Genomic DNA, 72089 nt, shown 5'->3' with positions numbered 1-72089 from the left:
TAATGCAATGACATCTGCGGGCACTGGTGGGCCACTGGGCCTTTCCACCCACACCTTCGCACCCGGTACCATACTGTCTGAAGAGCCAAAACCACGATCCCCACGGGTAGTTAACACTGTAGGAAGCTCCCCCTTCTTAATCATGGACAACTTAACGGGAATGATAATCAATTGGGCCAGCCGATCACCCTTGTGGATCGATAACAATTGGTCCCCACTATTCATCAGGATGACTTTGATCTCGCCTTGGTAATCAGCATCAATTACCCCTCCCAACACTTGAACTCCCTTCAATGCTAGGCCAGATCTAGGGGCAATCCATCCCATATGCTCTGAGGGAATTTGTACTCCAATCCCTGTTTCAATTACAACAATCCCTCTTGGGTCTAATCTGATTTCTTCATGGGAATGCAAGTCTACTCCTGCTGACTCTGGAGTCGCCCGATAGCGAGCTAAAGAACCCGGGGTAATTTCCCAGTACAATAGGGTTTCTCTGACTGAATTGGGTTGAATTTGTAAAGTAGGAGTCATTAGCCGCATCAAAGGAGTTTCATGCTCATTCACAGGCCTATTGTTTAATACTTGCACCGCATCAAACACACGATCACGCCAGCCTGCCAAATAGCCATCTCCAGATTTGCGCAGCTGTTCTTTCAACAACCCATTCATTCGTTCAATCAGTCCTGAAGCAGCAGGGTAATAAGGCACATGGTATAGCCACTCAATGCTCTTTTCCTGGCAATACTCCTGTATCAGTTTGCCTTTGAAATGTGACCCATTGTCACTTTGATTCTGCAAAGGCACTCTGTAATGTAATATGATCTGATCTAACAACCTGATGGTGTTCAGTTGTGTTGTACGCTTGCACGGCAAAACCATCAGATATCCTGAGTATGTATCCACAATAGTGTAGGGCATACTGACAACCTTTACTGATTGGCATGGGACCGATATAATCAATCTGCCAAATTTGACCTGGTAGTTTTCCTTTTCGCAATGTACCCCGAACAATCTGAGGGATAGGTCTATGCTGTTGGTGTTGGCACACTGGACATTGCAAAATGGTCGTTTTCACTACCTCTAAAGGAATACTGATTCCTCAAGCTTGTGCCCACCTGATAGTAGCCTTTTCTCCAAGGTGCCCACATTTCTGATGAGCCCATTTGGCCAAACCCTCCAAATCGTCTTCCTGAGCCTCCGCATCCACAGATGAAATCTTGGTGTGTTCGTCTGCAACAGAATTAAAACAACGTTCTAATGAGTCTGTGGCACAATGCGCGTCCACATGATACACAGTGACTTCACTTTGTGATAACATTTCTGCAATATCTTGCCAAAGTTCTTTTCCCCACAACTCTTTTGAATGAATCTTCCACCCATTCTTTTGCCAGGTTTGCAACCACACTGCCAATCCATTCGCCACTGACCATGAATCCGTGTACACATGACATCGACCAGGGGTCTCGTGTTTCAATGCTTGGTAAACTGCGTAAAGCTCTGCAAACTGACTGCTCTTCCCTTTCCCTGACGTTGTCAACATCTTTTTTGTCTTGGGATTGTACGACACTGCTTTCCAGTATCGCTCAGTTCCCACATATCAGGCTGAGCCATCAGTGAACCAGGCATGCTTTGTTTGCTCCACAGTCAAATCGCTGTGAGGTACTCCCCATTTCACGGGAGACTCATGTTTTTCAGGCACTTCCGGTGGTATGTAATCTGAGGGTGGTATGTTGGCTACTTGCTCATGTAATTTCGCAACTCCACCCTTTCCTGATTTGGCTCTGTCTTGAATGTACCATTTCCCTTTAATTATGCTGGCTTCTTGAGCATGTCCTATTCTATGCGTTTTAGGAGAGCTCACTACCCATTGCATGATTGGTATTTCTGGCCTCATCAATACATCATGGCCCACCGTCATTTGCTCGGTATCAACAAGGGCCCAATAACATGCCAGAAACTGCTTCTCAAACGGAGTGTATGAGTTACCAGCAGCGGGCAACTTACGACTCCAAAACCCCAATGGCACACGTTTCCTATCCTGTTTCTGCCACACACTCCAGTTAGCATAATTGTCTTGTACAGACACATTCAATTCCACTTCGCCTTCCTTCAATGGCCATAAATCAAGCACCTGCTGCACAGTGTCTTTCGCCAACTCAAATGCTTTCTGCTGCTCTTCCCCCCATTGAAACTCATATTTCTTGCGTGTCACCTTGTAGAGGGGGGCCAATATCTGCCCTGAATGGGGAATGTGCTGTCTCCGAAACCCAAACAGCCCTATAAACTGCTGAGCTTGCTTTTTGTTCATTGGAGTGGTGAATTAAAGTATTTTCTGTCGGGCTTTTGGCACCATTTCTCGATGCCCATGATGCCACTGAATCCCTAGGAATATCACTGTTTCGGCTGGGCCTTGAATTTTATTTGGGTTAATCTCCCACCCTTCCTTCTTCAATCCTTCCATTATGACATGTAACTGACTTTGCACACTGTGCTCATCCTTGCCCTGAATCAAAATGTCATCAATGTAGTGAGAGATTTGTATGTCAGGTTTACAAGGTATCTTGTCTAAGTGCTCTGCCACCTGCCGGTGACAGATAGTCGGGCTATGTATATACCCCATAGGTAGCCTTGTAAAGGTGTACTGACGCCCACTCCAAGAAAATGCAAACTGCTCTTGACACTCTTCAGCAATAGGCACAGAGAAAAATGCATTGGCTAAATCGATCACTGCATACCAAGTCCCCTCAAACTTTTGGACATTCTCAATCAATGTAATGGCATCTGGGACCGCGGGCACTAAGGGAGGAGTGTGTTTATTCAACTCATGGTAATCCACCGTCATCCTCCACGACCCATCCCCCTTTTTAATAGGCCAGAGAGGATTGTTCCATGCGGTGGTGATAGGGCGTAACACACCCGCCTCCACATACTCTTTGATGGTTTCTGAAATTTCCTTGTGCCCCCCAGGAATGCGGTATTGTTTCATTGCTACCCGCTTGGTTGCCACAGGCACTTGCACTGGGGGCATCTTCAATTTGCCTACGGTAATGGGTGTACAGATCAATGCACTCACCCCAAACTGGTACGTTTTACCTCCAAGTCCCAAAGTCAACCCTTCCAGAATGTCAAAGCCAATTATATACTCAGGTATCGGGACAATCAACACTTGGTATTTCTGCCTATTTAAATTGCCTATTTTCATCTCCACTTTCGTTTGTACTGTGGGGGTCTCCTTTCCCCCGAGACCTGTAATAGTAAATTGTTTGCCTTTAAATCGTGCTGGATGGCCATGAATCAGAGAGGCCTCCGCCCCCGTGTCTATCAATGCTCGCACCCCTTGCGTATTTCCTGGGCCCCAAAAAATCTTAACATCAACATGGGGCCGCCTATCAACTTTTAATGCGAGCAGAAGCTGCCGGAGCTTGGCCGTAGCCCTAGTCAAATTTCGAATGAGTGTGACTTGACTCCACCTCTAGCATTGCACTCACCACCTTTCTCAAATCAGCGTATGTTGGCTGGTACAGGGAAGGTGTCCCCATAGACCCTTCTTCTTGTTCTTCCGCAATAGGAGCGGAAGGTGAGGTGTCCCCCTGTGGCTTGGTTACTACCTGTTTCTTAACCTGTTTATAGCGCTCCTTAGCTGCAAGTCCTCTTTTTTTGTATAATTCATACATTTCTCGGGTTTCAATGCCATCAATCTCTTCTCGTGGCACACCGTCTTTTAACAAAGCCAGAAACATGTCCTTTCGGGACACTCGGGAGTCTCTACTATCTTGCCTCCTGCCTTCAGTTCTTCTCTCACTACGCCCTTCTCTCTCCCGTGGCTTGTCATCACTCTTGTCCCACTCCCCTAAATCTGCAAGTTGCCGAATGGCATCCACTACCTCATCAATGGGTTTGCCCGTCATACCTGCGAGCAAAGTCATAATGACACTTTTGTATGCGGGTGGCGCAGTTCTAATCACCATGTTTCGAGTTGAAACTGAGAGCGGCACGGCCCCCATGTGTCCTGGAGCATCTATGTGAATTGCCTCTTTCATAGCATGCTCTCTGACCTTTTTAATTGCCTCTCTCAAAGTATACCACTTTGTTTCTTCACAAGGCCAATCTGTGGTAATGGGGTATTTACGGTTACATGCTTGGGCTGCTAGGTGCAACAAAGACACCTGTGCATCTTGACCATTGTCATCAGGGGGCGGTCCTGCCCTTAAGACTTCCTGTAAATTGGTGTCAGTTGACAAGGGTAGAAAACGCGGTGAATCAGTGGAATCTACAAACAACCCTGCAGCGCCCCCATCTAGCAATCTCACCATCCATGTCAATAAAGGTTCCCCTGTTTTTTGCCTCAAACGGGTGATAATTTCCCCAACCTCCTGCTGGGTGTAATCCTCCAGCGTGGTTAAATCCACCACTCCGCCTGCAGGATTCTGCGGGCGGGGTCCGGCTCGCCGTCTTCTAACGGGCTTAGCCACCACTGTTTTCTGCTTCATTTCCATTTTGGGGTCAGACTAATTTGCGGAACTACTCTCTAGACTGGTTGAGTCAAAAATATCACCATCTCACTTATCCGGATCCCAGTCCACACTGGCGGTAGCAATTACAGCTGCCACCTTTCTTTTGCTGACCCCTCCCCTTCTTTTCCTATACTTAGACCGGGCTACTCTGTCTGCTGCCCTCTCGGCCACAGCCTGATATGTGTCAGTCTTGTCTTTAAAAAGTTTCATTTAAATCTGCTGCATTAACGCAGTCTGCCTTTCTGCAGCCAGCTCTCTTTCTAATTGCAAAACCTCATTTTTCATTTCCACCTTCATTTGATGTATTTTCCTGCAAGCATGCAAAAGAACCCAACCTCGCCTACCTTATGCAGCGCATTCTCTGCCACGTTCCACTGGAACTTGTTTCAAGCATGCCATTACATCAGACGGATCAGCATCTCCCAATCCCTGATCCCATGCTTCACTTAGCCCTGCCCCGCATGCTCACGCCTGGGCCAATTTATCATATGGACTCTTAGTCCAGACTGGAATGATAACATCAGAAGATTCACCGCCAGCGGTAACGCTCTTTTTCTTGAACAAACTACTCATTATTGCAAACAAAACAAAACCTCTTTATATCAATATTTTTTTTTTCTTTCCACACTGCAATCACTCCCACAAGCACGCACACACCTGCAAAGAAAAAAAACAGCTTAACACAGTTCAACACTCACTGCCTAATCACTTTCGCTTGCAAGGTAACTGAATCCCATCTACGTTCAAACAGATTCTTGAATATTTGGAACAATTCATCACAAATATCCTGTTTGTGACGCCAAAAATGTATTGCTCTTTCAGAGTGCACGGAAAATCATAAATCACCAATGCAATTACGGAGCCAATACTTTGAACGCAGTAAGACGCAATAACTTGCAACCACACACTCTTAGAAAATAATGAGCACTTATACGGCTATGTATTCAAAGTTTAGAAGCAACCAGTGATAACATAGAAATAAATCACAGAAGAAACATAGAAATAAATCACAGAAGAAACAAAGAATTCAAAAGGAAATACATCACTGTGAGCGTAACTGGATTCCTCATCTCGCCAGAAGCGGCTGGAAGACCCCGATAACAGCCAGGCCAAGAGCACAACAGCCCACAGGTATGCCGGACGAAAGGGTCCTCCTCCGGCTGAAGTCTCACCTGACCACCCCCGGGGTTTCGCATATATGCACACTCCGAAAAGGGGTGGCGATTTCTCAAACCTTCTGGCAACGCACTTGCGCATTGATGAGCAGCCGTTGGTTGCCAGCTGGGTCAACCGACAGTACCCTCAAGGAGCAGAGTGCCTCCCTCCTCTAAAAACAAGCACCACAAAAAACAGTCCCATAGCTCATAACAAGACATAACAAAGTTAGCTTTCCCAGCAGAAATGTCCTTGACTGCATACCAGGTTTGGAAAGCATGTTTTCTTCAGCACTGTGAATCTAACTCTCAGCAAAATGCGTGCAGCTTTTCACTGCGGCATGAAGTAAATATCCATCATGGCTCCGAGCGCTCCCAGAATGCACTGCGCACCAGCGCCATGTTTTAGCTCAAGCATAACACCATGTGATTCCCTCCCTGGCTTTACCAGGACGTCACAACCTCTTCCTTTTTTAACAATAGGTGGGCTGTTAGTCCATTACCTCAATATGTCTCTGTGGTCTATTTCGAGCCCTCTGAGGTCTACGATAACCACTTAGGTGACCTTGGCCCGGGCCCAGTTCATCAGGGACACCAGTCAGTTCCTTCCCCACTCGAGTCTTCTCCATCTCCTTCATAGGAGGCATCCTGCTCCTCGGAATCAGACTCTTCTTCGTGTGATCATCTCATGAAGACTCCAGGCATCCTGTTGAAATGCGAGGAATTATGTGTCACATTCCTTCTCTTGCCTTCAGCAGTTATGAGGGACCCCGTTACTTTGGTGACGGTTAATGGAGTGCTTTCAAAAGAAGCAGTGTGCTTTCTACGTTGTCGCACGATTACACTGTCTCCAGGTATCAAGTCATTTTTGCGGGCTTTCTTTGCAGTGTCTGCGCACCTGTTCATGTTCTCCTTGGCGCAGGTGTCATTTTCTCGCATTTCTCTGTCTCCTTCGTAAGTTTCTTCCAGAGTTGTGACATGGTTTAGCCGTGTCCTAATGTTGCGACCAAACTTGACTTCTGATGGTGCTTTTCCAGTGCTTCTGTGGGGCATGTTTCTATAGTTCCTTAATAATTGATATAGCATTTTCTCATCCGACTCTCCTATCAGATGGGCAAGTTGAACGTTTCTCTTATTGTTGCTCATGAAACCTTGCACCGTTCCATTAGCCTGCGGCCATAGAGGTGTGATTCTCCTTTGTTTGAAACCCATGTACTCAGCAAATGCCTTGTCCGGTGAACGAGGGTCCATTATCAGCATCAGCACTCCGTATACAGTGAACATCCTATCCAGTGCTGGCATGGTGTGATACAAAGCCATAGACTCTATTACTTGTATGTCAGGGAAACGGGAGTGTTCTTCCATTGCCACTAGTATGCATTCACCCCCTGCAATGGGTCCAAAAAAGTAAATGTGATCTCATCCCACACCCTCTCTGGTAACTCTGTATTACACAGGGGTTCAGGTCTGGTGTGCGGGCTGATGACCGCACATGTGGGGCATTGTTTGAGGAGGTCTTCCACTTGAGCATCTAGTTGGGGAAACCATACCTTTTGTCTTAGCATCCTTTTGGTGGATACTATTCCCCGGTGTCTTTCATGCGCCACCTCCAATACTCTCCTTTTTAGCATTCGGGGAATGAAGATCTTGGTTCCCTTTAGGAGTAGTCCCTCTTCTGACCTGGCTAGTTCCTCCTTAACAGTCGCTAGGCTTCCCAGCTCTCATGTGTTTCTGGGGTGGCACCTTCTCCGGCCTGCTTGGACTGCTTCCACCTTCCAGACTCAATGGACCTGAATGCAATTTGGATGCCTTGATCCTTCTCCATTTCTTTCACAAGTTGTGCCAGGTCACCTCCTTGCAGTGCTGCTGCTTGTATGATGTAGTGTATGAATCGATCTGCAACCAAGGGTTTTGACAAGGCTGACGCAACAGGATGTCGGGACAGAAAGTCTGCAGGATTTTCATCCATTCCGGGTCGATGGATGATTCAAAAACTGTAATCCTGAAGTCTCAAACCCCATTGAGAGATTCTAGGAACGTAGGCGTCTTTGCTTGTGGGTTTCCATAGATAAACAACAGGGCCTGTTGATCAGTGACCACTATGAAAGGTTTGCCATAAAGAAATGAAAGTGTTTGCAGGCCCACACTATGGCCAATCCCTCCTTTTCAGCCTGTGAGTAAGCCTGTTCTGTTTTTGAGAGGGTCCTGCTAGCATAGGAGATAATGTTGGGCTTCCCCGTCTCAGCAGGGTCTAGCTGTTAGTATGGCGCTTAGTCCCACGGCACTAGCGCCGACAACCAGTTCTGTATCCCTCACCGTGTTGAAATATGCCATGTTTTCGGTGGCTGAAATGCACTGACAAATTGATTCAAACGCTTGCTGGCAGGACTCAGACCACACGAATGGCACATGCTGTTTTGTGAGGGCCCGCAACAGTTGACTCACAGAGGCGAAATGTGGAATGTAACGGGTGCAGCAGGTGGCAAGCCCCAAAAACGATTGCAGGCCTGATACATTGGTCGGAGGGTTTGCTTCGCTGAGTGCAGCCACTTTCTCTGGGTCCGGGGTCATAACCTGTGCCGATAAAATGTGTCAGAAGAATCAAAGGTTTCCTTTCCTGAATTTGCATTTGTACTTGTCGAGTGTGAAATGGGCCTCTTCCAGGGACATGCACACTCTTGTCAGTGTGTTGTCATGTTGTTCTTGATCCCTTCCAAACACCAGTATGTTGTCACTGTAATTTAAGCAGTTGGGAACGTGTCTGATGACGTTGTGAATTTCTGCTTGAAAGATTTCCGCTGCTGATGACACTCCAAAGCTGAGACGCTTGTACCAGTAGAGGCCCAGATGTGTGTAGCTGCATTCTTCACTTAGCTCTAATTGATGGTAGCCTTTGTTAAGTCTACTTTTGAGAATATGGTGGCTCCATTTAACAAATGGACCATGTCAGTGATCCTCGGGGCTTGATGTCCTTCCCTCAGGATGGCTTAATTTGACTGGCGCATGTCCACATATATTCTGATGTCCTGCAAGTCTTTCTTAGGTACCGTAACAGTTGGTGATACCCATGGGGTCGGTCCTACCGCTGGCTCAATAATGTCTTGTTCCAGCAGTTTGTGTAGTTCTTCTTCCACTTTTTGCTGTATGTTTACAGGAATACCATGGTAGTGTTGTGCTACTGGATGAACTTCTGGGTTGATTTGTACGTTGATTTGTCTGTGCTTGAGTTTTCCTAGACCCTTCAAAAGCATTGGGAACAATTGTTCAATCTCTGCAGATGGGTCAAAGTATTTGTGAGCCATGAGGTGGTAGAGTACATGTATCAGCCCCATGTCTAGTGCAGCTTTAAAGATTAGGATGCACCTGCTGTGTGCAGCAGCTTCAATGACGTACATAGGTATCCTTTTGGACTGGGTTTAATACTTGCAGTGAGCCATGAAGTATCCTTTGCATGGCAGCAGGGTTTTGTATCATATGAATAAATGCTTACTTCTGCCGGCGTTAGTTTTGGGGCATGTGACAGATACCCATATACCTACTCGCTGATTACATTCACTGTGGCTACCGTATCGACTAGAAACTTGGCTGGCATGTTGTTCACATGGAGTAGTATTATTGGACTCTGTTCCTTTGCTGTGGGATTTCCTAGATATCATAAAGATATCCTTTCCTTCTTAGTTCGTCCTGGTTGCGTTCTTTCTTTTGTGGCTCTTCTGCCGAGTACTGACTGGACCTGCTGTCTGTTTGAGACTGCTTTCCCTGGTAGCGGATATACCTTTTGTGCCTTCTCACGGTTCATGAGGTTGATTGTCTGCTAGACTGCCATTCTGATGGTGCCCGGTCCTACGGTCTACCTTCCTCCTTCCCTTCCCTGTGCTTCCTGGGAGGTTGTTTATGGTGCTGGTTCATATTTGCTGGAGGTCCCTGGGGTTTCTCTCTGGTTCGTGTTACTCCGCCACTACTCCCTTCACCTCATGCTTGACTACGGTACATGCGGCATGCCGCATTGAGGTGCCCCCCCCCCGCATGCCCAACACTGCTGTCCAATCGGTGGACATGTACCTTCATGGGGAAGCTCGTATCTGCATGGGTAGCAGAATGGTTCCACGTTGCCTTTATGTGAAGGCGTGATTTCTACTTTGTTGCCGACCCCCGACTGTCCAGTAGGAATTTTCACATCACCCATGGTCTCTTTCTGGAGGGCCAATGCTGTATCTGACCTTGTTAGTCGCAGGATTTCTTCCAGGGAACACGGCTTTTGGAGCAGTCCTTTCCTGAAATCAGCAAACTTAGTTCCTGAAATGATTTGAGCTCTCAATGCCTCTTCGTTGTAATAATTATTTAAGTCACACTGTTTGAGACGAATACGAAGGTGCATTTGAAAGCGTCCATTGTCTCTCCTTTTGTCTGCTTCATTGTGTGAAATATGTGACGTTCATAATCCACATTGGTGTGCAGCGCAATGTATTCAGTGAGTGTTGTTCTGAGTCTGGTATAGGTATCAGTAGAATCTACCGGAAGCTCTTCCACAATGTCACATACATTCAGGCCTATGGCCAGTGTTAACAGAGTGTGCTTCTTTTGATCGTCCGGGGGGCCAATAGCCTTAATGTATGTGTCAAAATCCCTCACCAATCTCTTCCATCGGGACCCCAGACTGCTTGTTTCGGTAAGATCAAAGTGGGTGGGCATTTGCATGGCAAGGTTATCCTGAATTCTCAGGGGCAAAGTCACAGGTGGTGTAATGGGAACCGTCAGTGTTTCATATTCTGATATGATGGGGACGGTTGGGATTTCTACCCCCTGGTACATGCACACTGGGTGGACTGGCAGCCTCTGGTTTGGTTAGATTTTTTCCGCTTGCAGAGGATGTCTCATCCGATGTATATGATGTGCCTCCTCCACTTCTCTCAGGGCATTTCTCCTGGACACTACGAGCCGTCTTGCGGAGGCTGGTGGGAGGCGCAATGGGTGGCTATGGAGAGAATGGGGGCACCTAGGCCTGGAAACACGTCTACTGTCTAAATTATAGCATCATGCGCCCATACCTTACAGCAACATATGGCATAGTCTGTAGGCTCTTCCCTCCAGTCCCTCTCTCCCCTTCCGGGGTCCTCTGTTAATTCTCGTGATGAGCCGCGCTTCGGTGCTCTCACTCCTTCCTTACTTATTGATGTCCACAATGCCGTATTACCGGTCCAGTTCCATTCTGAGTGTACAAGCATTTCCAGGCCGCTCTCTGCCCCTTTCCGACGATGCTGCCGCTAAACATCACTGATGCATCGGCTGTGTCCACCCTCCACGCCAGCGCCAGACACCGTAGGCTCATGGCACTGACTCCAAACACTAAGGTTGTGGCGAGAACAGGTGAGCTGAATCACGACATCACCAGTATAATGTAGGCCTGCACGGCCCCTCACTAAACATTAAGAACGAGAGGACTCGGAGCGGGAGAGATAACCAACTTTATTCCTCACATCCCAACTCCAACTGAACATTTTCACATCCTGCCCCTCCCCTTCCATCCACCCCGCACCCTGTGCCGAAAGCTCCCTCCCTACCCACGTGATTCCCTCCCTGGCTTCACCAGGTTGTCATACGTATTAGGAATTCATTCTGTGAACAATGTAAACTTCAAATGTAAAAATTATGCCTTTTCTTTCTCTAAGCCCATCTCGGGTGAAAGCCTCTCTCCAAAGCAAAGAAAGAGCGGAAGGTACCTGGTGGGCAGACACAATATGTGACCTAGCAATTATCATAGTCACAAAGAATTGAGAGGTCAGAAACAGTAAAATATGACCAGGCTTATCACCCAGTGCTCAAGCCAGCCAGCCAGCCAGCTCCCATTTACTGGCAAAAACAATCAAGTCTTTTAAAAAAAAAGAAAACATCCTTGTTTTTGGCCAATGTTTTGTTTTCACTCCAGGCCCTCCCACCTCGAGTGCTGGCCCTATTGCTGCACTTAGCTTCATGAGTGTTCTTTCACATGGCTTAATTAGATTTCTTAGTGCTTGCACTGTAGACCCGCTACATTGCTCTTACCCGTGATGCACTTGGGCTTCTGGGCTCTTGTACTCATGCTACACTTGACAGATTGTGCGCTCCCACACTTGACGCTCATGGAATTCTTAACACTGGTACACTTGCTGCACTGGACTCATATAGCACTATTGCACTCCTTGCAGTGACTGCATTACAACTCCCACAAAGTGGTTTCTTTACTACTTTACTGTGCACACTTTATTCCTTCTATCGCTCCCCTCGCTTCATCAACTGACTTGCGCTGCTTGAAGTACTAGGACCACAACTCCAATACAGCAGTTTCCTTTTTTCTGTAACAGTTTATTTGAATTTAATGTTGATAACTAGCAACCAAGGGACACTGACGCAGCAGTAAAATAATGCCCGAATATGCGCATGCAAAGCACCCTAACACTAAATACAAAAACAAGGCAATAACGAAATCCAGAGTCTTCCTCAGGAGCCTACTACACACCTCTGAGTAGTAAACCCAACATTACGCCAATTAATTAATTTATTCTTTATTTTGGAAACTTTTCCCATAAAAGACATCATGTCAAATAAAATCACAAATACAAAACAAATCCCATATTTTGAGTTATTAATAATACACCAAAAGACAATAAAAAAAAAAACAGAGGACCCACATCTATTATCTTTCCTACAGCGACTTCATATGTTGCGATCTTGTTCGTAGCACAGACATCAACGAATATCCAACACAAGAGCATGTTCGGTAGAACTTCAGTAACAATCAACAAAGCAATGCTGGTCTGCATAATCTAAAACCATTTTCATTGAGTAGATCACATAAATATAACTGCCTAGGTGTAGTATAATTGGGACTGTAGCAACATTTCCGGTTCCCCGTTCTCACAGGGACAACACATTTCAAAATATTCGTGGCTATACCCCCTGCCAGGCATTATCGTAAATGGCAGGATTTCCAATCTTAGGCGACTAAGGACCCTTCGTCTTTGCCCATCTGTTACAAAGAACAAGTAATCAGCACCTCCCACCGAGGTGCTGATTGGCAATTGTGGATTGTTTGTTCAGAGCATATTTTCCTCTCTTCTCTAATTGTAGCTGTGATATTAGGTTCTGAACAATACAGCATCCTTCTTTAGGTAAACCTTTGTCCTAATAAATCAGGTACAGCAACCAATTGATTTGAGTGTCATTCAGATATAGAGTAACTAAGTAATTCTTCTTTCTACCTGACTTTCAGATATGCCCTTCGAATGGATTGTGTCCTCCCACGTATTCCTCATCTTATGATAATCGTATCGAAAAAAAAATTCACCAGAGGGAGCTGTGTTCGAGACCGCTGAATCGATGTCGCTCGAGGGCTGCCGTCGGGCGTCAATGCCATCTGCTGTATTCCGATTCAACTGCTTCGTGTCACGAACGGCGCATCTAGAATTTCTTCGACAATGTCTTCGTCTTCAACTCCCTCCACACCCAAGACAGGGTTAAAAAAATGTCTGAAGTGTGGCAGGAAAATGTCTCTTACCGACCCCCATTGGAATTGCCTCTGGTGCCTCAACCCAGACCATCAGGTTGATAAGTGCGGGTCCTGTCAGGCCATGTCAAGTAAGGCTCTTAGGGAATGCAGAGGTAAAATGACGGTGGGGGAGGACAAATATAAGTCTTCGAAAAGACAAAAGGATTCAGACGAATCCGTTAGAAAATCTCGTCACGAGTCGAGGAGGTCAAGATCGGAAAGTCGCTCAAGGAAGTCTTCCTCGTCTTCGACGAAAAAGTCAAGAAAGCAACATCATAGGTCTTATTCCTCCTCGTCCTCTTCAGAGAGGAGAGTAACTTACCCTTCAAAACACGATTCCCCAGAAAAATGGGAGGCCTTCAGGGCTTCGATGTTGAAAATATTCGATAAAGCGGCCCAGACCCCCTTGAAGTTGCTGCGTGGTGATCATGCCTCTACTCACTCTAAAAGTGACAGAGGAAAATCAAGATCCAAACATGCAAGGTTTGAAAAAGAGATGAGAGTATCTTCAAGGGAAAGGTCCCCGACACCTCACTCTAAATCTAAGCCTCTGGTGCACAAATCGGGGCAAAAGGAATCGGCATCGAAGTCGAAGCCAAAACTTCTCGACACTGTCGACGACCATAGCGTCTAAACCGGTTACAAAGATGGCGTCAACACCTGTAGCTTCGACAGCATCGAAGCCTCCTTCGATGCCGTCGAAGCCAGCGTCTAACCTATCGATGCCTTTATCGAGGACTTCTCTAATACCAAGGCCCAAGTCGACGCCATTTTCTATGCCTAGATAAGTTCCACCTTCTTTGCCTGAAAAGGCTTTTCACCCTCAATCTAGACAGGAATTCTTTACATCCATGTCTTCTATATATGAGGAACATTCCTCTGAAGAGGATGTCACTCCAGCTGGAGTTAGATTTTGGGCCAGAGAGGTCCCTGAAGAACTAGTGGACCCACAATCAAGAATAACAAACTTGTATGATTGCCTACAAAATGCCAGTGGCTTGGACACTTCTCCTGAAGTGGATTTTGAGAGGCCAGACCCTACAGATCATGCTGATCCCAGTTATAGAAATCTTATGGGAAGGGTCATCGATTTTATGGGATGGAAAGCAGCTTCCCTGGATTTTGACCAAGATGACATGACTGATATCCTGAGTGAGGGTCCCTTAAAAGATCCTGTTTTACCATTCCATAAAGCTTTACAAAAAAGGGTAATGGTAAATTGGAATAATCCCGATTCGATTCCAGCAGTGAATAAAAATCTGGTACCAAAATATAGACCAGCCTTATCAGACCCATAGTATTTATCCAAGCATCCCTCTCCCGAAAGCTTGTAGTTCAAGCTGCAACTTCCACTAGGCAATCAGCTTACCCATCAATACCACCAGACAGGGACGATAAAAAAGTGGATGCTTGGGCCCGGAAAGCCTTTACTTCGGGCAGCATGGCCCTGAAATCAACTAATGTCCCTTGCACATTAGCAAGATTTACTTTTACCCTGTGGGACTGTATGTCATCAGCGGCTGAACACATCCCGGAAGGTGAGGAACAGGATGGTTTCCTGGCTTAAGTGAAGGATGGTAAAGAGGCTATGGAGGAATACCTTCAGTCAGGATTGGACACTGCGGATAGTATAAGCAGGTCCATGGCTTCTAGCACTGTCTTGTGCAGATTCGCATGGCTAAGAAAATCGGGATTTGCACCTGATGTGCAGTCTAGACTACTTAATATGCCCTTTGACGGCTTGAGGTTGTTTGGCAGCAAGGCGGATGAGAGCCTGGAGAAGCTGCAGACCTTGAAAGCAGCAGCAAAATCACTCAGCGCCGCTATAAAACAACCTCATCAACACTCTTACGCAGGGTCATCTTCCTGGAAGAGTCACCCTTTTCGCTTTTATTCCTCTTCTGGAAAAGGGAGAGGGCAGTCCAGTCACAGAGGCCAACAGAGAAAACCTTTTCGTGGTGGAAAAGGGAGAGGTGCTAGAGCACCACAGCAGCGGCTACTACCTCCTCAGCCACTGCTGCAGCCACTGCAAAGCCACTTTGAGGTCTTAACCCACAAAACCCCGGTGGGAGGCAGAATCACTCAGTATCTGGATGAATGGCGGGGCATTACGTCAGATGCTTGGGCACTAGAGATAGTGATCCATAGTTCCTGTCTTCCTTTTCATCAAAGACCTCAAGATCATCCACCGGGAGCCAACTCTGTAAAAATTCCAGACCCGCTCCTTGTGCAGGAGATTTTAACCCTGCTAGAGAAAGGTGCAATAGAACATGTACCCGTACCGGAGAGGAACAAGGGTTGGTACTCCCCCTATTTTCTCATCCCCAAAAAGGACGGAAGATTGAGACCCATCTTGGACTTGAGAAGCTTGAACAAGTTCCTCAGGAAGGACAAGTTCAAGATGGTGACCCTTTCTCAGATCCTTCAAGCTCTTCAACTTCAGGACTGGCTGGTTTCATTGGACCTTCAGGATGCTTACTTTCATGTGCCAATTCATCTCTAGCACAGAAAGTACCTGAGGTTCGCAATTGGTGGTTCTCATAATCAGTTTCGAGTTCTACCATTTGGGCTAACCTCCGCCCGAGGGTTTTCACTAAATTGATGGTGGTGGTGGCAGCGAGCATCAGAAGAAAGGGGATTCACATCTACCCTTATCTGGATGATTGGCTAATAAGGGCGAGTTCATCCGAACGAGCCCAGGAACATCTGGCCTTGACCTGCCATTTCTTACACAGTCTGGGCTTCTCCCTCGATTACAAGAAGTCACAAATTATTCAAAGCCAAAAACTCCAATTCATCAGAGCGATCCTGGATACTTCCTCAGGGAAAGCCTCGCCTCCTGAGGAGAGAGCTTACCACATTCTGCAGATGGTAATGACATTTCAAAATGCCCTGCATCTGCCGGCATTCGACTTCCTAAGGCTGCTAGGCCTCATGGCATCCTGCATTTTTCTGGTGCCAGACGCCAGATTGAGAATGAGATCCCTTCAGTGGGCCCTCTGGACTCAATGATGCCAGTTTTCAGGGAAGATGTCAGATATTCTACAAGTCCCAACCAAAGTGGCTCAAGATCTCCTATGGTGGGCTTGCAAGGAGAATATACTCAAGGGGAACCTTTTTGGCAACCATGGCCGGAGATAACGGTAGTGACGGATGCCTCACTCATGGGGTGGGGAGCCCACACCAACGATCTACAATCAGCGGTCGGTGGTCTCCATTGGAGTCCAAACTACACATCAACCTTTTGGAGCTGAGAGCAATCAGACTAGCTCGAATTGATGTCCCTCGAGGGCCTCCGTCTCGGGGCAGACATCATCATTGATATATATAGCACGCACAACACCCGTTGGCTTCAGTTCTGTTTTTCTGTGATAGCTAACGCTTTGAGAAATACGGCGTGCTTTGTTTTTTTGTGATAAAAAACTGCAGCATCGAGTACAATGGCCTTGTCTTCAACACCATCAACCTCGAAGACTGGGTTCAAAAAGTGTCATGACTGTGGTGCCAAGATGTCCCTCACGGATCCTCATTGAGTGTGTCTGTGGTACCTTGGCGTGGAGCATAGGACGGAGGACTGTGAGTCCTGTCAGTCCATGACTGGTGAGGCTCTGAAAGAGCATATAGGAAAATTAGTAATTGGTAGGCCCCATACTTAATCCCCCGTGTCCTGATGACTCTGTCGAAGAAACGCTATTCTGAGAAGTTGAGAGGCGACTTTCCTCGAAGGAAGAGATCGAAAAAAGCGTTCACGCTCCATGACCGGATCGCACATTCCTCGTCCTCATTGAAGAAGGTGAAGAAAAGACGCTGTAGGTCACCTACTTCTTCTTCATCCGATTACTCTCCAGAGAGAAGGATAGCCTGTCCAACTAAATCCTCAACACCAGCTCAGTGGGAGGAATTCAGGCAGGAAGTGCTAAACATTTTCTAGAAGGAGGCCTCGACCCCCTCGAAAGAAAAAGAAAAAAGCAATGCTCCTGTCGTGCTGTCTAAAGCCGAAAAGGAAAGGGCTAAGGCTAAACCCTGCGTGCCCTCGAGCCTGGGACGCAGGACGGAGACCCCGAGAGAACCATCAAGGTCTCAACATGACAATAAATCATTGAAGACCCCATCAAGTTGAGGGTCAAGCCCTTTGAGCGCTCCGTCGATGCCAGGATCAACGGATAAATCGTCAAAGACATCAATGCCATTAGCATTGAGACCATCAATGCCAAAATCGTCAACGCCATTATTGGCAAACAAACCGTTGACATCATCAGTGATTTTGCCCACAAAACCTCCAGTAATTTTGAAAGAAACTGAAAAATCTTATAAGCCTTTGCCAGGGAAGGATTTTTTCAGATCTTTAACCTCCATTTATCGGAGCAGGACACTCCTTCATTTGGGCTGGAGTATGGCATTCCTAATGTCCCAGATGCTCTTATATCTGAAGAGTCCAGGTTAAAGGACTTATATGAGAATATTAAATCTACTAGTGGTATTGACACATCACTGGAATTGGAGTTAGGCAAGCCAGACCTAACAGACCATGCAGATGCCTCGTATAGGCAACATATGACCAGAGTTATTGACATTCTGGGATGGGACAGACCTGCTCCAACATTCGAGCAAGATGATTTAACAGACATTCTCGAGAAGGGTCCACAGAAGGATCCAGTTCTTCCATTTAATGTCGTCCTTCAAAAAAGGGTAATGCCAATTGGGAGGTTCCTGAATCAAGTTCTTCAGTGATAAAAGAACCTCACCAAGAAGTACAGGCCCTCACGTAGTGACCCCGAGTACTTGTCAAAGCACCCAACACCAGAAAGCCTGGTGGTTCAGGCGGCAACGTCAAAAAGGCTGCATATCCATCCATCCCACCAGATAGGGATGATAACCATTTCGACGCTTGGGCAAGGAAAGTATTTTCTGCCGCCAGCATGTCTCTCAAAGCTCCGAATGCCACTTGCGCCTTAGCAACATTTATGTTCACCCTGTGGGACTGTATAGCTATGGCAGCTGACCATTTTCCTGAAGAGGAAGAAAGAGACGGCTTCCTGAATATTCTAAGAGATGGTAAGGAGGCTATGTGTGAGGCTCTACAATCAGGAGTGGAAATCAGGTCCCAGCTCATAATTCCTGCAGGAGTGGACGATGAACCCACCAGACCCTTTAAGCTCGCCCACTCAACAATCTTCAGGTTAATAATTGCAGAGCCGATAACACCAGGGTAACCCCAGGGGTAAAGGGGAGTGGGTCAAATAAAAAATCAGGTCGCTGCTTGTGGCCCTCTGTGCACTTCAACTCTGCCTGAAGACTAGGCTGACCTAAAAGTAAAAATCACTTATTAATTCTGCATCACTTCAAACTATACTCTCACTAGACTTCTGTTCTCCTAGGAAATATAAGTAAATGCTCAGTACCTGAATGCCTTTGCTCTGAGCTGAAAAGCCTTTTATAAATATGCTGCTCCAGTTTTTACTAATTGCATCTCATAAAACTTTTATGTTCTTTCAGTTTCTTTTGCGTCCTCTATAGTAAACATCAACATTGACTCTGTCTGACCTCGGCAGTTTTTTTATGTTTTTTCCAAGAGAGTTAAAACCTTTTCCTGAACTAGTTACAAATCCAGTAAACCTTTATTTTCAACGTTGCCCTGAGTACTGCTGACTGACAAGTCTTAAATTGATCCCAAGTGCTGATTGAATAGTTCATCACTTGCACGCTACTTTTGAGCACACCATGCTTCAGATAAGTGCACAATTCGGCCCACAGTCTTCTGTGCTTCTGTTACTAATGCGCGCCTTCACATGAAAATGACAGCGCTGACAGAGAAAGTTTCTGTGCCGAGTTGAAGCCACAAAGGTCTCTGAGTGATGCGTGCGACACTCGCTCATATTTGCAGGTCCTTTCCTCTAAGGATTCCGACGTGAACTTTCAATACGCAACGCAGGATTAAAGTCTTTATTATTTGACTCACCACGTGCAAAGGTTAGTATAGTTAAGATATCTGCGCTCACAGAGTTCTGCAGTGCACCTTCAAAAGAATGTATTATCTGCCTTAAGTTAAATTCACAGTTCTACTCAGTCTCTTAGCAGGGCACCTTAACCTACTTCCTAACTAACTATGTACACTAATTAACAGCACTGTTGTGAACTTTTTGAATGTGTTGCTGAAATGTCCCCTTTAATGGCTGCTCTCAACGATGTTCCTTGAAGGATTAATGTTGCTGAATAGTGTGTATCTAACTAATATGTGGAGATTTGGGTGGGTCAGTTTAGGTCTAAGTATGCATCATTTATGATGTTGGATGGTTGCGTGGAATGAAACACTATGATTCTATTAAGCTGATTGAAGTTTTCAGCAACGGAGCTATGGAGTTATGGAGTTTTCTTCTTTTTGAAACAAAAGGTTTTTTTTCTGTTTTGCATAAAAGAAACTGTCGTTTTTCAATTAAAAAAATAAAAAATAAAAAAAATTAACAGCACTAATCTAAATACAGATGGAGCTTCTGTGTTCTTCTTTCTTCACCTGATGTCTGCTACAGTTTACCTCTTGTTAAGTTTTCTTGTGTTTTTCCTATGAAATCTCTGGAGCTCTGAAAGCTGTGACCTTCCTGTGTAAAGAGTTGAATGAAAGGCAGTTTAGAATCTTTTGCAATATTCCAAACTACCTCACTGGAACTGTTCAGCCAATCAATTCAAAGTTTCATCACCACAATCTTTGATTGGGACTATCCCAGACTCCTGCATAATCAAAGTTAAGGAAAGGAGAGGTTCTTTACAAATAGCCAATAGTCAACAACTGCCCCCTGACCCTTGCACTCCCTCATGTGTCTCACACATGCCTTGAAAGCCCTGAGCTGTCTTCTAGCCTTCATGCTAAAAGGAAACCTGACAGTACCCCTCCTTCCCCATAAACCTGACAATGGACTTGGCATCAGCAGAGCCATGGCGGCAAGCACAGTAATACGCAGGTTTGCGTGGTTGTGGAAGCAAGGTTTGCACCGGACATGCAGTCCAGGCTCTTCAACATGCCCTTTGACAGCATCCAGCTGTTTGGCAGCATGGCTGATGAAAGCCTGGAGAAGCTGCAAACCTCGAAGGCGGCAGCCAAATCCCTTGTTGCCGCCATCAGACAACCACAAACATGTTACCCGAGTGGATCATCTTGGAGGGTTAAGTCCTTTCACTTCTACTCCTCATTTGGAATAGTGAGAGGACTGGCTAGTCCATGGGGCCAAAGAAGATTCCCTCGTGGTGGATGAGGGAGAGGTGCAAAGTCTGCCCAAGCAACGGCTACTTTACCATCAGCTGCTGCTTCAGACGCCTCAAAACCTCTCTGAGGCCTTAACCCACAAGACACTGGTGGGAGGCAGACTCTCACTGCATCTGCAAGAATGCCAGGGTACTACTTCAGATGCATGGGCGTTGGAAACAGTAGCCCAGGGTTACTGCCTCCCCTTTCTAAAAAGGCCTCATGACCATCCACCGGAGAGCCACTCATTCAAAGTTCTAGATCTGTTCCTTGTGCAGGAAATGTTGAGCCTGGTGCTATAGAACTAGTACCTGTAATGGAGAGGAACACAGGGTGGTACTCTCCTTATTTCCTAATCCCCAAGAAGCAGAGGATTGAGACCCATCTTGGACTTCAGATGCTTAAACAAGTTCCTCAGCAAGGACAAGTTCAAAATGGTCACACTTTCTCAGATCCTTCAGGACCCCAGCTCCAGGATTGGATGGTGTCACTGAGCCTTCAGGATGCTTTCTTTCATTTGCCTATCCATCACAAGCTCAGAAAGTACCTGAGGTTCTCTGTTGGTTGTTCTCATTATCAGTTTTGACTTCTGCCATTCGGCTGACCTCCGCCCGAGGGTTTTCACCAAGCTGATGGTAGTGGTGGCAGCAAGTCTCAGGAGAGTGGGGGATTCACGTATACCCCTATCTGGATGATTGGCTGATGAGGGCACTTTCTCCGAACAGGCCCTGAAACATCTCAGCATCACCTGCCACTCTCTCCACAGACTAGTCTTATCCCTCAATACAAGAAGTCCCACATGATACCATCTCAAAGACTCTAGTTCATTGGAGCGGTCTTGGATGCATCCTTGGGAAAAGCCTCCCCATATGAGGTGAGGGCTCAGCACATTCTGCAGATGGTCACCAAATTCCAGAGTGCCCAGCGTTTTCCGGCCTTCGACTTTTTGAGGTTGCTCAGCCTCATGGCATCCTGCTTTTTCCTGGTGCTACAGGCTCGCCTGAGAATGGTATCCCTCCAATGAGGTCTCAGGACACAGTTGTCTCAATTCTCAGGCAGGGTGACAGACCTCCTTCGGGTCCCAAACTGGGTTGCACAGGATCTTCTGTGGTGGGCCTGCGAGGACAATCTTCTGAAGGGAGAACTTTTTTGGCAAACATGGCCGGAAATAACAGTAGTTACGGGTGCCTCACTCACGGGGTGGAGAGCCCACACCAACAATCTGACAGTCAGCAGTCGTTGGTCTCCATCAGAGTCCAAACTACACATCAACCATTTGGAGCTGAGGGCGATCAGACTAGCGCTCAAGGCCTTTCTGCCCTCTGTACGGATAAAGAATGTCCTGATAATCATGGACAACACAGTGGCCATGTACTAGCTCAACAAGAAAGGAGGTGTAGGGTCACTACCACTATGCAGAGAGGCAATGCAGCTCTGGTTCTGGGCAATTCCAGAAAGGAATCTCCCTGTCAGCAGTTCACCTAACTGGAGATGCGAACATGGCGGCCGATGCCCTGAGCAGGCACAGCACATTCTCCCACAATTGGGAACTAGCTCTGGAAGTCCTTCAAGAAATATTCATCCTTTGGGTAACCCCTCAAGTGGATCTGTTTGTGACCAGTGTTAACCAGGAGTGCGAGCTGATCTGCTCCAGGAAATTTCCCCCAAGAGGAGCTCTAGGAGACGCGTTCATAGTGGATTGGGAGTTTCCACTGCTGAACGTGTTTCCTCCAGTCCCCGTCATTCCTCATGTGATAAGGAGTTTGAAAAAGTTTGGGAAATCCATGATCCTAATTACCCCAGATTGGGCCAAGAGGACGTGGCACCCAGACCTTCTGGACATGTCCATCTGCTCTCCAATGCACCTTCCGCAATGAGAGGACCTTCTCTCGAGAGAGGATGGTCAGGTTCTCCATCCCGAGGTCAAGACACTCAACCTTCACGCATGGGTTCTGAGAGGTTGGGATATAAGGATTGGGACCTTCCGGGTGATGTAATGGAGATTTTGTTTTCGGCCAGAGGGCCAGCAACGAAATCCTTGTACCGCTGCCTTTGAAATAAATTCTCCAGCTGGTGTAGGGAAAAGGATGTGGCCCTTTTCAATTAAATAAACCTATGGTGTTATCTTTTCTGTTAAATTTAGCAAATCCGTGGCTCCAGATTGGAACAATAAAAGGTCATTTGGCATAGATGTCAATCTTCAAGCGCACATCGGAAGAGGTATCCTATTTCAAGATGCCTTTAATCATTCCATTTCTTAAAGGGCACACTAATGTGTTCCCTCCTACCCCTTTTCAAGTACCGATTTGGGATCTTAATTTTGTGTTGATATTTCTGATGTGTGCGCCCTTTGAGCTGCTCCTTTCATGTCCACTAAGACTTCTACCTTTCAAAACCATTTTGTTAGTTGCATTGACATCAGCCTGCAAGGTAAGTGAGTTGCAGGCCTTACCTAGTAAGCCTCCATTTACTATTTATTACAAGGACAAGTTTGTCCTTAGGGTTAAACCTTCTTGTTTGCCAATAATTGTATCAGATTTTCATTTATCCCAGAAAATTGTGCTTCCTAAATTCTATCCGCCTCCTTATCCTGGCATGGAAGAGCAAAGGCAACATAGGCTTGATCCCTGAAGGTCTTTGAGCTTTTACGTTTCACTAATGGCAAAAATATGTCAACATGACCAGCTTTTTATTGGGTACACTGGACACAAACTCGGTCTTCCGGTTACAAACTGGGTCTTCCAGTTACAAAACAAACTTTGTCCAGGTGAATAATTTTTGCTATTACAGAATGCTACAGATTGGCTGGGAAAAAATCCCCCAAAAGGCCTGAGAGCTCATTCCACAAGGGGCATGGCAACATCTGCAACATCTGCTCTGCAAAGAGGGGTGCCTGTAAAAAGCTGTCTGTATTCATCCTCTAGCCAGGAATGAGGATTTGGGAAAGCTGTCCTACATTCAACCCATGATAAATCTTAAGTCTGAAAATTCATACTCCCTGCTCCAAAACCTAACACTGCTTTGGCAGTCTATCAAAAGATTAGGAATATGTTGGAGGACACAATCCATTCGAAGAGCAAGCTACTTACCTCTGGTAACGTTCTTTCGACTGGATGTTTCTCCCACGTGTTCGTCATTGCCCCTCCCAACCTACCCAGCAGTAGAATGTCCAGGCATTACACTTTACGCTCTTTCAGAGTCTGGTATTGTCTGGGACTCACTGATGCTGGTAATTCTGCAAGAGGAATGTGTAAAAAAAGAAGTGAAGCCAACTAGCGATGCAAGTGCTATATATACGGACGATGATGTTGACCCCGAGATGGAGGCTCTCGAGGGACATCGAGTCGACCACGTCGACGCACATCACCCTCTGCTAAAAAAAATTCCGAAGCAGCTAAAGCTAAAAGGATATCGATCAAAAGATGAGGAATAAGTGGGAGGAACATCCAGTCAAAAGAACGTTACCAAGGGTAAGTAACTTGTTCTTCTATACTTCAACTCAGCAGGTGCTCTTAATTTTGCATCCTTCCTCTCCATCGAGACAAGATCATATAGACCAGTTGATTTCATTAGGTCAGGTTCCAGGTTCTACGACTTGGAGTCATCTTGCCAGACACCCCAGAGCAGAGAAATGTGCAGTTTTAATTTATTTTAAAGGCCTGATAATATTTCAGATTCCCCAGCAATCCAAACTCTCCCTTCCCCACCTCCTTCATTAGGATGTGCCTTGGAATCTGCCATCCCTTCCTTTCACTCCACTGCAAGGAGCTAAAGACTTAATCAAATTTTCAGTAATCCATCCAGGAAGGTTCTGTAGACCCTTAGAGAAGATTTTCAGCTTTCTCATATCAAACAATTTAATGTTACCCTGGCTTTGGCCTTGTCTATATTCAGTCATACCAATTTCCTCATTCTCTAGCCAGGTGTATTCCGAAATATCTAATAACATGTTTATCCAATTTAATAAAACATTTCTCAATGTACCCTCTGGTACACACACATTTGAGCAGGAACACCACTGACTTACTCCAGTCTATTTTAGGGCCAGGCACTCAGCTAAACCTTAGCATCATATCCATTACAAGTCTGCTGAGATATCTGGAACTTCCACAAAAATCCCCATATTATCGACACATGACATCACCTTACTCTGTGTATACCCACTGGAGTAACCTCTTACCCGTACCTTCTGGTGAATCCCTGCTGCTAGTGGCTCTATAGCTAGGTTGAACAGAAAGATGGTGTGGGGACATCCCATCTATGTTCCTTTGTTTAAATTCAGATGTTTAGAGACAACCATGTTCATCAGAATCATGGGATTTGCATCCCAGTAAGGGAACCGAAAAAATATAATAACCCTAAAGCCAACACCAAGTTTCCCAAGGGTATGTTCTAAGTAAGCTCAGGGGCCAATATGAGTCCTGCTGTGGTGAAGGGGTTAGGTCAAAGGCCATTCCCCCTCCCACAGTGCCTACTGGGTATGGCACAGTGGGTAAACTGGGGCTCTTTGGGGTGACCATGGCATGGCAGGCCATGCCATGTCATGCTGTCTGTTAGATGTGTCTGGGGTGATCAGAAGGCCATGCCAAGTGGACCAATTTGGCATCATTTGGATGCGCAGAACGCGTCCGAGGGTTATCCACTGGGCATAGATGAAGGCCATTCCCAGTTGGCGCATGAAGACCTTTGTGGTGCCTGGGCATCTGGCACAATGTCACATGTTAATGGGTGTAAGACGTCTCTTTGAGGTACCTGGTGCCACTTACATTACAGATTAAACTGCAACTTCACCACACTTATTTTAATTTGAATCTAAAACGGTAACTAATAATCGAATACCCCCTCTAAGCAAATTAAATCTAGAGGCTGACCGAATATCTTCTCTGTATACAGGTGAACTTAGAAGTGTGCCTAATAAACTAATATCATCTCTGTATACAATTGTATCAAGAAAGCACCAAATAGTCGTTGACCAGTTGAACCCTCCTAAATCAACCCAAAGCTCGCACCAATCATGAGTCTGTCAGAAACGACTCCTGTGGACCACCTCCACTCTCCGATCTGCCTTCCCTCCCGCCCCCCCTCCCATATCACCCCACCCTCCTCCGCAATCCCTGCCATTACCCTCTCCAAACACCAAGCCAGGGGGGCACGATGGCGAGCCACTCACCCTAAGACCACTCATCCCCTGAACTCCACCGCCGACCCGCCAGCATTGCCCATACCCGCTCCCCTCGCTATCATACCTGGCACACCCCACCCTGCAATCACCCCCCCGCCTTGCCCTCATACCCCTGCCACCTTCCCCCCGACAGCACCCTTTCCCCTCCCTAAAAACTGTGCGCCTAGCCCTAGCAAGAACCAAAGCCGCTTCCCTCGCCCCCTCTGACCCCCCTACCCTCTCTCACACACCAGTCGCAGCAAAGAAACTAAAGAGGAAACGTTCCTGGTCCCCCTCAACCTCTCAGCTCTCCTCGCCTCCCCTGTCTCGACCCAACACCTCTCTCCCACAATCTCCTCCTTCCCCCATGGCCTCTCCCTTCCTGAAACCCCTCTCCCTCGATTTCTCCTCGACTGCAACTGAAACTCCCAACCGCCCACTCCCCTTCCTCAAATCCCCCACCCCAAACCCGATCATCCTATCACATGCAGCCACCCAACCCCGCCCGAAGCCTGCAAATTTTTCTGCTCGCCCACTTTTCCCTAGCATCACCAACCTTACCCCTCTCCCTCAACTCTCTCCCCCACCGCCCCATCCCGTTCCAGCACCAAAACCAACCCTGCCTGCAGATGTGAACTGTATCCTATTTAACGCCCGATCTGTAGCTAAAAACAGACATTGCATCTTTGACCTCCTCGCCTCTGTCAAACCAGACCTAGTTTTCATCACTGAAACCTGGTTCTCTGATGACTTCGGCCCAATCGCTAATGAAGCCTTTCCCCCTGACTACTGCCTCATCCCACTGAACCGTCACTCCAGAGGATGGGGGGTAGCATTCGTCTTCAAATCCCTCTTCCGCGCCTCAATCATGGACAACCAACCCTCCATTCCATCCTGCGAATCCCTCCTCGTTAAACTATCCCTCTCCCCGTCGCTCTCACACAGCTTCCTAATAATCTACAGGCCCCCTGGCTACGATAGACATTTTGCAAATAACCTTTGCAACTCTATCGCCTCCCTCCAACTAAACCATCCCAACCTCACCCTTCTTGGAGACTTCAACATATGGCTCGACATCCCCACCAACCCTATGACAAACGCCCTGGTTGACGGTCTAGATGCAATTAACCTCCAACCCCACATAAACGGCCCGACTCATTTTAAAGGACACACTCTTGATGCCATCTTTAGCTCCAACACCCTGATTCATTTAAAGCTCCCCACCCCTATCATCTAGACTGATCACTTCATTCTCTCGTTCGCCATCCACTCACCCGGCCCCCTTCCCGTACTCGCATCTGAACCTCCGAACCTACGCAAGTGCTGGAAAAAATGAATAATCACCCCGGACCTAGCCGAGGCACTCCTCCAGTCTCCACCACCTACCTACCATCCCAACAACCAACTAACACCTGAGGCCTTTGACTCATGGCTCAACGCATCTCTGACGCGACTCACCCCCCCCGTGCAAACCATCATCCCACCGTGGCCCTTTCCCCAGATGGTTCACTCCTGAGTTGAAGACCACTAAACGACATTACAAATACCTAGAACGCAATTGGCAGAAAGAGAAAACCCAAGAGAGCAGGACCACCTTGGCCCGACACTTGTATCGGTACAAGGCCAAAATCCGGAAAGCAAAAAAAGCCCACTACATCACCCGAATCCTAAACTGCAAAAACCCAAGCAAAGAACTCCACAAAATCATCTCCTAATTCACCAATCCAGCTTGTAATACAACCGTCCAGACCCCGTCACAATCACTGTATGACTCACGCTCCCTCCACTTTTACACCACGGCTATTGAAAGGACAAAAACTCTAAACACCAAACTGGCTCTCTTACAGCCACTTGACAATCTGCCGCCGGTACCAGCCAGCCCTTCAGCTGCGACCTCTACGCAACCAACGTTCGAATCCTTTAGTCCAATATCACCAGAACAATTTCTCAAACTTCTATCTGCCCGCAAACCATCTGGATCACCACTGGACCCTTGCCCAGCCACAACCCTTAAAGACATTTTTGCCTCCACCTGCGCAGGAGAACACGCAAGATCTATCATAAATGCCTCCCTTTCTTCCGGTATCTTTCCCGAAGCATTCAAATGGTACACGTCAAACCTCTAATAAAAAAACCTTCGCTCGACCCTCTCGAGCCCAAAAACTACTGCCCAATCTCAAACACCAGGTTCCTTGCCAAACTCATTGACCGAACTGTCGACTCTCAACTAAATGCCTTTGTCGAAGCCAACAATCTCCTAGACCCCGCCCAATCAGGTTTTCAGAACACGTCACGGAACCGAAACCACCCTAACCTCGATCTGGGACGACCTTAAAATGACAGCAGACTCCGCGGGATGCGCCGCACTAATCCTTCTCGACCTATCCGCTGCCTTTGACACGATCAATCACTCAATCCTCCTAGACCGCCTCCACTCCCTAGGAATTCGTGGAACCGCTCTTAAATGGATAGCCTCTTTCCTCAAAGACAGGCACCAAATAACGACACTCTCCAGCTTTACCTCCCAAGCTCGACCAGTCGACACGGGAGTCCCTCAAGGAGCATGTCTATCCGCCCTCCTGTTCAATCTCTACCTGATCACCCTCCCACCAATAATTCGTTCACACAACATCCTATGTTACAACTACGCCAACGACACTCAACTAATCCTAAAATTCCTGAACTCGAAACCCAACTCCCGACCTGACCTGGCATCCTGCCTCCTTAACATTGATCGCTGGATGACCCAAAGCCACCTCTTGTTAAACCCCTCCAAAACAGAAATCATGGTTTGTGGCAACTCCGATCTTCTTCCACACCCACTACCCTGGCCACCCGCCATGGGCAACTCACTGACACCCTCCAACACAGTGAAAAATCTTGGATGCACCCTGGACTCCGACCGAACACTCTCGCGCCAAGTCAACAATGTCTCAAAGTCCTGCCACTACCACCTTAAAACCCTTAGGCGCATCTTTCCATACCTCTCATTTCCCAACAGAGTCTCCGCGGTCCAATCAATCGTTATATCCAGACTGGACTACGGAAACCCCCTATACCTCGGAATCCATGCCTACCAACTGAATAAACTCCAAAGAGCACAAAACGCGGTGGCCAAAATGCTACTTGCGCTCAGTCCAAGAGAACACGTATCCCAAGCCCTTAAGACACTGCACTGGCTTCCAGTAGCCCGTAGGGTGGCTTTCAAACAAAACCTTATGCCTCTCCCATCGAGCACTGCATAAAACTGGACCTCAATATCTTCAAGACAAACTAATACCTTATCATCCCACTTGCACCCTAAAATCAAGCTCAGCCGGCCTCCTAGCAATTCCTAAGACAAACTCAGTCAGGTTAGGCGGATCATCATTCTCAGCCCTAGCTCCAACCCTGTGGAACTCGCTCCCACCCCACATCCGCCTAACTGAGGACTTAACGTCCTTCCGCAAACTACTGAAAACCTGGCTCTTCCCCTAAAACCAACCGGCTTCCAAACTAGCATCATCACAATAATACCGACTGATCAATCAACCTGAGGCGAGAAATGACAGCTAAATAAACTCAAATGTAAACTAGAAAGGCAAACAGAGCTAAACGAGTAAAGTAGATCAAAACAGTGAAGCGGATAATAGGAATAAATCATTGAGAAACTAAGGAGATCTGAACCGATGAAATGGACATAATGAATGAGGAGGGAACATAGTGAATGACATAAATGGAATAGTTAGAATGGATGAAGCGTATAGAACAGATGAATACACTAAGTGGAAGCGTGCATGAGTGGAAGAACAGACGACTAGAAAGATCAAATGAGTATGGAGACCGGATGAAATAGATGAACAAACTAAAGCCAATGAGTATGTAGAATGGTTGGGTGTGTAGAGCGGTCGAGCGTATAGAGTTGATGAGTAAGTGTAGAGTTAACGAGTACGCAAATACAGAGAAGCGAACAGAACGCAGGAGGGCGTAGAACTGATGACTATACTGAATGTATAGACTAGATGATCGCTTGGCCAGACGAACGTGTGAGAGCGAACGAGCATGTAGAGAGGATGAGCATGGGGATCGGATGAGCGTGGAGAGCGGATGAGCGTGGAGAGCAGATGAGCGTGGTGAGCGGATGAGCGTAGAGAGCACATGAGCGTGAAGAGCGGATGAGCGTGGAGATCGGATGAGCGTGGAGATCGGATGAGCGTGGAGAGCGGATGAGCGTGGAGAGCGGATGAGTGTGGAGAGCGGATGAGTGTGGACACCGTGTGAGTGTAGAGACCGGGTGAGTGTGGAGAACGGATGAGCGTGGAGAGCGGATGAGTGTGGAAGAGCGGATGAGTGTGGAGGGCGGACGAGTGTGGAGCGCGGACGAGCATGAAGAGCAGACGAGTGTGGAGAGCGGATGAGTGTGGAGAGCGAAGGAGTGTTGGAGAGCGGAGGAGCGTGGTGAGCGGAGGAGCGTGGAGAGTGGAGGAGCGTGGAGAGCAGTTGAGGGTGGAGAGCAACTGAGTGTGGAGAGCGCGGAAGCAAGTGTGGAGTGCGACTGAGTGTGGAGAGCGCAGAAGCGTAGGGAGCAGTTGAGTGGGGAGAGCGACTGAGTGTGGAGAGTGACTGAGTGTGGAGAGCGGATGAGTGTGGAGAGCAGATGAGTATGGAGAGTGGATGAGTGTGGAGAGCAGATGAGTATGGAGAGCGGATGAGTGTGGAGAGCGGATGAGTGTGGAGAGCGGATGAGTGTGGAGTGCGGATGAGTGTGGAGAGCGGATGAGTGTGGAGAGCGGATGAGTGTGGAGAGCGGATGAATATTGTGGAACGGTCAAGTACGTAGAGCGGACAAGTACGTGGAGCGGCCGTATGTGTGGAGCAGATGAGTTGGTGGAGCGGATGATTGTGCGGAAAAGGTGAGTCTGTAGTGCGGATGAGTGTGTGGAGCGGATGAGTGTGTGGAGCGGATGAATGTCTGGTGCGGATGAGTATGTGGAGCGGACGAGTGTGTGAAGCGGATGAATGTGTGGTGCGGATGAGTGTAAGGAACAGATGAGTGTGTGGAGCGGATAAATACATAGAGCGGATGAGTGTGTGGAACGGATGGATGGACACGGATGGACACGCAGAGCAGACGAGTAGTATTGTCAAGCGGACGAGTAGTATGTTGTGCCGATGAGTGGGTGGACCAGATGAGTGTTGTGGACTGGACGAGTGTGTAGACTGGACGAGTGTGTAGACTGGACGAGTGTGTGGAGCAGACGAGTGTGTGGAGCGGATGAATGTGTGGAGCGGACGAATGTGTGAAGCGGACAAGTGTATGTGGAGTGTGTGGAACGGATGAGTGTGTATGGAAAAAATGAGTGTATGTGGAGCGAATGAGTGTATATGGAGCGGATGAATGTATTGTGGTGCTGATGAGTGTGTGGAGCGGATGAGTGTACAGAGCAGATGAAGGTGTGGAGCGGATGAACGCATGGAGCGGATGGATTTGTAGAGCGGATGAGTATGCTGAACGGAGCAGTATGCTGAATGGATGAGTCAGTAGAGCTGATGAATAGTATGTTGAGCGGATCAGTGTGTAGACCGGATGAGTGTGTAGACCAGATGAGTGTGTAGATCAAATGAGCGTACTGAACGGATGGGTATATAGAGCTGATGAGTATACAGAGCGGATGAGTGCGTAGGCAGACAGAAGTACCTGCGCGGGGTAGACTGGAGTGCATGCGCAAGAAGGACAGGAGTGCATACTTATGGAACACATGTGAGCATGCGTGAGGCACACTGGAGAATGAAGAATAGTCTAGAACGTGCAAGGTGAACCAGAGTGCGTGAATATGTCGAGCAGACATGAATGTGTAGGACAATCTTGAACGCCTGAAATGAACAAAAATGCATAGAACGGACATGTCTGCACGGAATTGCGTGACGTACATAATATGCTTTGGAATGCAGGGAATACATCATACCACACCCCACGCTTACTCTCTCCCTTACACCACCACTCAACTAGAACACAGAGATACTATGACACCATTCGGTATAACTGTTCTCATATCAACATCTCCCGCTCACTCCCCATCACTCTAAGTAAACATTTCTGGTTTTGCACCCCCCAGCCAGGCGTTCTCCTCAGGCCTAACGCAGCCACACTCGATCTGGATAAAGCCGGCCAGAGCGAACACATACTCCTGATCTCTCAACCACCACACCTATCGCTAAGAAGCAGCTACCACTTGAATTCCGCACCAGCTGCACACATACCTGGTGCGCACACGCACTTTTTGGACTCTCTCTACTCTCTCTACTGACCCGAACTTCGGTTCCCAAGGGCATTCAACCTACCAGCGCCTTCAGACCATACCAATGGTATATAAGGCGCTATATAAATGCAAAATAACATAACATAACGTATAATTTACATTAGCACTATACATATATGGAGTCTTATGCTATAGTGTTGCAGGGTGAGTTAAGGTTTCATTTGTGATGTAAAGTTGTACGTTTAAGTTTCACACACACATTATATATATATTTTGCACGGTGCAGTGTTTGGCCCAAGTTTTGAAACATGCAAAAGGCTGAAATTGGCCCAAAGTCGTGCAGACTATGAAGGCAGAAACACCACACCCAGGAGTGCAGCTTGTATCTGTACACTCATGTCTGACCATGCACATGAATGGACAGGCAGAATATGCACACCTGGGAAGGAGGCATCTGCCCAAAAAGTCTGCATCTATTTAATAAAAGTGTACAGATGTTGGAAATGCCAACTTTAAGGTGTCTTTAAACATTCAATGTAAATTAAATATTCATAAACATAAATATAGTCTCCCCACTACCAATGAAACCTTAGCTCACTACCTATAGTGCACCGTTGATGTTAACTACCCTACACATACCATTCATATCAATCTATCTATCTATTTATCTATCTATCTATCTATCTATCTATCTATCTATCTATCTATCTATCTATCTATCTATCTATCTATCTATCTATCTATCTATCTAGTGTTTATTTTCCTTCAGCTTGGGAGTCTCTTTGTATCTATCTATCTATCTATCTATCTATCTATCTATCTATCTATCTATCTATCTATCTATCTATCTATCTATCTATCTATCTATCTATCGCTTTAGCGATCTACCTATCTATCCATATATCTGTCGATCTATCTTTGGTTCGCTGTATGTATCTGTTTGCCTGTTGGTTCATCTGTCTGTCTATCTTTCTTTCTATCTATCTGTCTACCTATCTATATGAGGTTTTCTGTCTACATTGGTCTTCCTGTTGGTCTGCCTTTTCGTGTGTCTGTCTATATATCTGGGGTAGGGTCCCTAGTTATCTCTCAGTCATTATTTTGTAAGTCGAAGCTCTGAGTGTTAGAAACAAAGCTACGCCCATTTGTTTGTGCTGTCGTTTGCTCGAATATCACCTTAGACTTTACAAAAACACAGTGCAGTCAACAAATCTGTGTAACTCATTCGTTTTTTAAACACTTTTTTTTGTAAACAATTTTCATTGCTTTTTTTACAACAAACAATGAATCACATGAGCAAACTTAGCGGTATATGTTATACATTTACATAGCTTGTGTCACATTGTCTATTAATTGCTAAAAAGGAAGAAAAAGGAAAAAACACCCCCTTCCTCTCCCCCCTCAACAACATGAGCCTATTCCATTTCGCCGTCTGCCATCTCCTCTAGGGGTGTATCCTCCTCCGTGTCTCGGGAGGTGCCATCTCCGCTTGGACTTTCTTGGGTAGACCCGGATAATGTAGCCACTGAGTGTCTCCATGCTGTCAGTGTATCTGTCTCTTCCTCCCACCCTTAGTTGGCTGCCTCGGTCCACACTGCCATTTCAATGTCAGCCCACTTCTTAAGGTCATCCCACCATCTTTGGTCTGTAGCATGATTTCCAGCCCATACCGATTCTGCACTTAGCCAGTATGTAAGCCAGGTCTTTGAGCTTACTCACATGCTTTAGCTTGCGGGATCTTGGAAACCCCCCATCATGCATGCCCACACCGACTCCACTCTCAGTGTGATGCCTTTCTTCTGCTAAGCGGTGGGCCGCTTCTTTCCAGAATTCCCAGATTTCTGGGCAGACCTAAAACATATGTGTCATCCCGGCATTCACTTCTCCGCACTTGGGGCATTTTTGTATTCCTGCGTTCTTAAATCGAGCTATCCTCAGGAGGGTCATGTACGCTCGGTGCATTACATATAGCTGGATTTGTTGCAGCCTTGCGTTTCTAGACACTTTTTTATGGTACCTTTGAGCCCGTTCCCACTGCCCATTATTCATATTTTCTCCCACTTCCTCTTCCCAATCTCATCTTAGCTGGCTCACTTCCTCCTCCACCTTAGCAATCAGCAGTTCGTAAATCCGGGAGACCTCATGCCCTCCCTCTGCAATATCAAATATTGTATCAATGACAGTGTCTGGCTGGTCTGCCAGCATGATCTCAGACCATGTTTCTTTCACCAGTCGCACCAATCTGGTATATGTAATATATTGCCCCAGATGTAGGCCCGTGTCTTTCATCAGAGCGTCAAATTCCACTATATTCCCATCTTGCCATATATCTCCAAAGTAGCAATGCCCACAGATTCCCAGTATCTGCGTATCATCTGCCTCAGTTGCACATCTCCCTTGGTTAGTGCTACTAGTGGTACCTGCGCAGAGCACTGTGTCGGGTTTCCCGCGGCCTGGCACGACTTCCGCCACGTTTGCCATCCCAATTCTAGCATTTTCGGGCATCCCTTTAGTTCAGCTTTGGGCAGCCATATCCATTCTTTGAGAAAGAAAGGAGCGCAGTCTGACCTCAGCAGTCTGGAATGCGCTGTTGAGTCTTCCGATAGCCATCTGGCCACATATTGCAGCTGGCTAGCCCAGTGGTAGATCTCAAAATTGGGAAGTTTTATGCCACCTTTGTCATATGTATTTTGCAGTTTCCACAGGGCAATTCTATTCCTGGTGTTGTGCCAGAGGAAGCCTCTACATATGCTCTGGAGTTTGCCAAAGTACCGCCTAGGTATAAGATATGGTATGTTTCCAAAAAGGTGCAGCAGCCTAGGTAACACCACCATTTTCAGCAAAGCTGCCCTTCCTACCATCGCCAAAGGGAGCTTAGCCCAGAATCTCATGCTATTCTTGATGTTTACCACCGCCTTTTCAGTGTTATATTTGTCTTCATTTTCAACAGCGTGTTAGATGTCTATTCCCAGGTATCTGAAGGTTTCGGTCTCCCAGGGTATTTGTATAATGGGTAGGTGTTTTCGCAGAATCTCTCTATATCTCCCTAGGGGAAATATGCACGACTTTTGAGGATTGACTGCAATACCTGAGAGCGGCGCAAATCGCTCCATCACTTCCAGGATATATTGCAAGTTTTCCTCCAGGTATCTCAAATACAGCAACAGGTCATCTGGATATAATGATATTAGATGCGGCCCTCCCTTGGTGAAGATCCCCACCTCTCAGTACTGTTGTCTTAGGTATATAGCTAAGACTTCTAGTGCCAAAATATATAGCATCGGGGACCAGGGGCACCCCTGTCTGGTACCTCTGCTAAGTTGCCATCTTTCTGAGATGACCGCTCCCGTTTTAACTCTGGCCAGTGGTGAGCTATACAATAGTTTGACCCATTTCAGGTATTCGGGCCCTATTCCATACTCCTGTAGAGCTGCTATCAGCCACGGCCATTTAACAGAGTCGAAGGCTTTCACTGCATCTAGGGAAACAATTGCAACTTCTTGCGCCGTTCCTTCTGTCTGTTCCATGACTCGGTGAAGTCTCCTAAGGTTATCAGATATGCTTCTGTGCGGGACATATCCAGTTTGATCGGGATCAATAAGTTTACTAATGACCTGTCTCAATCTGCTCGCCAGTACAGCTGTGAGAATCTTGCTATCTTGGTTCAGCATGGACAGAGGTCTGTACAATCCGCGGTCCATGTTCGGTTTATTGGGTTTAAGGATCGGGATGATTATCGCCTCACGCCTCACTCAGGCAATATTCCTATTTCAAGGGCTTCATTGAGCATAGTCAGCAACAAGGGCAGCACCTCTGTCTTGTATGTTTTGTAGAACTCACTAGGGAGTCCATCTGCCCCCGGGGCTTTGCAAGTGGGTAATGCCTCAATCGCTGCTTCTTGTTCTTCCAGTGTGATTGGGGTGTCTAAGTTCTCTCTCTCCTCTGTGCTCAATTTGGGCAGGCCAATGTCCCCTAGTGTTTCCACTATCTCGTCCCAATCGCCCCCCTCTGGATCCCCATACAGTTGTTTATAGAACTCAAGGAACCCCTCATTAACTCTCTCCTGGGTGTCTAGCATCTGTCCTTTCCCCCCGTGTATTGCTCTAATTGTCGGTCTTGGCGTCTCGCTTTTATATAACCATGCCAACAACCTCCCCGGTTTGTCCCCACCCGCATGCTGTTTCTCTAAGTATTTCCTATGATTTAAGTTACATAGCCTCGCCCAGTGCTCCTCACATACTTGTTGTAGTCTATTTATGGTGTCAGCCCCTTCCAAGGTGTTATACCCTCTCTGCATGACCGCTTCAATTTCAGCCTCTGCTTCCCGTAGCCCTTGTACTATGCCTCCATGCAGTCCTCTGGATTTTGCTATTTCTGCTCCCCGTACCACCACTTTAAACGCCTCCCATAGGGTGCCGGACGATTTTACACTCCCAGTATTATTTTCAAAATATTCCACTATTTCTTCCCTTAGGTCCCCTCGAAACACTGTGTCTATTAGTGCTTCGGCTCGCAGCCGCCACGTTGGGATTCTAGCTCTGGGGGATTGGTATTGCCAAGTTAAGATTAACGGTGAGTGGTCTGAAAGGACCCTCGCCCTACATTCCGCCCACACTATTTCTTCAATTATCTCCGGGGAAGCAAAAAGGTAGTCCAGCCGTGTGTACAGATTGTGTGGGGCTGAATAATGCGAATAGTGTCTATCGTATGGGTGTTGTAGTCTCCATATGTCCTCTAATTTAAAGTCTCTCAGCAGGGTTTTCAAGGTTTTGGCTGCCGGGGTGGGTTTATCTAGTTTCCTGTCTGACCTATCTACCCTAGGGTCCAATGTGCAGTTGAAGTCACCACCCCATATAACCACCACCCCAGAAATGGGCTTATTTTAATATATAATGCCTTAAAGTAGGTCACAGTGTCTTGGTTCGGGGCATATGTATTAATGATACACACTTCCCTATTTTTAATCAGGCCCCGCACAGCTACCTTCCTCCCATCCAACTCTATCGCTGATTGTAATAGCTGAAAGGGGACGTGCAGTGCTACCCAGGTAATTACCCCCCTGGCATACGCAGAATATGTTGCCCCTACTGTGTTCCCCTTCCATTTCTTCCTTATCACCTCTAGCTTTTCTTTGGTGAGGTGGGTCTCTTGTAATAGCGCAATGTCTACTTTCTGCCTTTTCAGGTACATCATAATTTTATTTCTCTTCAGGTAACTGTTTAGTCCCCTGACATTCCAGGTAGCTATTTTAAGGTCTCCCATCATTCATCCATACCCAGACCCGCTGCTATCCTCCTTTGTCTTCTGTAGCTTGTGCCGCGGCACCTGGGCATAGGCTCGTACCCTAACTAAAATGACTGCACACCTTCCAACTCCCTTTGTCCCCAAAAACACTACACGCTCCCCAACTCTTCTCCCGCCCCCCTCCCTTCCCATACCCAACTGTTGCCCACCTCCATCCTTGGATTCTCAGGCCCTCCCGCATTTAGTCCCTATTCAGCATCGCTGGTGCTAGGAAAACAGCGGGGGGTTGCCACACTACCGGCAACCCAACTAAACTAACACTAGGGGTGCAGGAGTGAGTCTTTTGTGCTTCCTGCAATTGTGCACCATTATGCTATGCTTATGCAAATATGCATGTTTAACTTATAACTATAATTTCTGGGTCATCGTTGCCCTATCTTATAATCAAGTCCCAATGTCATAGTTCATACAGCACCTGGGTTTCCGGAACCGCCGCCTCAATTATCTTTTCTGCACTCCTTGAGGCTATCTGTTTCCAATGGGCAATTCTGGGCATCCAGCCATTCCATTGCATCCTCGGGGGTTTAAAAAAACAAGGCCCTGTTCTTAAGGAACGCTTTCAGTTTAGCCGGGTACATTAGCATGTATCTGTAGACCGCCTCCCGCAATCTCCTCTTCACCGTCCCATAGTTCAGTCGTCGCCTCTGGACCAGCAGGGTATAGTCTGGGTAAGCCGTGATAGACGCGGAAGCCCTTTGTATTGTGCCCTCTTTCCGGAAGTGTTCCAGGATCTTTTCTCGATCGCAGTAATTCAGATGTTTGGCAATTATAGGCCTCGGGGGGGCCACAGGAGGGGGTTTCCTTGTCAAAGCCCTATGTGCTCTCTCCACCGCAAACCCCTGGGTAAGCGCTCCTCCTCCTATTTCTTGCATCAACATGCTCTCGACGTAGTCTGTTGGGTTGAGTCCTTCTTCCCCTTCCGGAAGCCCCACTATGCGTATATTATTCCTCCGGGCGCGCCCTTCCGCTTCTTCTGCTCTAGTCTCCAGGTTGCTTACTTGTTGCTTCAGTATGTGGATTTACGAGGCGTGTGATGTGCCTGCCGCTGTGTTTGTGGCCGCTTCCTTCTCCAGGTCGTCTGCGCGATCTGCTATTTTCCGTACATCCTGTCTGAGTAGGTTGACATCCTCTTACACTGCACCCACTTTAAGTTCAAGCGTTGTCTTGCGTTCGGCCATGGCTGCCTGTAGTTTGGTTTCCCATGATACTTTCAGATCAGCAATCGCGTCCAGGATCTGGTGATCATTGCGTTTCGGGATTGTGTCCGTTTGTGGGTTCCTTTCCCTGTTCCTTGCCCCTTCCGCCAATTGTAGTGTCTTTGTGTATTCTTCCATTGTGGGTTGCTTCCCTTTCGTCTTGAGTAGCTTGGATGCCATTTCCGTGTGGTTGAGTGTTCTGGTTTGGGATGACTGAGGTTCGGCCTCCTGACAATTAAATGCGGTGGGAGGTGGTGCCTGGGTCTGCATGTGGGTTCCCAGTATCACTTGCTTCGTATCTTATTGTTGCTATTTAGTGTCTTGGCATCAGGTGATGGTAATTCCTTAGCCTCTATCTTGCAGCTCGGAGCCCTTCTGCGTTCTCAGCGGGGGATGCACCAGTGGTGGCCTCTGTGCAGTTGGTTCAGGTTCGATGTGTATCCTTCCCCTACTACATCTGTGGCCCTCTGTCGATGGGACCCTCCTTATCCCGTATGTTGCTGTCCTCTGGTTTTATTTTGCAGCAGCTGCTCAGTTGCCTTTGGCTGCCTCTAGTTCATGAATAATGACTACTGTCTTTCTCATGGGTCCCTGCACAGATGTTTATTTTGCCCGTGCTTGTGTTGGAGACCCAGTGGGCTGTGTCAGTTGTTTTGCAGCTTGCGCAGCTTAGCTCTACCTTGCACTATCAGTGGCTGGTGTTGATTACCACTGCGAAATGTAGGTTGCAGAGGGTTCAGTGCGCCTCTCAGCCTTTCGCTCCATCGCCTAGTCAGATGCGCTGCACTCAGCCGGCAGCACGTTGCTTCCGTGGCCCATTCTGTTCTATTCAGCTTCCTACTGCCCCGCGCCGGTAGCATGGCACTATGTTGTTCCTTTACTCACGCTTTGCTGGGCACAATGGCCAGTGTCCACCGGTGTATCACCGCGTGTCCCTGCAGTCTGTGTCTGCAGTCCGACTCTCCGTTTGGTTTCTGGGCATGTCTTTCAGTGACTTTGCCTCCTGGCCACGGGCTGTCTCCCTGATGACCGGGGAGTCCTGATCTCCGCTTTCCGATCTGGGATTTGTGGAGTGAGTCCGCCTATATTAGGGTCCTTAGCTCCGTGTCCCCACTTTTTATTGTTTGCATGCCCCCTTGCTGGGACTCTTTTCTGGGCAGCGTTGCATGTCTCGAGCACGAATCCTCGTGCTTAATGATTGTAGAAGCTTCAGCAGGGAGGTGGGTGTTTGTATGTCCGTGAGTAGGGTTTTTTGGTCTGGATGTGCTCATGCGCTATTGGCAGTACGTAGTATGCACAGGCCTCTTTCTGCTTCATTCAAACTCCTTAGTGTACCATCCGGCATCCACAGAGGTGCGCCGATGTGCTTCTCGTGGTCCGCTCGCCGTCCTGATCCTTGCCCTTTGTTTCTGCGTGTCATGATGCCTACTCCCGGGAAGCCAGTTCAGGCCCAGCGTCCCCGAAAGCAGACATCATGTTCCCAGGGAGGGACCCAGCAACCCCTTATAGGGGCTCTTTGGACGTTGTCCTGGCACCTTTGGCGCCAGGCTCATAGAAGGCATCAGTCCTGGCACCATAGGCACCAGGCTCATTATGGGAGTGCTTGGATGGACTTACCTGATGCAGACCATGCTGCCGGATCCAGACCTCCTTGAGGTCTGAAAAGGACTATTTTACCTATGGGACTATTTTACCACTCGGGCGTGGCTGAGGAAGAATACTTACCTGGAACTACTTTGGGGGCTATTTAAACCACCCCCAGACAGCAGCTCACGCTTCGCGTTGTTCTGCATCTAGCAGCTGGATGCTCACCGTGTCTGCTCCTGCATCCTGGCTCCAGCCACGCCCGCCTGCAACCTGGAACCCCTGAAAAGGAAGGAAAGGAGAGAAAGGTGAATAATTGAACTTTACCTACCTTCATCCGGAGTCCGGAACCATCACTCCGACGATCCTGAGAAAAGACATTATTTTTAGAAGCGCATCGCATCGCTCGCTGCAGTGCCGTGTTCCACTCACCTTCACGAGGCGCCCTCGGGCTCTTCAGCGACCATTGGCACCATCCGCCGCCTTTCAGCGCCTAAGGAGAAAAAGAGACAAAACAAAGGTGAGCGAAGGAATAGATTGAGGAAGGCCTGATTCTTCCACCTTAAGACTTACCTGATTATTGTTGGGACAATCTTTCCTCACCTCGGGTCGGCGCTGATTCTTTGGCACTTCCGTACCCCGGCCCCTAATGGGAAAAAGACACACGCATTAGTGGGTGAAAGCAAGATCACTAAGGGAACCATCCATCAAAAAGACTCAACAGAGTTTACCTTTGGCGAATCCATTCCTCTACGCGGATTCTTCTTCCTGCATCTGAAATAGATGAAAGGACAACGGACAATTAAGGCTTGAACTTTTGCAACTGAATACTTACGGCCTCATATCGGAAAAGTCAAGCGGAGTTGAATACTCACCAAACCCGAGATCCAGTGAAGTAACTGGAAATCAACGCGCCCCTGCATCGGAAGCAGGATGGAGAGCTCGTCCTTTCAGACTCTAAGGTGAGACTCTACGGGGAATCGCGGAGGGGGTTCGAGGAGTGTGAGAGGGGGAAGGGAGGGGGAATCCGACACATTATCCAGCAGACAGTTAATCCCCTTTTCCATCTACAGAAGGATTCTTCTACGGGCCAAACAGGCGAGGTTTGGGGGTCCGGTCCAGTCCGTCTTCCGAGTCCTGCGCATCACCTTAGAAGAGGTCATAGCAGTCCAGAACAGGTCGGCGCCTCCGTGGGAATCAGGTGAGCGTTACACCGCATCTGTGTGTCGCAGCGGCCGTCTCCTTGGCCAGCCACCCGTCTGTTCTTCTTTGGTGTGTGCTGCAGTGCGACGGCAGGAATCTGCACTTTTCTATGAAATCGGACCTCCTGATTGCTGCGTACCTCTCCTGGCCTACTCACAATCTGATGCTACTTCTAGCCGCAGAATTTTCTTCCGAGCTGTTTATACATGGATTCCCGTGTCTTCCGCTCGCAACGAAAGGCTCCTGTTGGGCAGTAAATGTTCATAAATCCATGCCTAAGGTTTCAACCAATCTCGGTAGCAATTAGCATAGTTATATTCCGCATCATATCAGGATCGGCAGGAGCACTTCAGTGGTCATGTCTTCCTACATGGCCTGTAGCCACGCCCCTCTTAAACCCTTTTTTTCTGCATTTTCCATAACAGCAAACAGAATACAGAGAAAGTCAACATTATCCTCCCCCCCTCCCTCCCTTGTTCTTGTGCATAGGTTAACCCAACAGGGCCTCTTCCACTTCTCCATAATCTGATGGTGAGTTCATGTTCTGCAGTACCACAGGGACAAGGTCAATCTTGTAATATCCTCTCTTCTCCCTACCTCACCCTCGGCCCCTCGTCCCTCTCACAGCCACCATCTAGCATCTACTCCCTTATGGCGGTTTCAGGTCATTGGATTTCGATAACTCATTCAACAATTGACTCCAATGTACTGTTACTCCCTCCCCTTCTACCTCAGTTCCTGCTCCATGCAGTATTACCAGTTCGGCTATCCCCCACCTACGGGCATCCGCCTGCCACATTGTAATTGCTGGTCCTTGTGGGTGTTTCCACACAATAGCTACTCAGCGTTTGGCTAATATCAGTAAAAATCGAATCAACTTATTGCACATTTTGTGTTTCTTTCCCCCTGGTAGAGTTCCCCAGATGCATGTTCCTGGGTTGCATTGCAGCTTAGTCCCCAACAATTTGTTCACCCCTTTAACCACCTTATCCCAATACTCTGCTATGACTCCACAGTCCCATATCATGTGCCAGAATCCCGCCGGCCCCCTACTGCATCTAGGGCACTCATCCATCAATCTGTTATTCATTGCCCGTAACCTGACTGGGGTTACATATGTTCTGTGTATGATGTTAAATTGGACCATTTGAAACCGGGCATTACAGTTCCCATATCCGCACCCATTCCTTTTCCGATATCTGATATCCCATATCCGCCTCCCATTTCTCCCTCAACTTCAATTCCCCCTTGGGTTCCTCTTCCCGCAGGGCTTTATAGATCCGTGAAATCTTTACCCTATCCCCCGTTTGTTCTAACAGTACCCGCATCAGTGGGCTTGCTTCCGGTTCCTCCAGGATTCCCTCCCATATTTCTGCCAGTCTATGGACCACTGCTCCATATGCCAGAAACAGGCCCCTCGGCCGCTCAAATTTCAAGCACCATTCTGCAAAAGTAAGTAACTTCCCTCCTTCATGGAACTCATTAGTTTACAAGGCTGAGTGGAGTATCTCCATTGTCTGCTTGTATTACTAATCCACTCGTTTTATAATTCAAGCACAATGCGCTTACTGTGGTTATATAAGTGGTGTTTAAAGACTAAGGGCCCTGTACATGGAATATTGCGCAGAGATCCTGCAAATCCTCTGTGGTGAGAATGACTCTGCGTGAGCCTGCATGCAAGATTTTTTCTGCGCTCTGCATATCCGTGGAATTGTTCGCATAAATTAACCGGATAACGAAGTTGCAGCCGGAACGCACCTGACACACCCCCACACAAAGCAAAAACAGCCAGAAACACCTACCTTTGCATGTTCCTTTGGCGTGAAAACATGCACCCTGAAAACAGTGTGCGTGGGGTCCCCAGCAAGCATGCCTGCATCTCGGGGGTCCCTGCTCGGGGCCCCCGTAACTGCTACCGGCACCCCGACAACATGCAAACGATTTATCATAACTCGGGTAGAACACAGAATATCTGCATGCAAACCCCCATAAACCATCCCTGCAACCCGCTTAACTGCGTAAGTTAGATTGGACCCCCGGCTGCGTGCACGCACCCCTAAATCCGACACCCGACCTTACCTCTTCACAATGAACCCTATGCGCAAGTGTCGGTATGCCTGCCATCAGGTAGTGGATAGTATGAGGGCTTTGCGTAGCCATTTCCCTGCCGGGAAGTTGCATGGTCGTATCGCTGAATACTTATTGTTCTGCGCGTAAGTGGGTGTGCGATGGACTGCCTAGGGGCCGTCCCTCATAAATGCCCACATTTTCCCTTGTTATTCACTCGTATGCTTGCAGTGATGTGCTAAGCATGCGCAAAGTCCCCACAAGTTACGGAAAAGTGCTGCGTAGTCGATTCCATGAATCGACGAACGGGGTTTCGCACGCAGAATGGCACGTAAAACCTGGATTTTCCACACAAATAATTCCATGAATTGGGCCCTAAGAATCCATAGCTTTTAACTGCTTTACTGGTGCATGATAATCTTAGGTTAGCAAGGTTGTGCCTTATTTCATATTTCATCTAATTATCTATCTATCTATCTATCTATCTATCTATCTATCTATCTATCTATCTATCTATCTATCTATCTATCTATCTATCTATCTATCTATCTATGTCTTCATTGTAATAAAGTGAAACATCTCTTTAGTTCAACTTCTTATACTTTAGAACCACAACAAGGATTCTTACCGAATTTAGCATGCTTGATCACATCGTTAGGGATCAGTTGCCTGTCACCTTTGGCTAAGATCCAACAAAGGGTTCAAGGGGAATCACCATTTTAATGGTACGCATTTTATGAGATACACATTCTCTATTTTTAGATCAGTTATGTACGGATGCATTGTACAGAAATGTGTGTTAGCCTGTGGCATATGGTAGTAGTGGCATAGTGGCAGCCAATCAGTTCCCTCCTTATGATCTTGACTTTACTTATAGTCCAACACATTTCTGTCCCATACGTTGCCTAAGCCTGGAGAAAGCACCATCAAGAGCAAGAAACAAGTGTCGGCACAATAGGCACTTTTCCTAAAAGAAGAAGCAGTTTTGTGAGAAGGTGTCCTCTTTATAGCTAACATATAGGGTTTAAAATGTTATTGAATTCTTGCCCAAAGGACTGTTATCAAATTTTCTTTAGAAGAGATGTTTTGCTGTGCTGAGGGAATGGAACTTGAGAAGCTTGTAGCACTGAAAATGGTTAAGTGAAGGGATCAATTGTCGAGAGGTCACTGGAATACCAGACTTTACACCTCTTAGAGCGAAGAGGGTGGAATAAGGGAACAGGTGGAGAGATGTTTGGACAGTTCTAAGCTAAAGAAAATCTCCTGTTAAGTTTTGTACAAGTTGTTGATTCTTGTGGTTTCTTTTGGCATACCTGGCTCTGGAATGGTGACTTTTAGTATGGACGGGTGAATGAGATTTGTCAGCTTCAGCCATAGATGTGTGGTTCTGAGGTACTTTTGATGAGCTTCAGGGCATGCAAGTCTGCAGTAAACCATTTGGTGTAGCCTGATGTTGGATGAGATTTTGCAGGTTTCCATGTCGCTCTGCTCCTAAGGGCTACATTTAAACAGTCATAGATGAAAGTTGGGACTATGTAGGAGCTGTGGAGGGGAGGAGGATCAGCGAGGCGTGGGATAGAGCTGCTGTGAGTTCTGTGAGGCCTGACCTGTTCCTTTTCTTGGAGAGAGTTGGTGAAAGAAACTTGGAGATTTTAGGAAATGTGGAAGTAAGAAGAGTGAATTAGGATGTGGGAATCATCACTCCATGAAAATGGGGGAGGAAATTCAGAAACAATTATGGTGTTGGATGTGAAGATAGGGTCAACCGAACGACCAGCAGAATGCGTGGGTTCACTGGCCATTTAATTCAGGCCTAGGCATTCAGGGCTGCTGGTCATTTTCTAGCTGTATGGCAGGTTGAGTTGTTCAAAACAGTTGCCACGGTCACCTTCCTGAAACAGTTTGGAGCATGGCAAAGTGAGGTGAGCTAGTGACCTCTGCTCTTAGGAACTGATGTGTCTCTGCCATTCAGTGCAATGTCCTTGGAAGAATCGTGGTCATTTGAAACGCATTCTATGCATCATCAGAAACATTGCTTTTTTTCAAAAAGCGCTGGCAAGCATGTTTACCTTTCTGTGTTTCTCTTTTGCTTAGGGTTCAGTGAGTGAACAACCACATACGAAAACATCTGTGAAATTGGAGAAATATCTTCTGCCCTAAACTCAAACTCTCTAAAACCATTAAGCAGAGTGCAGACGGGGATGTTCAAATAAGGCAGAACAATGTTTAAAAGGAAACAATGCACTGTATTTAAATGTGAACATTTTGCTACGAAATGAAATGCTAATTAATACCTAAAATGGAATTGTGTGGAAACAAAACACTATTGATTTCATCTAAGACTACTTCAGGAATCAGAACAACAGAGGTTCTGAAAACCGTGTTCAATAAACCTTTTTTGTCCACATTATGCCCAATGCACCTGGTGTGAGAAGTTGCACTGATTCACCTGTAGATATTGGGATGGATCAACAAAAGCATGGAAAGTAAAATAACATTTCACATTCTTTCCTTTTCAGACAATAAGGACCATAGGCAGGCACCCAGATCAGCAAGAACCCTGTCAGGAGGAGAGCGCTGGCAGACAGGTGGTGCCGTACAGGAGTAGTGTCAGGTTGCTAGATGAGGACGAGGGGCAGGCAGAGAGCGTAGGGCAGACTGCTGTCCAATCAGCCACTGTATTTCAGTGGACTGAGTCGGGGATGTGTGTGGCTCACTATGCTAGCGACAGCTACACAGCAGGATTCTTTTCCCCTGGAGTCGTATCACTGACATACCACTCTGCCTCTAACTACATCGCAGCGGTGTTGACAGAGGAAGGAGTGGCATGGACATGGTCGACTCACGCTGGTACATTTTCTGGCCAGGGGACATGGAGTACTGTGGTGCAGCAGGGTTGGGAGAGTGAGTTTGGGGAGAAGTACTGGGGGTGGGATAGTGACTACATTGGACAGCAGTGGGGCAGGCAGGATAGAGGGCACCAGGAAGGGCTGGGAACAGAACAGGAGTGGGGGTGGGAGGGACAGTTCAGTGGGTTGGGTACAGGAGATGAGGAGCAGCAGGAGGGCATAGGTGGCCAGGAGAGAGTAGGGTGTCAGAGTAGATCAAAGGAGGAGGGAGGGGATAGTATAGCATGTGGGGAGGATGTGGGTAGCCAAGAGGGGGGTGGGTGTCAGAGTAGGTCAGAGGAGGAGGGAGAGGGTAGCATAGAGTGTGGGGAGGAAGTGGGTAGCCAGGAGGGGAGTGGGTGTCAGAGTAGGTCAGAGGAGGAGGGGGAGGGTAGCATAGAGTGTGGGGAGGAAGTGGGTAGCCAGGAGGGGAGTGGGCAACAGGGTAGGTCAGAGGAGGAGGGAGAGGGTAGCATAGAGTGTGGGGAGGAAGTGGGTAGCCAGGAGGGGGGTGGGCATCAGAGTAGGTCAGAGGAGGAGGGGGAGGATAGTATAGAGTGTGGGGAGGAAGTGGGTAGCCAGGAGGGGGGTGGGCGTCAGAGTAGGTCAGAGGAGGAGGGGGAGGATAGTATAGAGTGTGGGGAGGAAGTGGGTAGCCAGAAGGGGGGTGGGCGTCAGAGTAGGTCAGAGGAGGAGGGAGAGGGTAGCATAGAGTGTGGGGAGGAAGTGGGTAGTCAGGAGGGGGGTGGGTGTGAGAGTAGGTCAGAGGAAGAGGGGGAGACTAGCCAGTGGGGTGAGGAGGAGAAGGGAGAGGGCTCGGAGTGCAGTGAGGAGGAGGATGACATTGTGAGCCAGTTCAGTGAGAACGAGACAGGGTTTTGTCATCGCTTCGAAGAAGACTGGACAGAGGTAAACAGTCTTTTTTCACCTAATTAAGGGGTTAATTTTAAGTGTATGCATTCAGGACACTGGAATATTTATGGCACCTTTTAGGTTAGATTAGAATTGGCATAACTATCTGTGCTCTGCTGTAACCATGGATGCTGGGTTTGGAATATGATAGAAATGGATTTCTCCTCCACCTTTGACATTAGATCCCCATCCATACCTTTCCACCTGCAGAGGCTTTTCCTGCAGGATCAGAGGATGCCACATAGGGGTGACATTTAGTTAAGCGTGGAATCAATTCAAACGTGTCACCCAGTCAGAAAGCTGCATCTCCAAATAAGGACCAATTAACATCTATCTGTCGTTACAAATAATTTCAATTTTAGCAGGTAATACAAAAACCATGCACTATAATCGGCCGCAATAGAGAAACTTTCATTACAGTATGATTATCTACTCACCGCACACATACTCGGTAGGTTTTCAACAAAGGCTTTCACTCAAAAATCAAAACACAGGCAGAAAAAATGGGTACACACAGTCTCAGTGAGGAACCACTACCTTTGAACTTGGGGTACATACCTGTCAATTTAACCTCTTTGGTGTCCCAGTTGAGGTTCCAGATTGTCTTTGTTATGGTTCCTTCTGTGGTGAATAGAATATGGACCAATATATCTAAAATAGGCTACACAATTCACACTCCACCTTATACGTAACAGGGAGAGTGTTCTTTTAAATGTGGATCACGTCTTTAAGGGAGCACTGAGCAGAGGGGTGCCCAAAGTGCAAATATTGATATAACTTGTGGGAACAAGAGACAGACCCAGGTCTATTAAAAGTGGCAAGGATACAAGGAAGACGTCTACTATGACTAAGATCTTGCAGAGCTGATTTTGCCACCTTTAACCTAATTCTCCCCACACTGGGATGCCACTTAAAACTGCCCTGATATAGCCCTGGCCCTAATTAGGAACGAAAGCCGTCTCTCTCCTTATACTAAGACCCCAAGGATTCTCATGCCCCCTTATGTGAGATACTTATGGGCATAATGGCAAATAACAATTATCCCTTGATGTCATTCCCATCAGGCCCTTGAGAAAAGTGCACCAGACGTACACAATGATCGAGAAAAAAATGGTTGCTAATAATGTCTTGTATCTGCTGCCACTAAGAGTATTTCACTGACTATAGTGTCATTCATAGGAAACACCCCATATCAAGAGTGTTTGAGCTTCACAATGAAGTCCAGCAGAAGACCATAAATGTGTGTTTTACTGGCCCAGAACATTTTAACAACATTATTATCATTGTTCTGATTGAGATAAAGTCTTATAAGGATCCCTTTGTTCCCAGCAAATGATCCCTCTGAGATTCACTGGCTGTGAGAGGTCCTACCATTGGGCAGGATCGCAGACAGCTAACATTTATCTAGAAGAACAAACAGGGAATGCCTGGAAGGTCTTGAATGAATAATAACCACTGGCATTGCTCAACGCAACCCTCCAGAGCATTGTTTGTCAGCCTGCCATGCAATTACGGAAGAGGAAAGAGGAAAGTTCACATGAATATTAGACTTGGTCCCACCTTCCAGTCATCAACCTTCAATTTTCCATTCATCACCTTGAGTGAGACTGGTATGCCCAGACGTGGGTCCCGAGCCTGCTGTGCCCAGAGACTCAAGTTACACTTCACTGATGACAGTCAGTTACGCTGAAACATGTCTAGAGATGCTTGTGGTCACATGCAGAAAGGATGTGACCTAGAAGTTTGGGCTGGACTGCCCTTTTTGGGGTGGGAACAAGCTTGATTGGCATATGGTTTTTGCCCTTCTATAATGGCATGGCAGGCAGAAAAACGATGGTCTGAAGGTTTGCCCAGAGAAATTGCCAGTCAGTATTTAAGATTAATTCATATAACCTTCCGGCCATCAACCTTAAATTACTTTCATCTAGAGCCCAGTCCTGGGCTTGTTAAGCTCTTATTATGCTCTGGATTCCACTATGCAATGTGGTTTGTCCATAGTCAAGCATAGACAGCCCTTCAATGTATCATCCATGGCCCCCGGATACTGTTATCTGCATTTAATGGTAGTGCATCCACCCCGTCCCTGGAAATGTGCTTCATTGCTGAACTTTTTTAATCTGACAGAGAAGTCACTACCCTATCGCAGTCCTTGGAACATCCAGGTGCAGAGATGAGTGCCACACTCTGTGATTGCAATGTGTGGCTGCCAGTGGCTGCTCTTGTAGTGGTTGTGTAGCTCTTCTCTGCATTATACTAACACAGCTCTATGTTTTACTGCAGGAATTTCAGGAGAGTCTATTTTTAAAGTATACCACTGATGAATTTGTTGTATTTTACAGGATTCAACACTGGACACTCTAAAATCTGGTAAGGGTTGTGATTTCCAGATGTATTCTTGGTATTTCAGCATAAGCATGATAGAGGCACATGAGATTGGCCACATTAGACCATGCTCCCACTGTTAATGAGTTAATGAATTTAAGCCAAAAATATCCCTGAAGACCCATGTGTCCAACACCTTCCAGAGGTGGAATATTCAGCTTCCCTTTCTGTAGAGGTGTTCATCCCACAGTCTAACAAAATCAGGATTCCTTATGCCCCACTTAAAGTAGATGTCCATAATTTCACCCTCAGCCTTATTATGTACCCAGGACATATTAGCCTCTAGTGGCCATTGCCATAGACTTGGCCCAGGTCCACCATTTGCTGCTGGTATTGTGCACAGATGTCCCCAGACAGATTTGTGGGAGTCACTTCCAGGTTAGACAGAGTAATGCCTTCTATAGAGTAAGTGGTCAAGTGGTCAGCACATTGTCTTGACATTTATACATATAAATGTCTGACTGGAGATCTGGAAATGCTCTGTGTCACGTCTCACAAACTCGAGTATGGCTCCTGCGCATGGGCCACTGTGAGCAGCTGGACCCAAAAAGTCTATAGGATGGCAAGATATTCCTACTGTGCATTGTAGAAAGGCACTCCACCCACTGCAGGGCTTTCTTGCAGTCCTCTTCCACACTGTAGTGACACTTCAGGGGAAAAAACTATAGATCCCATTTCAGTATTGTATTGCACTATAAGTCTGGCCCTTGCTCTCCATATTGTACCCAGATAACATCCTCCTTTCTCTTTCAGTTACTGTTTAGCCTCTCTCTTGCACTCTTCCAACATTCTCTCTTGCACTCTTCCTCCGTATCTCTCGTGCTCTCTTTCTCTCTTTCTCCCCCTCTGAACTCTTTTTTACATGTTGCCTTGTCACTCACTTAGAGCCACGTCACTTCCCTTTCCTAATTCTTTTTGATTGGATTGTTATTCTACAGGTGATGAGATGCAACCAACCAGTCCTGAGCCTCTGTAAGTACTTCTAGGAATTGATATTATGGAACTCACCTGTTTAGTATTTCTGATATTACCTTGAGTTGATGACAGATATTATGGGGTAGGCACTTCGTTATTCTCTGTAGCAGAAGGACATGTTTCTGTCATTTACGGTAATAAGATGAAAACAGACAGACACGTGAACCCTTTCCCATTGAGCAAAGCTGTTAGGAGGAAAAGTGACTATTCATTGTGCCATTGTCCCACCTACAAGCATCTTCCAACCCAGCCCCTCTGTGCCACTTCCTATCTAGTATCCTTTTACCCTCCCTTCTTCCTTCCCTCCCTACCCAGGATAGTTTTACCCAGCCCCTCTGCACCCTTCCTATCTAGTATCCTTTTACCCGCCCTTTTTCCTTCCCTCTCTACCCAGGAAAGCTTTACCCAGCCCCGCTGCACCCCTTCCTATCTAGTACCCTTTTACCATCCATTCTTCGTTTCCTGCCTACCCAGGATAGTTTTACCTAGCCACTCCTCATCCCTTCCTACCTAGTACATGTTGATCCACCCTCTCAGTTTCCCTTCCTACCTAGGATCTTTTGACCCCGACTCCCTTCTTCAATTCCTACATAGTACCCTTTTACCCTCTCTCCTTGCTTCCCTTCCTAACCTGCTCCATTTAACCCGAGTCTCTGCATCCCTTCTTACCTGAATCCCTTTAAAACACTAGGAAACAATTAACCTTGTGACAGAGTTTGCTAGTGAGTCCAGTAATTCCGTAAGTTCCAGGAAACTTGGGCTGCCAGTAGTTAAAAAGATGGATAACATCCTTTAACAAATCAGACATTTGAAGTCTATTGCCGGTTCAGAGTGGGGAAGCATGTTCTATTCTGAAATATCTGTTTTGTCAAATAATGATCACAATTTATATACATATATACTTTTTTTAACAAATAGAAAGAGCCTGTACAATGTTTAGCCCAGAAGAAGAATGTTATTAATGCTGGAATGTAGGTTTTCCATTGGGTACGACGTCCTTTCGTCGCAGGATGTTTTTTCGCGGTAAACCCCTTCAAATCTTTTAGAAAATGTGGGGTTTTAAGGGGGAACCCCCCAAAAAAAGGGGAACCCCCCCAAATAAATGCAATGGTTTCTTTTCGGAAACCAAATCACGGTAAAAAACCCCGCGAAAAAACATCCCGCGATGAAATGACATGGAACCTTCCATTGTACCCTTCCCGGGTGGGGGCACGGGAGATAGGGTGGGGTGGGAAGGTTGTAGCACATGTGATGCGAGGTGAGTGATGTGAAGTTACTGAGTGATCATCCATCATGTATCAGGAATGGGGTGTAATCCACGGGAAAGGTGAACCTCTGTGTCCACCAGGAGAGCTCTGTGCAAGAAGAGCCCAACTGGAACTGAAATCATTTAATGTTCTTTGTTTTACAGCCCTCCCATCCCAGAAACATCTCGGAGAAAGAAGTGGTGGCAGAGGTAGGAAACATGTTTGTCAATCAACGTTTTGAAAGAATGGAGATGAGGCCTGGAGAAAGAACATGCTACATACACACACAAACACATGAAGAATGCCACACTCACACAAGTGCTCACTCACGCACTTGTACATTCATGGCCTGAGCCTTGGAGCTATTGGGCATTATGTAATGGTCCATAATGTTTGTTTTTCTTTTTTTTTTCTTTATATAAGTGCATATAGCTGAAAAACAACTTCTTACACTACCAATCATAAAACACGTTGTTACAGTGCAATTTAAAAACCCAAAGAGAAACACAAATAATAAAATGTTCCATAGTGTGCCGAACACAACAGGTCATTCTTTCCACCAACAGTGCAATGGGAGGTCTATCGTGGTGTGTCAAGTTCTTAAATGCTTTTAAAATATTCCCTTAGAATAAATAATGTTCAGCAGGACAATTGAGGCCTTATTGAAAGTGATGTTTCTTTTCCTCATTTTAGGGTACTCCGCTGCTGCTGCTTTCCCTGCCAGAAGCGGAAGTAATCACATCACAGGTGGTTCCTGCAGGTAGGTACCCACTTAACTAAGGGATGTTTCGGCTTAATGTGTTCATTTCTCCAGAAACCAAGAAATAAATACCTCCCTGACCAAATGAAGAATGTAATGAAGATACTCAAAATTAGTTTAAGGCTCAAATGGTATAAATAGGATCAAAAGAAGAGAAGTCACCTTAATGGTTCTAAATGGTTACTCAAAGGGTGCCTTATAATAACATTTTATTGTAGGTTTCCATGATAGTTTTAGGAGAATAGAAAATGTTGATAGAAATCCTGTTCATTTCTTTAGTGGTCTTTGTAGCAGGATTAGAGGCATTGGCAAGGCTGGCTGTGAGGGGTCCTGGTTGGCATTAAATGTGAGTTTATCTGTGTGGAGCTGGAAAAAAATAACCTTCTGACTTTTAAGAATGTGTAGCCTATAGTTATGTATGAGGCAGCAAAGAAAAGAGGTTTCCACTCCACATTTGTACCTGTATAGTATGCCACCAAACTGGCAAACCCACTTGTCATCCTCCAGGTTTAGGGCAAGCATGTCCTGGCCCACAGAAGCAACAAATCCTTTACCTTCCAATTCAGTAATCATGGGGCTATTGGAGTGTGTGCCTTCTGTAACTGAACTAACTGATATCAAACTCTGGCTTAATCAGAGGTCATTTCTTAGCAGCATGAGCAAATGGAAAGTGTTTCCAATCAATTTCAGAATAAAAAACTTACTGTTCTCAGACAACACCTTCCTTAGTAGATAGCACTGAAATTGGCACAGCTGTCCCTCCATCCCATGCCAAATGACTCTACACTTCCTGATTCCTGCCTGAATGATGGATGTGTCTCACATATTTATGATGTCCACAAACTAGAGCTCTTTAATAGTGCCAAAAGTCACCAGAGGATTTTCTTATTTATGGATTTATTCCTAAACAAATGATATTCACATTGATGTTGTGCCTTACGAATTATGTGTACAGTTTTTAAATTATTATTTGTGTTCAGTATGTTTTCCGAATGATAAATGAATTAACTGACTAAATATGACATGATACTAATTATATGTGCCCTCTCTTTCTTTTCTAAACAGGAACTGCCACCAGGGGAGGTTTCCATCACCCTCCCAATTTTTCACAGGAATAATGTTTTTACTTTTTCTATTTGAAATGTGCCATAGTGTTAAATGATCCTTGTTTTAGTGTGTTGCTGCTTTATCATAGTTTATATCATAAGGACATCTTATAGATTCATAGTATTAATAGTAGCAGTAGAAATAGAAGCGGAAGTGCATAGTAGCTTTGCTATGATTGTTTTATGCTGGTTTTATATACAGGTTTTACAGTAGTGTGTTTATAATTATCCTTAAGTTTAGTTTTACATTATTCTCATCTGTAAAAATTGCAAACATATTTAAAATGCTATTTGCCATATACATGGGAAACCAACTTTGTAAACTTATCTTTATCCATTTTTTTATGTTGCAGAGAAAATGAAAATGTCATTTAGACAAAGAGGAAAAAGACATAAATCGAACTAGAATTTTATTTGTAAACTCAATTACAAATGTTACACAGGTAACTAAGAGCTAATTTCCAACATGTCCTCCATTCAATTAAAACACATTTATTACACCCTCATTCTAAACTTTTCTGTTCATTGATTTGTTAAAAGCCATTACTTTCAGTAATCTATTTAAATAATTAATATGTTTAACACTCAATACTAATACTAATAATAATAATGATAATAAATACAATAATTTTAAAATATTATAATTCACATTCTAATAATTAACAAATTAATTTGAATAATCTATTGAAATCTATCCCTTCAGAAATTAATATGTTTAACACTCAATACTAATAATAATAATGATAATAATAAATACATTAATTTTAAAATATTATAATTCACATTCTAATAATTAACAAATTAATTTGAATAATCTATTGAAATCTATCCCTTCAGAAAGGGATATCCCTACACAGGTAACTAAGAGCTAATTTCCAACATGTCCTCCATTCAATTAAAACACATTTATTACACCCTCATTCTAAACTTTTCTGTTCAATAATTTGTTAAAAGCCATTACTTTCAGTAATCTATTTAAATAATTAATATGTTTAACACTCAATACTAATAATAATAATAATAATAATAATAATAATAATAATAAATGCAATAATTTAAAAATATTATAATTCACATTCTAATAATTAACACATTAATTTGAATAATCTATTGAAATCTATCACTTCAGAAAATAAAAGTACAAGTAAAAAGAGCATGCTATCTTTAGAAACAGACCTACATATAAATAGAGGACATCTTTGCTTTCACTTCTTCACAGGAATTTCACAGCCAGCTCTTCATTATAACGGCCATCTGCACAGTTGCTAATTTAAAGTCCCACGGGACCCTCTCAAACCTTTACATGCATTATCATAGCCATGAGTTAAAAACTAGGGCTGGACACATTTACTTTGTTTTGCTGGAACAATTCAATTCTTACCCGTTTTACAAAAAGGACACCCTCACAAAAAAAGAATTGATTTAGAAAAAATTGCTTATTTACATTTATGTATTTATTTATTTGTCACGCGCCAAGCCTGCAGGCATCAGGGCACACATCAACAAAAGGACATTGCTGAAAGACAGGACACGGTACAAGGATCAGGTTGCAAAAAATGTGTACTCAAATAATAGGGTTTTTAGATGTTTTCAGAAAACCCAAAGTTTCTTCTCCTGGCACAAATCTATGTGCAAGATGTTCCAGGCACGAGCCACTTCAGCTCGGAAGGCACGACCGTTCTCCTTACTCGTTTAACCCTAGGGCAGACTGGGAGCGCTTAGTGTTACTTGAGCGTAAGGGTCTACTTGGTTTGTACCGTTTCAGACTCTGTTTGGGATAGGTAGGTACATTCCCGTAGTGGCACTTATGAGTCAAGGTGGTTACCTTGCACACTCTAGCAACTACCGGCAACCAGTGCAGCTCTTTGCTAACGATGGAGATATGCTCTCTTCTCGGGACATTTCTGACTATATTGACTTCCTCATTCTGTACCATCTGGAGTGTATAGATACAATCTTTGCGGGCACCATTTAGGAGGGCATTGCAATAGTCTACGCTGGCCATAATTATGGCTCTAACCAAGGATTCACAGTTCTTGTTGGAGAGGAAAGGTTTAACCCGTCTCAACACTCTCAATGATGCTGGGATTTTTTAACAGTGCCATCAACATGCACATCTGCGCATAGCAAGGCCTCGAAAAGAATACCAAGGGTCTTCACATTATCCAGCACTAAAATACGACGACCCTCCACATCATTCAGCCATCATTCAGGCACATCAAGTTTGCTGACATCCAATTCTTCACGGACCCATGCATATCCATCCATATCCGCTAACCTGTCAGAGTCCCTGGTTTAATTGCCAATTAATTCCATCAGGAGTTGACTATCACCCACATAATTAGTGAACTGTACCCCCATTTTTGCCAGCCGGTCGCAAAGGAGTTTGATGTATACATTAAAAAGGGCCAGGGATAAACTCGCACCTTGAGGTACTCCACAATGTATTTGCACCGGTTCAGAAACAGCATTTGCCCAGCACACTCTAGAGCTTCTGTTGCTCAGAAATGAGCAGATCCAATCTGTAGCATGCCTTCAACAGTTGTCTGTGGCCAATAGAGATTTTGGAAGGTGATCTAGAATATCGAATGCTGCTGATAGGTCTAATAATATCAGTAACCCTGTCTTATTCTGTCCATGGTATCTAGCATTTGAGTTTGGAGGTCCAACAGGGCGCTTTCGAGCGGATTGTGTCCTCCAACATATTCCTCATCTTAGATGTATTCCATCCAGCTTTAGCTGCTTCGGAAATATTTTTCGGCAGAAGGCGCCGTGCGCCGATGTCGTCAAGTCGATGGTCCCTCAAAGGTCCTGATCCCGAAACCATTCCCATCGCTTGTCGTTTTCGACAAATGAATCGAAGAAACAACGCCACAGGTCCCCCTCCACCTCATCCTCGGTCGAATCCCCAAAAAGGATGAAATGTCCCACTAAACATTCGTCATCCGAAGAATGGGAAGCATTCAGGGTCAAAATGATGGAGGTGTTCGAAAAAGCAAAGCCTCGCTCTGCGCCTTCTTCGGAACCCGGCCGGGAGAGTCATCACTCCGACACTCACGTGCCCTCAAGCCCGGGTGATCGAAAGAGGAAGGATAGAGAACCTTCTAGGACGGCACCGTCGGAGACAGGTATTACGTCGACGCCATCGACGCCTTTGTTGACATCGACCCCGAAGCCCTCGGCGCCAAAGGCTCCAGTTCGGCCAAGTCAGCCAGAAAAAGGGAAAGAGAAGGCTACAAGATCTGTAATGCCTTCATGACCCATTAATACTCCTCCTCCACCTCTCGCAGAAAAGGTTTTCAAACCTCTTCCTAGGAAGGAATTCTTCAAGTCCCTGACCTCAATCTTTGAGGAGCAGGAGACATCTGATGAGGAGAATGTACCCTTTGGTCTGGAATATGGCACTCCAAATGTCCCAGAATGCCTGATTTCAGAAGAAAGCAGGATGAGCAATCTGGTTGAATTACTACACAATGCAAGTGGCATTGATACATCTCCTGAAAATGACTTTGTTAGACCAGAACCAGGAGAACATGCCAATCCATCATACCGTCAGCTAATGACAAAGGTGCTAGATTACTTAGGATGGACCAGACCACCAGCCCAATTCTTCCAAGATGATCTAACAGACATATTGGATCATTTTCCTACTGAAGAACCAATACCACCTTTTCACTTAGCCTTGCAAAATATGGTGGCCAGAAATTGGGAGACTCCGGATTCTATTCCGCCAGTGAATAACTCCCTCAATTCAAAATACCGCCCTGCCAGTAGCGACCCCAGCTATCTGTCTAAACATCCCACTCCTGAGAGTTTGGTCATACAGGAAGCCACAGCTTCTAACAAACTGGCGTACCCTTCTATCCCTCCGGACAGGGACGATAAGTGTGTGGATGGCTGGGCACGGAAGGTATTTTCAGCTGGGAGTATGGCGTTAAAATCAGCCAACTCCACATGTGTCTTGGCAAAGTTGTCGTACACTCTGTGGGAGTGCATTGCAATGGCAGCGAAGCACATACCAGAAGGGGATGAAAAGGAAGGATTCCTAGCCATCATTAGAGATGGGAAGGAGGCCATGCAGGAATCCCTTGAATCTGGATTGGACACTGTAGATAGTGTGAGCAGGTCCATTGGCACTAGCATGGTAATGCGCAGATTTGCGTGGTTACGGAAGTCGGGTTTCGCACCAGACGTACAGAACCGCCTTCTGAACATGTCCTTTGACAGGTCTCACCTTTTTGGCAGCAAGGCTGATGAGAGCCTTGAGAGGTTGCAGACCGCAAAAGCAGCTGCCATGTCTTTGGGAGCTGCTATTAGGCAACCTCAGCCTTTTTGTGCACCAGGTCAATCTTGGAGGGGACAATCCTATCGTTACTACTCCTCATATGGAAAGGCGAGAGGAATGGCCAGTCAAAGGGGCCGGAGAAAGGCCAATCACGGTGGACGAGCAAAACGTGCAAAGCCAGCTCCAGCTACAGCCTCTTTGCTATCAGCGGCTGCAGCAACCGCCACAAAACCACTTTGAGTACTTGCATCACAAGACACCTGTGGGAGGCAGGCTGTCACAGCATCTGCAAGAATGGCAAGCCATTACTTCAGATGTTTGGGCTCTAGAAATAATGGCACAATGTTACTGCCTTCCTTTTCTAATGCAACCTCAAAGCAATCCACCAGGGAGACACCCTTTTGAAGTTTTCAGACTCGCTCCTACAACAGGAAGTTCTAACCCTGCAGTAGAAAGGTGCTATAGAACCAGTAGCTGCAGTGGAAAGGAACAAGGGATGGTACTCTCCGTATTTTTTATCACCAAAAAGGACGGAGGACTGAGACCCATCTTGGACTTAAGAAACTTGAACAAGTTCCTCAGGAAGGACAAGTTCAAGATGGTTACCCTTTCTCAGATCCTTCAGGCCCTTCAACCTCAGGATTGGTTGGTGTCATTGGACTTCTAGGATGCTTATCTTCATGTGCCAATTCATCTCAAACACAGAAAATACCTGAGGTTCATAGTTGGCGACTCACACTATCAGTTTCGAGTCCTGCCATTCGGATTGACCACCGCCCCGAGGGTCTTCACCAAACTGATGGTAGTAGTGGCAGCGCGCCTCAGGAGAGGGGGATCCACGTCTACCCCTACCTAGATGATTGGTTGATCCGAGCACGTTCTACCGAACAGGCACTTGATCACCTGAAAGTCACCTGCCACTTCCTCCACAGACTGGGCTTCTCCCTCAATTTAAAGAAGTCCCAAATGACACCTTCTCAACAGCTCCAATACATAGGAGCTGTATTAGACACATCCCTGGGAAAGAGCTCGCCTCCCAGGTCGAGGGCTCAAGACATTCGTCAGATGGTTTCCAAATTCCAAAATGCCCAAAATCTTCAGGCCTGCGACTTCTTAAGGTTACTCGGCCTCATGGCATCCTGCATTTTCCTGGTGCCGGAGGCACATCTGAAGATGAGATCCCTTCAATGGGCTCTAAAGACTCAGTGGTCCCAGTTCTCAGGTCAAATGATGGATCTTCTCCAGATTCCGAATAAGGTTCAACAAGATCTTCTATGGTGGACTTGTACAGAGAATATCCTGAAAGGAGAACCTTTTTGGCAACCATGGCCGGAGATCACAGTAGTGATGGATGCCTCACTCATGGGGTGTGGAGCTCATGCCAATGATCTGACAATCAGCGGTCGTTGGTCTCAATTGGAGTCCAAACTACACATCAACCTTTTAGAGCTGAGAGCAATCAGACTAGCGCTGAAAGCTTTTCTGCCATCTGTCAGGGAAATATAATTCTTGATAATGACGGAAAACGCAGTGGCCATGCATTATCTAAACAAAAGAGGAGGTGTAGGGTCACTACCTCTGTGCAGAGAGGCAATGCAGCTCTGGTATTGGGCAATTCAGGAAGGAATCTCTTTAACGGCAGTTCATCTAGCCGGGGAGGAGTATATGACGGCAGATGCTCTGAACAGGCAGAGCACTGTGTCCCACAAATGGGAACTGGCTCAGGAAGTCATTCAAGAGATCTTCGCCCTTTGGGGAACCCCTCAAGAAGACCTATTTGCGACCGGAATCAACCGGAAGTGCAAAAGGTATTGATCATGGGAATTTCCCCTGAGAGGAGCCCTGGGAGACGCGTTCGTGGTGGAGTGGAATTTCCCACTATTGTACGCGTTCCCTCTGATTCCTGTCATTCCTCAGGTCATCAGGAGACTGAGGTGGTTCGGTAACCGCATGATCCTAATTCCCCGGAATGGGCCAGGAGAACGTGGTACCCGGACCTGCTAGACATGTCCATCTGTCCCCCAGTACGTCTTCCTCAGAGAGAGGACCTTCTCTCACAAATGGAGGGTCAGGTTCTCCATCCAGAGGTCAAAACGCTCAACCTTCACACTTGGTATCTGAAAGGCTGAGATACAAGAATTTGGACCTTCCAGATGACATCATGGAGGTGTTGCTTTCGGCAAGAAGGCCAGCAACAAAGTCTCTATACCGTTGCCGTTGGAAATAGTTTTGCAACTGGTGCAGAGAAAAGAATGTTGATCCTTTTCTATGTTCTATTCCGGAAGTACTGTCCTTCCGCCTGTCCCTAGCACATAGAGGTCTAAATGTTGCAACCATTAAAGGTTATCTTGCAGCGCTTCCATCTTCAAGCGCTTGTTGGAAGAATGCTCCTTTTTCAAAAATCCTTTGGTAGTGCAATTTTTAAAAGGACTCACTAATGTGTTTCCTCCTTACCCTTTTCAAGTGCCAATTTGGGATCTCAATCTGGTCCTAAAATTCTTAATGTGTGCTCCTTTTGAGCCTTTGCACACTTGTCCATTAAGATCACTGACATGGAAAACTGCTTTCCTAGTTGCTTTAACATCTGCAAGAAGAGTGAGCGTGTTCCATAAGGACAGAGTTGTGTTGAGGGTCAAACCCACATTTTTACCTAAAGTGGTGTCTGATTTTCATTTAAATCAGAAAATAGTTTTACCCACATTCTATCCTCCACCTAATCCTAGTGACGAGGAGGAAAGATTACACAGGTTGGATCCAAGAAGAGCTTTAATCTGTTACATCTCTAAGCTTTCCAAGCTTAGAGTGGACAATCAACTTATTATCGACTACACAGGAAGGACATTGGGTCAATCGGTGACAAAGCAAACAATATCACGCTGGATTGTGCTTTGCATTTCAGAATGCTACAGATTAGCACAAAAAGACCCACCAGAAGGTCTAAGGGCTCGTTCCACCAGAAGCATCGCCTCTTCGACAGCCCTACAAAGAGGTGTTCCTATAAGGTGAATTTGCGAAGCAGCAACTAGGTCTTCACTGCATACCTTTTCAAAATTCTATAGTCTGGATGCTTCCCAGTCTAAGGAGCTGAATTTTGGTAAAGCAGTACTATATTCAGCCATCTAAGGGTATCGAAAAATCGAACCCCTCCTCCAGAGAAATTGTCCATACTGCTTTGGGAGTCTAAGATGAGGAATACGTTTGAGGACACAATCCACTCAAAGAACAATTTACTTACCAACTGGTAACGTTCTTTCAATTGGATGTTCCTCCAACGTATTCCTCATCGCCCTCCCAGCCTACCCCTCTGTAGATTTGTCCAGGTTATTGCCACTTCAACTCTCGCAAAGGCGAATACCTGTCTGCCGGCACAATCCACACAGTGCAAAATCAATAGTGAAGGGGGAAAAACAGAACTGAGACCAACGGCCGCCGCGCGTGCTACTTATACACCCAATGACATCACTCTCGACGGAGGCCTTCGAGGAACCATCGACTCGACGACATCGACGCACGGCGCCCTCTGCCGAATTTTTTTTCCGAAACAGCTAAAGCTGGATGGAATACATCTAAGATGAGGAATACGTTGGAGGAACATCCAATTGAAAGAACGTTACGAGTTGGTAAGTAACTTGTTCTTCTGTCCTGTAGTTTGCCTGAAAGCCTGATTGCCTTGGGTGGAGAGACTAGAACATTCTAGATGTTCCTGTAGCTGGATAGCAGTCATCTTATCCACAATCTTTAGGAGAAAGTGGGTGTTTGTAGTGGGTCTCAAATTGCCTGGTTCTTTTGGGTTTAAGGCCTTATTTCTTTAGCAGCGTTACCATAGCTTCTTTATTTGTGCCAGGGTCCATATTATGGACAAAGGTCACATTGACAAAACATACAAGGAAAGGGACAAAGAGCTTTGCATTTCTCAATATACGTTTAGATGGAAATACATCGCCTGGGCAATTGGTGGGATTCATACTCTCAAGAACTCTCTCCATCTCTGCCACAATGACAGGTTTAAAGCAGAAATTAGGTTGTACTTTCTTTTCCTTGGCCTCCAACGTCTGAGGCTGTGCATCCCTACTTAAGGTACTGACACCTTTTGTATGGGCCAGGTTGACCTTCTGTGGAAATTTCTGCTGTACTCTAACAAAATCTTTGTTAGTGGGAGCGAGGTGTTGTGGCGGCATTTTGGGCTTTTCAAGTTTTCTAAAGATTTCAAAAAGTGTCCTAGTGTTGTTCTCAGCGCTCCAATTTGTTCATTGAAGAAACCCTTTTTCGTTTCATACATTTTCAGCTTATAGATCTTTATCAGCAATTTGCAGGCTGCCTTATTTCTGTAAGACTTGTTTTATGTCCAGGTACGCTCTGCCTGCTTTTTTATCTTTTTGAGGTTAGTTAAAGCTGGAGTGAACCACTTATGATGACATGGTCCATCTCTAATACTTTCTGGCTTCATGGGAGCAACTTTGTTCATCAGGAAGTCATCATAGGAAGTCACTAACACATATGGATTATCTAAGTCAGTGGGATAGTCCATGAGTAATTTTAGGCAGTTGCCTAGGTCTTCTGATTTTACCTTCAGGAACCTACTGACAACTCTCTTAAGGCCATTCAATTTTTGACTAGTTTCTCCAGTAGCTGGAGAAGACAAGTGATCAGATACAGGGTTTAGTGTCTACAATCTCTATATTGATATTCCGGGATGCTACCCAGTCTAAGATGTTTCCTCTAACATGGTTAGGTGCTTTATTTTGTACTGTAATATCAAGTTTATGGCCCTGTCCGCCAAACATCGTGGTACAGGAGTGCCCACATGACCCTCATCACATCAGAACATCTCACCAAGATAGCCCTGTTGGGCTGGATTTACACATTGCAGGAAGCCACTTGAAAATGGCCACCTCGCTGCTAAGAACGAGTCCTCCTGATGTCTGGCCTCCTGTTTGCCCACCTCCTGCAGCAGCCGATAGGAGGGCTGCTACACAAAAGGAAGTTCCTCCGGGGAGCTGGCAGGCGATGCCGGACCCCTTTTAAGGCAGCCTTTTAAGGCTACTGAAGTTAACCCGGTTGGGCCCTGTCCATCGAACATTGTGGTACAGGGGTGCCGGCATGATCCTCAGCATGTTGAAACATCTCACCAAGATAGCCCGGTTGGGCTGGATTTACACATTGCAGGAAGCCACTTGAAAATGGCTGATTCGCTGCGAAGAACGAGTCCTCCTGATGTCTTGCCTCCTGTTTGCCTGTCTGCTGTAGCAGTCAATAGGAGGGCTGCTACGAAAATGGAACTTCCTCTGGGGAGCCAGCAAACGATGCTGGCTCCCCTTTAGGGCAGCCTTCTAAGGCTACTGAAGTTAATCCATGTCTGGCCCTGTCTGGCTGTGTGAGCCATGTTGTCTGGAAATAATGCTGCAACCCCAGCCCTTCTGAGAGCCTCTATACTGACATTTAGGGGATAATTCATAGAATTTGGCGCTCAAGTGGCGCACGCGGCTGGCGCACAGAGTGCTAGCCGCGTGCGCCAAAACCCATTTCGGCGCACAGCGTATTCATGGATTTATACATCCATAAGCAGCCCTGGCGCAGAGTGGCGCAGCGAACTTGCAGCAGCGCCAGTTACACCCCCAAACCCGCCCCGTGTGCCAAAAACATTGCACTAATCCAGTACCTGGCGCAAAGGCCAGTGGACCAGCATACAGCCCACAAACCACGTAAACGCGTGTAAAACTCCCTGCGCACCCCTCGGAATACACGTACCCCGCTCGTGCCAGCGAAATGGCGTGTAAAACTCAACACGCACCCCCGGAATACACGTACCCCGCTCGCGCCAGGCCAATCGGATGCAAAACTCCACGCACACCCCCGGAATACACGTACCCCGCTCGCGACAGGCCAATCGCTTCTAAAACTCCACGCGCACCCATGGAATACACGTACCCCACTTGCGCCAGGCCAATCGCATGTAAAACTCCACGCACACCTCTGGAATACACGTACCCCACTCGCGCTAGGGAAATCGCGTGTAAAACTCCACGCGCATCCCTCTGAATATGTATAACCCACTCGCGTCAGGTAAAATGCATGGAAAAAGTCCCCCGTGTGGTGTGGGCTGCCTGCGGGTCATGGTCATGGTGGATGGGTTGCCTGCGGGGCATGGTCCTGGTGGTTGGACTGCCTGCGGGGCATGGGGAGGGTGGATGGGCTGCCTGCGGGGCTTGGGGAGGGTGAAAACGCTGCTTGCGCGTATTCCGGGGGTGCGCATGCAATTCCACACATGATAGACCTGGGGCGAGCGGGGTACGTGTATTCCGAGTGTGCGCAGAGAGTTTTACATGCAATTGGCCTGGCGCGAGCGGGGTACGTGTATTCCGAGGGTGCGCAGCGAGTTTTACATGCGATTTTGCAATGTCCGCCCTCCTGGGTGTGCCCTTTCTCCCTCCCCATGCCCCGCAGGCAGCCCATCCACCCTACCCATGCCCCGCAGGCAGCCCATCCACCCTACCCATGCCCTGCAGGCAGCCCATCCACCATGACCATGCCCCGCAGGCAGCCCATCCACCATGACCATGCCCCACAGGCAGCCCATCCACCATAACCATGCCCCGCAGGCAGCCCATCGTCCCTGAACATGACCCGGAGGCAGCCCATCATCCCTGAACATGACCCGCAGGCAGGCCAAATGGCACCATGCACTTGGGAGTTCCGACTTATGTCCCCACCCCACCCCCAGTGACGGGCACCTGCCAGTAGGCCCCGACTTATGTCCCCACCCCATCCCCAGTGATGGGCACCAGCCAGCAGACCCTGACTTATGTCCCCACCCCACCCCCAGTGACGGTTGGTAAGTAACTTGTTCTTCTGTCCTGTAGTTTGCCTGAAAGCCTGATTGCCTTGGGTGGAGAGACTAGAACATTCTAGATGTTCCTGTAGCTGGATAGCAGTCATCTTATCCACAATCTTTAGGAGAAAGTGGGTGTTTGTAGTGGGTCTCAAATTGCCTGGTTCTTTTGGGTTTAAGGCCTTATTTCTTTAGCAGCAGGGTTGCCATAGCTTCTTTATTTGTGCCAGGGTCCATATTATGGACAAAGGTCACATTGACAAAACATACAAGGAAAGGGACAAAGAGCTTTGCATTTCTCAATATAAGTTTAGATGGAAATACATCGCCTGGGCAAGTGGTGGGATTCATACTCTCAAGAACTCTCTCCATCTCTGCCACAATGACAGGTTTAAAGCAGAAATTAGGTTGTACTTTCTTTTCCTTGGCCTCCAACCTCTGAGGCTGTGCATCCCTACTTAAGGTATTGACACTTTTTGAATGGGCCAGTTTGACCTTCTGTGGACATTTCTGCTGTACTCTAACACAATCTTTGTTAGTGGGAGCGAGGTGTTGTGGCAGCATTTTGGGATTTTCAAGTTTTCTAAAGATTTCAAAAAGTGTCCTAGTGTTGTTCTCAGCGCTCCAATTTGTTCATTGAAGAAACCCTTTTTCGTTTCATACATTTTCAGTTTATAGATTTTTATCAGCAATTTGCAGGCTGCCTTGTTTCTGTCAGACTTGTTTTATGTCCAGGTACGCTCTGCCTGCTTTTTTTTCTTTTTGAGGTTAGTTAAAACTGGAGTGAACCACTTATGATGACACGGTCCATCTCTAATACTTTCTGGCTTCATGGGACCAACTTTGTTCATCAGGAAGTCATCATAGGAAGTCACTAACACATATGGATTATCTAAGTCAGTGGGATAGTCCATGAGTAATTTTAAGCAGTTGCCTAGGTCTTCTGATTTTACCTTCAGGAACCTACTGACAACTCTCTTAAAGCCATTCATTTTTTGACTAGTTTCTCCAGTAGCTGGAGAAGACAAGTGGTCAGATCAGATACAGGGTTTAGTGTCTACAATCTCTATATTGATATTCCGGGATGCTACCCAGTCTAAGATGTTTCCTCTAACATGGTTAGGTGCTTTATTTTGTACTGTAATATCAAGTTTATGGCCCTGTCCGCCAAACATCGTGGTACAGGAGTGCCCACATGACCCTCATCACATCAGAACATCTCACCAAGATAGCCCTGTTGGGCTGGATTTACACATTGCAGGAAGCCACTTGAAAATGGCCACCTCGCTGCTAAGAACGAGTCCTCCTGATGTCTGGCCTCCTGTTTCCCCGCCTCCTGCAGCAGCCGATAGGAGGGCTGCTACACAAAAGGAACTTCCTCCGGGGAGCTGGCAGGCGATGCCAGACCCCTTTTAAGGCAGCCTTTTAGGGCTACTGAAGTTAACCCTGTTGGGCCCTGTCCATCGAACATTGTGGTACAGGGGTGCCGGGATGATCCTCAGCATGTCGAAACATCTCACCAAGATAGCCCGGTTGGGCTGGATTTACACATTGCAGGAAGCCACTTGAAAATGGCTGATTCGCTGCGAAGAACGAGTCCTCCCCATGTCTTGCCTCCTGTTTGCCTGTCTGCTGTAGCAGTCAATAGGAGGGCTGCTACGCAAATGGAACTTCCTCTGGGGAGCCAGCAAACGATGCTGACTCCCCTTTAGGGCAGCCTTCTAAGGCTACGAAGTTAATCCCTGTCAGGCCCTGTCCGGCCGTGTGAGCCATGTCGTCTGGAAATAATGCTGCAACCCCAGCCCTTCTGAGAGCCTTTATACTGACATTTAGGGGATAATTCATAGAATTTGGTGCTCAAGTGGCGCACGCGGCTGGCGCACAGAGTGCCAGCCGCGTGCACCAAAACCCATTTCGGCACACAGCGTATTCATGGATTTATACATCCATAAGCAGCCCTGGCGCAGAGTGGCGCAGCGAACTTGCAGCAGCGCCAGTTACACCCCCAAACCCGCCCCGTGTGCCAAAAACATTGCACTAATCCAGTACCTGGCGCAAAGGCCAGTGGACCAGCATACAGCCCACAAACCACGTAAACGCGTGTAAAACTCCCTGCGCACCCCTCGGAATACACGTACCCCGCTCGTGCCAGCGAAATGGCGTGTAAAACTCCACACGCACCCCCGGAATACACGTACCCCGCTCGCGCCAGGCCAATCGCATGCAAAACTCCACGCGCACCCCCGGAATACACGTACCCCGCTCGCGACAGGCCAGACGCTTCTAAAACTCCACGCGCACCCATGGAATACACGTACCCCACTTGCGCCAGGCCAATCCCATGTAAAACTCCACGCACACCTCTGGAATACACGTACCCCACTCGCGCTAGGGAAATCGCGTGTAAAACTCCACGCGCACCCCTCTGAATATGTATAACCCACTCGCGTCAGGTAAAATGCATGGAAAAAGTCCCCCGTGTGGTTTGGGCTGCCTGCGGGTCATGGTCATGGTGGATGGGTTGCCTGCGGGGCATGGTCCTGGTGGTTGGACTGCCTGCGGGGCATGGGGAGGGTGGATGGGCTGCCTGCGGGACTTGGGGAGGGTGAAAACGCTGCTTGCGCGTATTCCGGGGGTGCGCATGCAATTCCACACATGATAGACTTGGGGCGAGCGGGGTACGTGTATTCCGAGTGTGCGCAGAGAGTTTTACATGCAATTGGCCTGGCGCGAGCGGGGTACGTGTATTCCGAGGGTGCGCAGCGAGTTTTACATGCGATTGGCCTGGCGCAAGCAGGGTACGTGCATTCCAGGGGTTCGCGTGGAGTTTTACACATGATTTTGCAGTGTCGGCCCTCCTGGGTGTGCCCTTTCTCCCTCCCCATGCCCCGCAGGCAGCCCATCCACCCTACCCATGCCCTGCAGGCAGCCCATCCACCATGACCATGCCCCGCAGGCAGCCCATCCACCATGACCATGCCCCACAGGTAGCCCATCCACCATAACCATGCCCCGCAGGCAGCCCATCGTCCCTGAACATGACCCGGAGGCAGCCCATCATCCCTGAACATGACCCGCAGGCAGGCCAAATGGCACCATGCACTTGGGAGTTCCGACTTATGTCCCCACCCCACCCCCAGTGACGGGCACCTGCCAGTAGGCCCCGACTTATGTCCCCACCCCATCCCCAGTGATGGGCACCAGCCAGCAGACCCTGACTTATGTCCCCACCCCACCCCCAGTGACGGTTGGTAAGTAACTTGTTCTTCTGTCCTGTAGTTTGCCTGAAAGCCTGATTGCCTTGGGTGGAGAGACTAGAACATTCTAGATGTTCCTGTAGCTGGATAGCAGTCATCTTATCCACAATCTTTAGGAGAAAGTGGGTGTTTGTAGTGGGTCTCAAATTGCCTGGTTCTTTTGGGTTTAAGGCCTTATTTCTTTAGCAGCAGGGTTACCATAGCTTCTTTATTTGTGCCAGGGTCCATATTATGGACAAAGGTCACATTGACAAAACATACAAGGAAAGGGACAAAGAGCTTTGCATTTCTCAATATAAGTTTAGATGGAAATACATCGCCTGGGCAAGTGGTGGGATTCATACTCTCAAGAACTCTCTCCATCTCTGCCACAATGACAGGTTTAAAGCAGAAATTAGGTTGTACTTTCTTTTCCTTGGCCTCCAACCTCTGAGGCTGTGCATCCCTACTTAAGGTATTGACACTTTTTGAATGGGCCAGTTTGACCTTCTGTGGACATTTCTGCTGTACTCTAACACAATCTTTGTTAGTGGGAGCGAGGTGTTGTGGCAGCATTTTGGGATTTTCAAGTTTTCTAAAGATTTCAAAAAGTGTCCTAGTGTTGTTCTCAGCGCTCCAATTTGTTCATTGAAGAAACCCTTTTTCGTTTCATACATTTTCAGTTTATAGATTTTTATTAGCAATTTGCAGGCTGCCTTGTTTCTGTCAGACTTGTTTTATGTCCAGGTACGCTCTGCCTGCTTTTTTTTCTTTTTGAGGTTAGTTAAAGCTGGAGTGAACCACTTATGATGACACGGTCCATCTCTAATACTTTCTGGCTTCATGGGACCAACTTTGTTCATCAGGAAGTCATCATAGGAAGTCACTAACACATATGGATTATCTAAGTCAGTGGGATAGTCCATGAGTAATTTTAAGCAGTTGCCTAGGTCTTCTGATTTTACCTTCAGGAACCTACTGACAACTCTCTTAAAGCCATTCATTTTTTGACTAGTTTCTCCAGTAGCTGGAGAAGACAAGTGGTCAGATCAGATACAGGGTTTAGTGTCTACAATCTCTATATTGATATTCCGGGATGCTACCCAGTCTAAGATGTTTCCTCTAACATGGTTAGGTGCTTTATTTTGTACTGTAATATCAAGTTTATGGCCCTGTCCGCCAAACATTGTGGTACAGGAGTGCCCACATGACCCTCATCACATCAGAACATCTCACCAAGATAGCCCTGTTGGGCTGGATTTACACATTGCAGGAAGCCACTTGAAAATGGCCACCTCGCTGCTAAGAACGAGTCCTCCTGATGTCTGGCCTCCTGTTTCCCCGCCTCCTGCAGCAGCCGATAGGAGGGCTGCTACACAAAAGGAACTTCCTCCGGGGAGCTGGAAGGCGATGCCAGACCCCTTTTAAGGCAGCCTTTTAGGGCTACTGAAGTTAACCCTGTTGGGCCCTGTCCATCGAACATTGTGGTACAGGGGTGCCGGGATGATCCTCAGCATGTCGAAACATCTCACCAAGATAGCCCGGTTGGGCTGGATTTACACATTGCAGGAAGCCACTTGAAAATGGCTGATTCGCTGCGAAGAACGAGTCCTCCCCATGTCTTGCCTCCTGTTTGCCTGTCTGCTGTAGCAGTCAATAGGAGGGCTGCTACGCAAATGGAACTTCCTCTGGGGAGCCAGCAAACGATGCTGACTCCCCTTTAGGGCAGCCTTCTAAGGCTACGAAGTTAATCCCTGTCAGGCCCTGTCCGGCCGTGTGAGCCATGTCGTCTGGAAATAATGCTGCAACCCCAGCCCTTCTGAGAGCCTTTATACTGACATTTAGGGGATAATTCATAGAATTTGGTGCTCAAGTGGCGCACGCGGCTGGCGCACAGAGTGCCAGCCGCGTGCACCAAAACCCATTTCGGCACACAGCGTATTCATGGATTTATACATCCATAAGCAGCCCTGGCGCAGAGTGGTGCAGCGAACTTGCAGCAGCGCCAGTTACACCCCCAAACCCGCCCCGTGTGCCAAAAACATTGCACAAATCCAGTACCTGGCGCAAAGGCCAGTGGACCATCATACAGCCCCCAAACCACGTAAACGTGTGTAAAACTCCCCGCACACCCCTCGGAATACACGTACCCTGCTCGTGCCAGCGAAATGGCGTGTAAAACTCCACACGCACCCCCGGAATACACATACCCCGCTCGCGCCAGGCCAATCGCATGCAAAACTCCACGCGCACCCCCGGAATACACGTACCCCGCTCGCGACAGGCCAATCGCTTCTAAAACTCCACGCACCCATGGAATACACGTACACCGCTCGCACCAGCGAAAACGTGTGTAAAACTTGACGTGCACCCCCGGAATACATGTACCCCGCTCGTGCCAGGCCAATCGCGTGGAAAACTCCCAGCGCACCTCTTGGAATACACGTCCCCCGCTTGCGCCAGGCCAATCGCAAGCAAAACTCCACGCGCACCCATGGAATACACATACCCCGCTCGCTCCAGCGAAATCGCGTGTAACTCCACGCGCACCCCCCGGAATACACGTACCCCGCTCGCGCCAGGCCAATCAGGTGTAAAACTCCAAGCACACCTCCGGAATACACGTACCCCACTCGCGCTAGCGAAATCGCGTGTAAAACTCCACCCGCACCCCTCTGAATATGTATAACCCACTTGCGTCAGGTAAAATGCATGGAAAAAGTCCCCCGTGTGGTGTGGGCTGCCTGCGGGTCATGGTCATGGTGGATGGGTTGCCTGAGGGGCATGGTCTTGGTGGATGGACTGCCTGCGGGGCATGGGGAGGGTGGATGGGCTGCCTGCGGGGCTTGGGGAGGGTGAAAACGCTGCTTGCGCGTATTCCGGGGGTGCGCATGCAATTCCACATACGATAGACCTGGCGCGAGTGGGGTACGTGTATTCCGAGGGTGCGCAGAGAGTTTTACACGCAATTGGCCTGGCGCGAGCGGGGTACGTGTATTCCGAGGGTGCGCAGCGAGTTTTACACGCGATTGGCCTGGCGCAAGCAGGGTACGTGTATTCCAGGGGTTCGCATGGAGTTTTACACACGATTTTGCAGTGTCGGCCCTCCCGGGTGTACCCTTTCCCCCTCCCCATGCCCCGCAGGCAGCCCATCCACCCTACCCATGCCCCGCAGGCAGCCCATCCACCATGACCATGCCCCACAGGCAGCCCATCCACCATAACCATGCCCCGCAGGCAGCCCATCGTCCCTGAACATGACCCGGAGGCAGCCCATCATCTCTGAACATGACCCGCAGGCAGGCCAAATGGCACCATGCACTTGGGAGTTCCGACTTATGTCCCCACCCCACCCCCAGTGACGGGCACCTGCCAGTAGGCCCCGACTTATGTCCTCACCCCATCCCCAGTGACGGGCACCAGCCAGCAGACCCTGACTTATATCCCCACCCCACCCCCAGTGACGGTTGGTAAGTAACTTGTTCTTCTGTCCTGTAGTTTGCCTGAAAGCATGATTGCCTTGGGTGGAGAGACTAGAACATTCTAGATGTTCCTGTAGCTGGATAGCAGTCATCTTATCCACAATCTTTAAGGAGAAAGTGGGTGTTTGTAGTGGGTCTCAGATTGCCTGGTTCCTTTGAGTTTAAGGCCTTATTTCTTTAGCAGCAGGGTTACCATAGCTTCTTTATTTGTGCCAGGGTCCTTATTATGGACAAAGGTCACATTGACAAAACATACAAGGAAAGGGACAAAGAGCTTTGCATTTCTCAATTTAAGTTTAGATGGAAATACATTGCCTGGGCAAGTGGTGGGATTCATACTCTCAAGAACTCTCTTCTTCTCTGCCACAATGACAGGTTTAAAGCAGAAATTAGGTTGTACTTTCTTTACCTTGGCCTCCAATGTCTGAGGCTGTGCATCCCTACTTAAGGTATTGACACTTTTTGTATGGGCCAGTTTGACCTTCTGTGGAAATTTCTGCTGTACTCTAACACAATCTTTGTTAGTGGGAGCGAGGTGTTGTGGCGGCATTTTGGGCTTTTCAAGTTTTCTAAAGATTTCAAAAAGTGTCCTAGTGTTGTTTTCAGCGCTCCAATTTGTTTGTTGAAGAAACCCTTTTTCGTTTCATACATTTTCAGTTTATAGATTTTTATCAGCAATTTGCAGGCTGCCTTGTTTCTGTCAGACTTGATTTATGTCCAGGTACGCTCTGCCTGCTTTTTTTTCTTTTTGAGGTTAGTTAAAGCTGGAGTGAACCACTTATGATGACACGGTCCATCTCTAA

This window comes from Ambystoma mexicanum, chromosome 6p (assembly GCF_040938575.1).
Source record: "Ambystoma mexicanum isolate Mex_15411 chromosome 6p, UKY_AmexF1_1, whole genome shotgun sequence".
Taxonomy (NCBI): Eukaryota; Metazoa; Chordata; class Amphibia; order Caudata; family Ambystomatidae; genus Ambystoma; species Ambystoma mexicanum.
Note: the sequence above shows the minus strand (reverse complement) of the source record.